Source organism: Gossypium arboreum, chromosome 1 (assembly GCF_025698485.1).
Source record: "Gossypium arboreum isolate Shixiya-1 chromosome 1, ASM2569848v2, whole genome shotgun sequence".
Lineage (NCBI taxonomy): Eukaryota > Viridiplantae > Streptophyta > Magnoliopsida > Malvales > Malvaceae > Gossypium > Gossypium arboreum.
In genome coordinates, this window is record NC_069070.1 from 12,558,117 (window position 1) to 12,630,205 (window position 72,089).

The 72,089-nt window shown below is 33.7% G+C and overlaps 4 protein-coding genes, 1 long non-coding RNA gene and 1 pseudogene across 8 annotated transcripts in view; 2 read left to right on the plus strand and 4 right to left on the minus strand.

Moving 5' to 3' along the window:
• Nucleotides 1–20,256: 20,256 nt before the first annotated feature.
• Nucleotides 20,257–25,090, minus strand: LOC108458053 (probable serine/threonine-protein kinase At1g54610; annotated as a pseudogene).
• A 1,146-nt stretch (nt 25,091–26,236) lies between these two features.
• Nucleotides 26,237–27,586, plus strand: LOC108460152 (uncharacterized). Its single transcript, XR_001867492.2, has 2 exons — nt 26,237–27,119; nt 27,201–27,586. It is a non-coding gene; the product is annotated as an uncharacterized LOC108460152 (long non-coding RNA).
• Nucleotides 27,587–41,476: 13,890 nt separating this feature from the next.
• On the plus strand, nt 41,477–45,946 carry LOC108460719 (uncharacterized). Of its 3 annotated transcripts, none has more exons than XM_053027406.1 (7): nt 41,477–42,125; nt 42,569–42,616; nt 42,716–44,376; nt 44,483–44,734; nt 44,914–44,994; nt 45,111–45,596; nt 45,723–45,946. In XM_053027406.1, the coding sequence occupies exons 3-7, from the start codon at nt 43,117–43,119 to the stop codon at nt 45,777–45,779; spliced, it is 2,136 nt and encodes a 711-aa protein (XP_052883366.1). In that variant the 5' UTR covers nt 41,477–42,125; nt 42,569–42,616; nt 42,716–43,116; the 3' UTR covers nt 45,780–45,946. The 3 variants fall into 3 exon arrangements, with proteins under 3 accessions (XP_052883366.1, XP_017615816.1, XP_052883367.1); XM_017760327.2 differs by lacking the exon at nt 42,569–42,616 and having other exon boundaries at nt 42,716–42,864; nt 42,988–44,376; XM_053027407.1 differs by lacking the exon at nt 42,569–42,616 and having other exon boundaries at nt 42,716–42,864; nt 43,016–44,376.
• Nucleotides 45,947–47,455: 1,509 nt separating this feature from the next.
• Nucleotides 47,456–49,703, minus strand: LOC108459475 (uncharacterized). 2 transcript variants are annotated; one of them, XM_017758848.2, is made up of 2 exons: nt 48,638–49,703; nt 47,456–47,695 (listed from the first exon to the last, which is right to left on the minus strand). In XM_017758848.2, exon 1 carries the CDS (start codon nt 49,516–49,518, stop codon nt 48,658–48,660), a length of 861 nt encoding a protein of 286 aa, XP_017614337.1. In that variant the 5' UTR covers nt 49,519–49,703; the 3' UTR covers nt 47,456–47,695; nt 48,638–48,657. The 2 variants fall into 2 exon arrangements, with proteins under 2 accessions (XP_017614337.1, XP_017614336.1); XM_017758847.2 differs by lacking the exon at nt 47,456–47,695 and adding an exon at nt 48,250–48,502 and having other exon boundaries at nt 48,638–49,702.
• A 20,878-nt stretch (nt 49,704–70,581) lies between these two features.
• On the minus strand, nt 70,582–71,634 carry LOC108460886 (uncharacterized). The gene is made up of 2 exons (XM_017760579.2): nt 70,910–71,634; nt 70,582–70,811 (listed from the first exon to the last, which is right to left on the minus strand). The coding sequence occupies exons 1-2, from the start codon at nt 71,510–71,512 to the stop codon at nt 70,719–70,721; spliced, it is 696 nt and encodes a 231-aa protein (XP_017616068.1). The 5' UTR covers nt 71,513–71,634; the 3' UTR covers nt 70,582–70,718.
• Nucleotides 71,635–71,762: 128 nt separating this feature from the next.
• The window catches only part of LOC108460885 (protein FRIGIDA-like), a 3,303-nt gene continuing 2,976 nt past the window's right edge, over nt 71,763–72,089 (minus strand). The window contains exon 3 of the mRNA XM_017760578.2: nt 71,763–72,089. This exon is cut by the window's right edge and continues 658 nt beyond it. Within this exon, the coding sequence (XP_017616067.1) occupies nt 71,926–72,089 (164 nt within the window). The 3' untranslated portion in view covers nt 71,763–71,925.

Genomic DNA, 72,089 nt, shown 5'->3' on the forward strand with positions numbered 1-72,089 from the left:
TAAGGGAATAAATGCGATAATCGAAAGTTCGAGGAAAGAAATTAAGATGAGTATTGCAGAAGTGAATACCCCGTTGGAGGAAGTTTGGAAGAAAATGGTGGAAAATGGGTTGATAGCACAGAATTCAAGGGTCAGACCTCGAGAAGCGAAGAATTATTGTGAGTTCCACGATCAAGAAGATCACGAGATTCAGAAATGCATCCAATTCAGGGATTTAGTACAAGGATTGATGGATAATAAGGAGCTGGAATTCTTCGAATATGTCGGGAGCCCGGAAGAAGCAGATGTGTGTGCCTCTAAAGAGGGGTCGATGAAAGATGTTTACAAAGTCAACCACCTAGTGGTTATCATATCACGTCCAAGAATGAATGAAGCCGGGGCACAAGTTGCGCCAAAGGTCGTAATCCGGAAACCTGTTGCTTTCTCTTACAAGGATAGCAAAAGAGTACCATGGAACTATAGCTGCAATGTGACATTCCCGGGAGAGGAGACCCCGATTAATACATCAGAGGAAGTTCAAGACAAAGGTTTTTATACGCGCAGCGGAAGGCGTTATACCCCAAATACAAAAGTCGAGCAGGTTAAAGAAAAATGATTAGCAATTGATCAAAAGAAAGGGAAGCCGGCGGGGTCTGAACCAACTGTTAATGAATCAGTGACTAAAAAAGAATCCAAGTGTAATGGCGTAAATTCAATGTTATCGGAACAGTGGTTTCATAACCACAAATCCGATTTAAAGAGAAATTTATTTCAATATTTTTGCTTGAAAATTTATATGATAAGAAAATCGTATGAAAATATTGATAGGAAAATTTTATCAATTTAGTGATTAGTTAGAAAAAGAAATTATTGAAGAAATTGGGTAAAATAAGGTATCGGGACCTCTATCTCGTAAAACTGAGTCAAAAATAATTTTATAAATATTTATGAAATGTTATTAATGTGGTATTAAAATTTCGTTAGGAAATTTTAATGTTTGGGTAGTCAATTAAATGAAAAGGACTGAATTGTAATAGGTGTAAAGTTGCTAGAGTGATTAAATAGCTTATTAGTCTAATGAGAAAGGATATAAAAGGCAATTAGACCCAAAAGTTATTTGGGCTGGACGGCAAGGGTATGAAATCAGCAGAAAAATTGATAAATTAAGGGTAAAATTAGAATATTGCAAAATTAACTAAATAAAACTAGGACTAAATAGGAAATATCTAGATTTCTCTTCATTTCTCTTCAATTCCAGCAGCTAAAAATGCCATAGGAGGGTTCTCTAAGCTGGTATTTCATAATTTTTGCACCAAGTGAGTTAATCCTTGCCTTTTTCTTGTAATTTTTGTGTTTCTAAGACTTTTACAACTAGATCCTACTATTAAATTCATTAGTTTTTGATTTCATTGATGAAATTTAAAGTCACCATGGTTGAGTGCTGTAAGTTTATGATGAAATAGAATGAAATTAAAGCTTTAATTTGTTTATGAGATGATTTTATTAGGCAATTTCAATGGAAATTGATTTTTGGGACCTAATTGTGAAAATGTTTGGAATTAAAGTCTATTGCTGAAATTCTGATTCCTAAAGGTTGTAAACTAGTTTAAGGTGATAGAATAAAATGTTAATTGAGAAAAATCAGCTCAATTGAGAGGCTAATTGAGTAGGGACGAAATTATCATTTATTAAAAGCTTAGGGGAAAAAAGGTAATAAACAGCTTGCACTAAAACAGTTTGGACAGCAGCAGTAGTCTAACTTTGAAAACTCACCAAAAATTGTAGGAATCGAATTAGAAGCTGAAAAAAATATGGAATTAAAGCTTATTGAGTCTAGTTTCTCATAGAAGGAATATTGTAAGCAATGGATTTGTAAATTTTGAGATATAATGAATTTTGTGAGACAAGGTCAGAATGAATTCGGGTTCCCCTGTTCTGACTTTTAAAAATTATAAAAAATTGAATAAAAATAATTAGGGACTTAAATTTATATGTCTAGAATTCTGAATGAGTCTATTTTTAATAGAAACAAACAAGAACATCATTTGAATTCTGTATAAAGAGATAATTTATTTTTAGTGAAGAAGGGTCAGAACTGTTAGACAACAGAACAGGGGTGACTTTGAAGAATAAACTGTACTGATTGGATAATCTAAAAATTCTGAAAATTTTATGGTAAAAATATATATGAGTCTAGTTTCAGGGAAAATTAACGGATCTTAATTTGGAGTTCCGTAGCTCAAGTTATAAATAATTTAGTGACTATGACTCAAGTAGACAGCTTTGAATGAACTATAAATAATAGTTGAATTATAGAGAATGTTGCATATGAACATGAAATGTATTAAATTGATAATTAAATTTATTTATTTAGATCCAGAAGATTCAAATACGAAGCTAGATCGAGGAAAGGAAAAGGTTTGGGATTAATAGATTTTTACTGTTTACAAACAAGTATCAAGGTAAGTTCGTGTAACTTGAATTATATTCTGAAATGCTTGAGATTGTATGTTATTGATGAGAATATGATTTGAGTGTTCATTGTATGAAAATTTATGAAACATTGATATATTTGATAAAATGGGAAGAAATCCGGTTGAATGAAAGGAAAATTCGATGGATCTCTCGAAAAGGAATTGACGGTAAAAGGATCTAGCCTGACGGGTGATCCTATCCTGATATAGCCCTCCCAAGAATATGTGTAAAATGGATTTAGCCCGACGGTAATCCAATTAGGTCTGAATTTAGCTTGGATGGTAATTGGATCCAAGCTCATTAGAGTAATTGTCGTTGCAGGATTTAGCCCGACCGGTAATCCCGACAATACTCTATGAGTTTATATTGCGTGAATTTAACTCGACCGTAATCCCGCCGCAAGGTTGAGGTTCGCAGGAGTGTGCTCTCTGAAATGGAAATGTGCGCATGAATATGAATTGACGGACCGAATTGTACACTAAAAGTGTACCTCTGAAAATCCATCGAAATTCGATAAATTCAACGGGATAAATATGAAAATAATAAGGAATAAAATCATGGTATTGATGAGTACATCAATCATGGTATATATATATATATATTATTGATACATGGAAATTATTGTACTAACTTGAATGTTGAGTTTGTGCATGTTAGGGTAATAATGCATTGAATGGATATATGAATGTTTATTATATTGTATTGAAAATATTAGGTAAGTATAATTCTTGTTACATGAGCTTACTAAGCACAAAGTGCTTACCCCATTTCCTTTTTCCTGCTTTGTAGTGTTAAGAGCTCGGAGGTCGGATTTGGTCGAGACACATCACATCGTCAACCTCGGATTTCGGTATATAAAGAAACTTTATTTTGGAAATCAATGGCATGTATAAGCTAACAAAGTAAATGTTAACGTGAAATGAATGTAAAGTTAGCCATTAGTATGGGTAACAAACCAGTTATAGATATGTGATGACGTTATCTTATATAAATGCATGAATCTATCATGAAAATATGTTGAATTGAAAAAAAATTAATTCAGAACTCCTAGAATGCCTCAGACCCTATTCCCGCAATGAATACGGGTAGGGGTATTACATTTATTGGTATTAGAGCTACAGTTTAGCCGGTTCTAGGACCGATGTAGCAAATACGGGATTAGCTATACATGCCATTTAAATTATTATTGATAGTGTGATATCTCTTGACCATATAAAATGTGTTTTTCTTATAGTAATGTCATCCGACCGAGCTCAATCTGAGGAAGCTGGGAGTCATGCTCCGGCTTCAGTACAAAGAGAAGAAACTAGCAGTAGAAGGCCCGAGACAGAGGGTCGAGGGGAGGAGGCAAAAACAGCCTTCTTTCAAATGATGAATGAATGGTTTAATCAATACTTAAGAACTAACCTCAGAGTGCAGCAAGTTCAAGCTCCCCTCCTGCTCCTTCACGGTTCCGAGATCCCACAAGGTACAGTCTTGAATCATCGAAAAGGGAAAGCTCCAGTAGATAAAATTCGAAAATATGGGGCAGAAGAATTTCTAGCAGCAGTTGATGATGATTCCGAATGGGCTGAATTTTGGTTAGAAAATACTACTCGGGTTCTGGAAGAATTATCTTGTACACCAGAAGAATGTCTGAAATGTGCCGTCTCACTGCTAAAAGATACAGCTTACCATTGGTGGAATACTAAAGCTTCAGTTGTTCAAAGAAGAAATTACATGGGAATTATTTGCATCGAGTTCGAAAAAAATATATCAGCCAGAGGTTCCTTGACCAGAAAAGAAAAGAATTTCTTGAGCTAAAACAGGGCAATAGATCAGTATCTGAATATGAAAGAGAATTTGTTCGATTGAGTAAATATGCTCGAGAATGGGTACAGTCAGAAGTTGAAATGTGTAAACGATTCGAAGAAGGGTTGAATGAAGACATTAAGTTACTGATCGGAATTCTTGAAATTCGAGAGTTTACTACATTGGCAGAGAGAGCTTATAAAGCGTAAGAATTGAGCAAAGAAAAGAAACAGTGAGAGGGAAGCTCGAATTTTTAGTAAAAGACCGATGGGAAAATCCCAGTTTTCTGCTTCAAAGAAATTGAAGAAATATCAGGATCGTTCTACTTCAGCCATTGGGTATTCGGGCAAAGAACGAGGTTCTCAACGCACTAATCCAAGGCCTTCTACTCCATCAGTGATCAGTGTTGGCAGTGTTGGCACTCCTAAACCGAGATGCCGATCTTAATAAAGCTCATTTTGGTGAATGCCGATTTAAGAGTGGGGCTTGTTACCAATGTGGTTCTTTTGACCATTTCCTCGAGATTGTCCGTAAAGGGTTGAAAAGAAGTTGAACATATATCTAAGCCGAGTAATCTAGTTTCGAGGCGCACCACCTCGACCATCCGGAATGTCGGTGGTAGTCGAGGAGCTACAAAAGATACTATAGGTAGGCCCGAGGTACGAGCACCGCTAGGACATATGCCATTCGTGCGGAGAAGATGCTTCACACCGATGTTATTATCGGTACATTTTCTTTACTTGATAATCGATATTATCGCATTGATTGATCCCGGTTCTACGATTCATATATATGTGTTAAACTTGCAATTGTTAAAATTTATCTGTTGAGCCTCATCAATTTGTGGTTAAAGTCTCGAACCCCTCGGCGATCTGTGTTAGTGGATAAAATTTGTAAAATTGTCCACTAATGGTAAGAGGTTATTGTTTCCTACCGATTTGATGTTACCGCCATTTGATGAATTTGACGGATATTGGGTATGGATTGGTTAACCCAAAGATGATGCGGTAGTAAATTGTAAACAAAAATATATTGTGTTAAAATGTCGAATGGTGAGTTGCTCGGGTTAAATCTGATCGATGAGGGTTATTTGATATGATTTCAGTAATGGCAGCACAGAGGTATGTCAAAAAGGGGTATGATGCTTACTTGGCTTATGTACTCGACACCAAGGTATCTGAGTCAAAGATACAGGCGCCCAATGGTATGTGAATTTTCCGATGTGTTTCGAGAAGAATTACCAGGATTGCCACCAGAAAGAGAAGTGGAATTTTCTATAGATTTGATTTCGGGAACTACTCCGATCTCCATAGCTCCGTACTAGATGGCTCCTATAGAATTAAAAGAGTTAAAGACACAATTGCAAGAGCTTGTTGATGGGGGTTTTGTTCGACCGAGTCATTCACCTTGGGGTGCTCCAGTTGCTTTGTGAAAAAGAAGATGGGTCTTTGAGATTGTGTATCGACTACCGCAACTTAATAAAGTAACCATAAAGAATAAGTACCCGTTACCCCGGATTGATGATTTATTTGATCAACTGAAAGGTGCTACTATGTTTTTAAAGATTGATCTTCGATCAGGTTATTATCAGTTACGGGTAAAGGAGTCAGATGTGCCAAAAACAGCCTTTAGAACCGTGTACGGGCATTATGAGTTTCTAGTTATGCCGTTTGGGCTAACTAATGCACCTGCAGATTCATGGATTTGATGAACCGGATATTTAGACCGTACTTAGACAGATTTGTAGTAGTATTCATTGATGATATTTTGGTTTATTCTCGGATGAAGAAGAACATGCGAACATTTGAGAATTGTGTTGCAAATTCTACAAGAGAAGCGGTTGTATGCTAAATTCAAGAATGTGAATTTTGGCTTCGAGAAGTGAGTTTTCTTGGACACATTGTATTCGCCAAGGCATCGTGGTAGATCCAAGTAAAATCTCACTATTGTCAATTGGAGTCCATCAAGAATGTATCCGAAGTTAGAAGTTTCTTGGTTTAGCTGGTTATTATCTCGAGATTTGTACAGGATTCTCTATGATAGCTTCTCCAATGACTCGATTATTGCGTAAAGATGTAAAGTTCGAGTGGATGATGAATGTCAATAAAGTTTCAACCGATTGAAAGACCTATTAACGAAAGCACCTATATTAGTGCAAATGAACCGGTAAGGAATTTGTTATTTACAGTGATGCCTCATTAAATGGTTTAGGTTGTGTTTTGATGCAAGAAGGTAAAGTAATAGCCTATGCTTCAAGACAACTTAAACCACATGAAAGAAATTACCCAAGACATGATCTTGAATTAGTCGCTATTGTATTTATACCAAGATATGGCGGCATTACTTGTACGGTGAGAAATGTCATATTTATACTGATCATAAAAGCTTGAAATATTTGATGACACGAAAGATTTGAATTTGAGACAATAGCAGTGGCTTGAACGATAAAGGACTATGATTTGATTATTGATTACCATCCGGTAAGGCTAATGTTGTAGCTGATGCTTTGAGTCGAAATCTCTTGCTTGCTTTACGAGCTATGAATACCCGGTTATCATTGACTGATGATGGTTCAATCCTAGCTGAATTGAGAGCTAAACCGACATTTTTACAGCAAATATGTGAAGCTCAGAAGAATGATGAGAAGTAACAGGTTAAACGGGCACAGTGTGAGTCAGGTAATGATTCTGAATTTTAGATTGGTTCTAATGATTGTTTATTATTCAGAGGTAGGGTATGTGTACCTCAGAATTCAAAGCTCATACAGAAGATTCTACGCGAGGCCCACAGTAGTACTATGTCTGTACATCCGGGGAGTAATAAAATGTATAATGATCTGAAAAAGATGTACTGGTGGTCGGGAATAAAACGTGATATCTCTGAGTTTGTATCAAGGTGTTTAATATGTCAACAAGTTAAAGCTGAACATCAGGTACCTTCGGGGTTACTTCAGCCAATTACTATACCGGAATGGAAATGGGAAAGAATCACTATGGATTTTGTATCGGGGCTACCTTTGTCTCCGAGGTATTTCTGAAAGTGTCTCTTTGGAAGAAAGTTCTTCGATTCGGTCGAAATGGTAAATTGAGTCCAAGATTTATCGGGCCCTATGAAATCATAGAAAGAATTGGACCGGTCGCTTATCGATTGGCATTACCAATTTAACTTGATAGAATCTATAATGTTTTTCATGTATCTATGTTACGATGATATCGATCGATCCTTCACATGTTATTTCTCCGTGTAAGTAGAGATTCAACCGGATATGACCTACAATGAAGAACCGGTCAAGATAATGGCACGGAGACAAAAGAGCTTAGAAATAAAAAGATAAATTTGGTGAAAGTATTGTGGCAAAAGCACGGATTGAGGAAGCAACATGGGAACCGGAGGAGGCAATGAGGAAACAATACCCAAACCTCTTTATCGTAAGATTTTCGAGGACGAAAATCCTTAAAAGGGGGAGAGTTGTAATGGCGTAAATTAATGTTATCTGAATAGTGGTTTCGTAACCACAAATCCGATTTAAAGAGAAATTTATTTCAATATTTTTGCTTGAAAATTTATATGATAAGAAAATCGTATGAAAATATTGATAGGAAAATTTTATCAATTTAGTGATTAGTTAGAAAAAGAAATTATTGAAGAAATTGGGTAAAATAAGGTATCGGGACCTCTATCTTTAAAACCGAGTCAAAAATAATTTTATAAATATTTATGAAATGTTATTAATGTAGTACTAAAATTTCGTCAGGAAATTTTAATGTTTGGGTAGTCAATTAAATGAAAAGGACTGAATTGTAATAGGTGTAAAAGTTGCTAGAGTGATTAAATAGCTTATTAGTCTAATGAGAAAGGATATAAAAGGCAATTAGACCCAAAAGTTATTTGGGCTGGACGGCAAGGGTATGAAATCAGCAGAAAAATTGATAAATTAAGGGTAAAATTGGAATATTGCAAAATTAACTAAATAAAACTAGGACTAAATAGGAAATATCTAGATTTCTCTTCATTTCTCTTCAATTCCAGCAGCTAAAAATGCCATAGGAGGGTTCTCTAAGCTGGTATTTCATAATTTTTGCACCAAGTGAGTTAATCCTTGCCTTTTTCTTGTAATTTTTGTGTTTCTAAGACTTTTACAACTAGATCCTACTATTAAATTCATTAGTTTTTGATTTCATGGATGAAATTTAAAGTCACCATGGTTGAGTGCTGTAAGTTTATGATGAAATAGAATGAAATTAAAGCTTTAATTTGTTTATGAGATGATTTTATTAGGCAATTTCAATGGAAATTGATTTTTGGGACCTAATTGTGAAAATGTTTGGAATTAAAGTCTATTGCTGAGATTCTGATTCCTAAAGGTTGTAAACTAGTTTAAGGTGATAGAATAAAATGTTAATTGAGAAAAATCAGCTCAATTGAGAGGCTAATTGAGTAGGGATGAAATTATCATTTATTAAAAGCTTAGGGGAAAAATGGTAATAAACAGCTTGCACTAAAACAGTTTGGACAGCAGCAGTAGACTAACTTTGAAAAATCACCAAAAATTTTAGGAATCGAATTAGAAGATGAAAAAAATATGGAATTAAATCTTATTGAGTCTAGTTTCTCATAGAAGGAATATTGTAAGCAATGGATTTGTAAATTTTGAGATATAATGAATTTTGTGAGACAAGGTCAGAATGAATTCGGGTTCCCCTGTTCTGACTTTTAAAAATTATAAAAAATTGAATAAAAATAATTAGGGACTTAAATTTATATGTCTAGAATTCTGAATGAGTCTATTTTTAATAGAAAAAACAAGAACATTATTTGAATTCTGTATAAAGAGATAATTTATTTTTAGTGAAGAAGGGTCAGAACTGTTAGACAACAGAACAGGGGTGACTTTGAAGAATAAACTGTACTGATTGGATAATCTAAAAATTCTGAAAATTTTATGGTAAAAATATATATGAGTCTAGTTTCAGGGAAAATTAACAGATCTTAATTTGGAGTTTCGTAGCTCAAGTTATAAATAATTTAGTGACTATGACTCAAGTAGACAGCTTTGAATGAACTATAAATAATAGTTGAATTATAGAGAATGTTGCATATGAACATGAAATGTATTAAATTGATAATTAAATTTATTTATTTAGATCCAGAAGATTCAAATACGAAGCTAGATCGAGGAAAGGAAAAAGTTCGGGATTAATAGATTTTACTGTTTACAAACAAGTATCAAGGTAAGTTCGTAACTTGAATTATATTCTAAATGCTTGAGATTGTATGTTATTGATGAGAATATGATTTGAGTGTTCATTGTATGAAAATTTATGAAACATTGATATATTTGATAAAATGGGAAGAAATCCCGGTTGAATGAAAGGAAAATTCGATGGATCTCTGAAAAGGAATTGACGGTAAAAAGGATCTAGCCCGGACGGGTGATCCTATCCTGATATAGCCCTCCCGAAGAATATGTGTAAAATGGATTTAGCCCGGACGAGTAATCCGAATTAGGGTCTGAATTTAGCCTCGGATCGGTAATTCAGATCTAAGCTCATTAGAGTAATTGTCGCTGAGGATTTAGCCTGACCGGTAATCCCGACAATACTCTATGAGTTTATATTGCGTGGATTTAGCTCGACCGTAATCCCATTGCAAGGTTGAGGTTCATGAGTGTGCTCTCGAAATGGAAATGTGCGCTAATGAATATGAATTGACGGATCCAAATTGTACACTAAAAGTGTACCTCTGAAAATCCATCGAAATTCGATAAATTCAACGGGATAAATATGAAAAATAATAAGGGAATGAAAATCATGGTATTGATGAGTACATCAATCATGGTATATATATTATTGATACATGGGAATTATTGTACTAACTTGAATGTTGAGTTTGTGCATGTTAGGGTAATAATGCATTGAATGGATATATGAATGTTTATTATATTGTATTGAAAATATTAGGTAAGTATAATTCTTGTTACATGAGCTTACTAAGCACAAAGTGCTTACCTCGTTTCCTTTTTCCCTGTTTTGTAGTGTTAAGAGCTAGGAGGTCGGATTTGGTGGGAGACACATCACATCGTCAACCTCGGATTTCGGTATATAAAGAAACTTTATTTTGGAAATCAATGGCATGTATAAGCTAACAAAGTAAATGTTAACGTGAAATGAATGTAAAGTTAGCCATTAGTATGGTTAACAAACCTGGTTATAGATATGTGATGACGTTATCTTATATAAATGCATGAATCTATCATGAAAATATGTTGAATTGAAAAAAAAAATTAATTCGTAAACTCCGGTAATGCCTCGTACCCTATTCCGGCAATGAATACGGGTAGGGGTATTACACCAAGGAATTCTTAAAATTTCTAAAGCACAGCGAATAAAGTGTCGTAGAACAGTTGCACAAATAGCCAGTACGTATATCGGTACTAGCGTTACTTTTAAGCTCCGAAACCCATCGCAGCGCATTGATGAAGGTGCTGAATGAAACTTATGTTGCTAACGATATCTCTGTAAACAAACTAGACCGCTTAGTCAATAATATAAGTGCCGACAACTTTATATTCTTCAATGACGATGAGGTTCCGCCAGGGGGCCGAGGATCGACTAATGCTTTGCACATCACGACTCGCTGTAAAGGATACACATTACCGGGGGTATTGATTGATAATGGGTCTGCACTGAATGTCCTACCCCTATCTACGCTGAGTAGGTTGCCAGTGGATAGTTCCCATATGAAGACATGCCAAAGTGTAGTGAGAGCATTTGATGGCACGGAAAGGAAGGTAATGGGGAGAATTGAAGTACCCCTCTTAATCGGGCCGAGCACGTATGAAGTAGATTTCTTGGTCATGGACATTAAGCCTTCTTATAATTGCCTATTGGGGAGGCCATGGATACACTCAGCAGGGGCAGTCCCTTCATCGCTACATCAGAAGTTGAAATTAGTGACCGAAGGTCGGTTAGTAACGATCAATGCTTAAGAGGACATCATCGCGACAATAACCAGTGACGCCCCATATCTGGAGGCAAATGATGAAGCAATTGAGTGCTCTTTTCGATCTTTGGAGTTTGTGAACCTGACGTTCATCACCGAAGGAAATAAGATTCCAATGCCCAGGTTATCTGAGACTACAAGAATGGGACTACGGCTAACTGTTGGAAAAGGGGCTCTACCAGGAAAAGGACTCGGGAGATACCTCCAGGGAAGGATTAATGCACCAATGGTGAAGGACAAACAAGACCATTTTGGGTTAGGATTTAAGCCAGACACGAAACAAAGAAAGAAAGAGCTAGAAAAGAAGCAAGAAAGAAGGATAGCGCGATTGAGCAGGGGAGAAATCGAATGGGAACCAATGATCTTCCCCCATATATCAAAGACTTTTGTATCTAGAGGGGTCATTCACTCCGAATAGAAGATGTCCAGAAAAGAAATCGTGGAAGGATTGATGGAGAGTTTGGACATCAATGCCACATACGAAGAAGGAACTAGGGTAGAGAATTTGTCGGGCATTTGCCCCTATGAGCCGGGAAGCGTTCTGAATAATTGGACTGTGGAAGAGATTCCTGTAGTCTTTAGAACTAACTCAGAGTCTCCAGATATCAATGATGTGAGTGACGTTGCTACTAATTCAGAGTCTCCTTTTGAGCAGGATATGTGTCTAGAGGGATCTCAGGACTTTGAGGATAACGAAGACTGTAACTTATCCCCTGATTTGTTAAGGATGGTAGAACACGATGAGAAACAGATTCTACCTCACAAAGAGACCGTAGAAGTCGTGAACTTGAGAGATGAACTAGAAAGGAAAGAAGTAAAGATCGGAGCTTGCATTACCACAGAGACAAAGCGGGACCTTATTGAGTTACTCCAAGAGTTCAAGGATGTCTTTGCATGGTCATATCAAGATATGCCTGGGCTAAGTACTGACATTGTAGTACACAGGCTCCCCATCAAAGAAGAATGCAAGCCAGTTCAGCAAAAGCTTCGAAGGATGCGGCTCGATGTTTTGTTGAAAATAAAAGAGGAGGTCAAGAAGCAATTTGATGCTGGCTTCTTACAAGTAGTTAAGTACTTAGAATGGGTAGCCAACATCGTCTCCATCCCTAAAAAAGATGGAAAGGTACGGATGTGTGTGGACTATAGAGACTTAAACAAAGCTAGCCCAAAGGATAATTTATCGTTGCCTCATATTGACACCTTAGTGGATAACACGGCAGGCTACTCACTCTTCTCCTTCATGGATGGTTTCTCGGGGTACAATCAGATCAAGATGCATCCTGAAGACATGAAGAAAACCATATTCGTGACCATGTGGGGAACCTTTTGCTATAAGGTGATGCCGTTCGGATTGAAAAATGCGGGAGCAACATATCAGAGAGCCATGGTAACCCTATTCCATGATATGATGCATAAAGAAATTGAAGTCTACGTCGATGACATGATCGCCAAACCTCGGACCGAAGAAGAGCATGTGCAAGTCTTGAGGAAATTATTTTTGAGATTGAGGAAATTCCAGCTGAAACTTAATCTAGCAAAATGTACCTTCGGGGCCAGGTTAGGAAAACTGCTAGGATTCATGGTCAGTGAAAAAGGGGTTGAGATTGACCCAGATAAAGTCAAAACCATACAAGAGTTACCTCCACCACGTACTCAGAAGGAAGTTTGAGGATTCCTAAGAAGACTAAATTATATCGCTCGGTTTATTTCACAACTAACCGAGAAATGTGACCCCATATTCCGTCTCCTTAAGAAACACAACCCTGGTGTTTGGGACGAGGAATGCCAGAAAACTTTCGACAAAGTTAAACAATATTTGTCTAATGCCCCAGTGTTAACACTACCTAGTCCAGATAAGCCACTGATATTGTATTTGACGGTATTTGAAAATTCTATGGGATGCGTGCTTGGCCAACACGATGAATCGGGAAGGAAAGAAAGAGTGATATATTACCTCAGTAAAAAGCTCACTGAGTGCAAGATGAAATACTCGTTCATTGAAAAGTTGTGTTGTGCCTTAATCTGGACAACCCGAAGACTGAGACAATAAATGTTGTATCACACAACTTGGCTAATCTCTAAAATAGACCCTCTGAAGTATTTGATGGAGTCGACTGCCTTGAACGGGAGAATGGCCCGATGGTAAATTCTACTTTCTGAATTCGATATAGTCTATGTGAACCAGAAGGCCGTAAAAGGGAGTGCGATAGTAGATTTTCTAGCCAGCAGAGCCCTAGAGGACTACGAGCCTCTAAACTTTAACTTTCCAAATGAAGATCTAATGTACATAGCAATCACTGAAGAAGACCCTCAAGAAGGTCATCCTTGGAAGCTAAACTTTGACGGAGCATCAAATGCTGTGGGCAATGGAATCGAGGCAGCCTGGTATCCCCGAACGGAGATCATTATCCCTTCACTAGTAAATTGGATTTTGACTGCACGAACAATATGGCAGAATACGAAGCATGCATCATGGGAATACGTGCGGCCATAGAACGTAAAATCAAGGTGTTAAAGGTATATGGAGATTCTGCCCTAGTGATTTATCAACTCAAAGGTGAATGGGAGACGAGAGACCCCAAGTTGATCAATTATCGAAGGCTGATCCTTAAATTAATTAAAGAGTTTGATGATATTGTCTTCTGCTACCTCCCGGGAGAGAAAAATCAGATGGCTGACGCCCTAGCAACTTTAGCTTTTATGATCAAGGTGAACTAACCAGAGGATGTGAAACCAATCCAAATGAGCATTTACGAGTCCCCAGCTCATTGTTACAACCTCGAAGAAGAAGAAGAAAATGATGATCACCCTTGGTACCACGATATCCTGCGATATGTGAAGAATTGTGAGTACCCCGACCAAGCTACTGAGAACGACAAAAGAACGTTGAGAAGACTGGCCCATGACTATGTCTTAGATAGGGAGATCCTATACAAAAGAAGGAAGGATCAAGTACTGTTGAGATGTGTAGATGCTATAGAGGCTAAGAAAATCTTAGAAGAAGTCCATGAGGGCATCTGCGGGACACATGCTAATGGTTTTACAATGGCCAGGCAAATTATGAGGTTCGGTTATTATTGGTCTACCATGGAAGGAGACTGTATTAACTACGCCAAAAGATGTCATAAGTTCCAAATTTATGGAGACAAGATTAATGTACCTCCCTCACCTCTGCATGTCATGACTTCGCCATGGCCTTTCTCGATGTGGGGCATGAATGTGATTGGGCCAATTTCGCCAAAAGCTTCAAATGGGCATTGTTTCATCTTTGTGGTCATCGATTATTTCACCAAATGGGTGGAGGCCGCTTTATATGCCAATGTCACTAAATCAGTAGTTAGCAAGTTCCTGAAAAAGGAAATCATCTGTCGATATGGAATGCCGGAAAGGATCATATCTGACAACGCATTGAATTTAAACAACAGCACGATAGCGGATATCTGCAGTCAGTTCAAGATCAGACACCACAACTCATCACCGTATCGCCCGAAGATGAACGGTGCAGTCGAAGCAGCCAATAAGAACATCAAGAAGATTGTAGGAAAGATGACAGAAACTTATAAAGATTGGCATGAGAAGCTACCATTCGCCCTCTATGCTTATCGAACGTCTATCAGAACTTCTACTAGGGTAACGCCTTTCTCATTAGTCTATAGAATGGAGGCAGTTTTACCTATCGAGGTCGAGATTCCTTCCCTCAGAATTTTGTCAGAAGTAAAGTTGGATGAAGCAGAATGGATCCAGTCCCGATACAATCAATTGAATTTGATTAAAGAAAAGAGGCTACGGGCTATTCGCCATGGTCAGATGTACCAAAAGCGAATGATGCAAGCTTACAACAAAAAGGTCCGTCCCAGAGAGTTCCACGAGGGAGACCTAGAACTGAAAAAGATCCTGCCCATACAAAAGGACTTCAGAGGAAAATGGATGCCGAATTGGGAAGGGCCTTATGTGGTGAAGAAAGCCTTTTCTAGCGGAGCATTGATATTGGCTGAAATGGATGGCAAGATTTTACTCAATCCTGTGAATTCAGATTTGGTTAAGAAATACTTCGCCTAAAAAAAAAAAAGAGAGAAGCCAGGGTGAAAACTCGCAAAGAGCACCTTGAAACCAAAGGGATTTTGAATTGAAAACCCGTAAAGGACGATTCAAATTTTGATCGAAGATGATGGGCCTTAAACCAGGCTGAATTTACAGATCTTAACCCCCTAAGCAGTAGGGAAACAGATCAAAGACGATAAGCCTTAAACCCCTAAGCAGTAGGGTAACAGGTTAAATTTACAGACCCTAAATAGTAGGGAAACAGATCAAATGTGACAAGCCTTAAACCCCTAAGCAGTAGGGTAACAGGCTGAAGATTTACAGATCTTAAACCCCCTAAGCAGTAGGGAAACAGATCGAAGGTGACAAGCCTTAACCCCTAAACAGTAGGGTAACAGGCTAAATTTACAGATCTTAACACCCTAAGCAGTAGGGAAACAGATCGAAGACGATGGGCCTTAAACCCCTATGCAGTAGGGTACCAAGCTGAAAATTACAACTTTTTTCTCCCTGAAATGGCACTGGAGAGGCTCGAAGCCACTATTCGTACCTCCTTGAAGTTTTAGTGGATCTCTTCTCCTTGAAATGGCTTGGAGCGGTTAAAAGCCACAGCAGATCTCCTTGAAGTTTCGGCGGAGAAGATTGAAGTCACAAGTCTTATTTTTCTGAAGTTACAGTGGAATGGATCGGAGCATCAAGATGTAATAGACTGAAGTGAGGCTATATGAAGAAGTGGAGCACAGAAGAAGTTGAGACCGGGTGAGACCAGACAAATTTGGCCCTTTTTAAGTCTTTGCTCCATTCTCGTTACGCGACAATGAGCAAACAGCGGCAGCTGTAGAGGCCCAAATTTGCCCGGCCCAACAAATTAAAATCAAACCTAAATCCTACCCAATTCACAAACCCAATTATAAAATCAGACCCAAAACTAAGCCCAAATAATAAAAACCCTAGCCCAATACAACCTAAACTTATTTAAAAAAAAAAAAGACAAAACCCTAGCCACCTTGCTTCCCACTTGCACCTACTCCACTACTTTGCCTCCCACTTGCACCTACTCCACCACCTTGTCTCCCACTTGCACCTACACCATCAAATGGAGAAGAGACATAGAATGATAAGAAATATATGTAAGATGGCTATAAAAGCAAAACCAAAAATCCATTATAAAAAAAAAAGAAAAAGAAAGAGGAGGAAAGAATTATATTTTTGAAAGGTTTTTTTGATAAAAAAAAAAGAGAAGAATGTAAAAGCAAAAGGTTTGCAAGCAAATCTGAAATAAAAAAAATGAGTATTGAAGAATAAAAGATTCAAACGCGTTAAGGTTTTTATTTCTTTTTCCTTTTATTTTCACTTTTTTTGTACATATAAACATTTTTCTTTTTTCTTTTCTTTCAAAAATAGTATACATATATTTAGATATAAAATAAAAAGAAAACAAAAATAATACATTTTTAAATTTCGCCACCAAGCACACGGTGGTAACGTGCGACTTACATTTCAAAGACGGCATGGACTGGCCACGGCCGGCTCTGGCTATTAGTCTTACAGGACCATGGCGGAATGGGGAAAAAGGAGAGAGTTGAGAGCTTTGTTTTATTTTTTTTATTTTATTATTTTACTATTATTTATATTATTACTATTATTTCTCATGTATATATTATTATTTATATTATTATTATATTATATATACCCTCTCCATATTTATTTATATTATTACTATCATTATTGTTACTTCTATTATTTTTTATTTCGACTACTATTATTATATATATATATATGTATGTATTATTGTTTGTATTATTATTATTATTATCACCCTATTGTTATTAATTTACTTTTATATTCTAATATATTATTAATATTACTCATATTTTCATTATTTTTGCTATTACTATTATTATTATATATTAGTGTATATTTTATGTATATATATATATATTTATATATAGTATTATTTTTATTACTTTAATTTAATATTTTTATTATATTTGCTTTTTGTATTTCTATATTTATTATTATTATTATTATTATTATTATTATTATTATATAGTAGTGTGTATTTCTATTATATACATATATATATTTTTATATATAGTATTATTATTTACTTTACTTTAATATTATTATTATTATCATTATATCCAACCCAATAATAATTCTTTCATAAAAGTAATATTCCGTATTTGGTAATTCGAGACAATCGTGCCCTAACTTACTGGGTTTTGATTTTTCTCCTTTAACCTAAATAACGGAATACTCTTTTAAATCGCGACATGAGTTTTGAAAAATGCTTATTCTCGGAGATACGAGGTGTTGTGCCCTAACTTACCGGGTATGGCATTTTGTTACCTCGAAATAAGATTTTTGCAAGTAAAGGCAATATTCGGTGTTCGGAAATTCAAAGAAACGTGCCCTAACTTACTGGGTTTCGGTTTTCCTCGTTCACCTTAACTAACTGAATAACCTTTTGAAATACACGAATTTTTATATAAAAGGCAAGCTCGCTCTCGAAAATTCAAGATGTCGTGTCCTAACTTACTGGATGTGACATTTTATATTGTGAGACGAGAATGTCTTTAACATTTGAGCATTTTCTTTACAAAGAGGGATCGTATTTTAAATTCTTTCAAGTTTTCAAATTTTCGACACTAAGACACTAATTAATCAACTAGGTACCAATTTTGGGCGATCGAGGGTGCTAATCCTTCCTCGTATGTAATCGACTCGAACTCATTTTCGATTTTCAGAGACCAAAATTATCGCTTTAGTAAATCTTAACTTTTATTAAAATGATTAATTTAAGGTGATCCGATTACACCTCATCAAAAAAGATTGGTGGCGGCTCCTCTATTCGTTTTCATTTCCAAAAATCTAAGTCGATTCCCGTTTTTTCAAAAAAAATGGTTACGACACACGCCACTGCCATAGGCAGCACCACCCTGAGATGTACCATTTTGGTACATACTTTTTTTGTTATATTATTTAAATATTATTTTATTTTTTTATCTTATTTTTATAAAAAACCCTTCCAAAAAAAAGGAATAAGGACTCGACTGCTCATTTAATACAATATAATGATTACATGTACATATTGGGACCTTTTAATACTTGCAAGTGTAACACTTTTCAGGGTATTGGCTTTGTACCCTAAAATAAATGTTTTATTTAGATTTTTTTATAATTTATAAAATTTTAAATTAATAATGATAAAATTATACTTCAACCTTTCAAAAATAATTAAATTAAAATATTTATTATTTAAATAATAAAATTATATTTTTATTATAATAAAATATACAATTTAATTCTAGAAAAAATAATTCTAGCTTCACCCTATTTATAACTACTGCGATCGACACTGACGAAGAATAAGAATTGGTATTGTCTCGTACTGAAGGCCGTAATCGTAAATTCGATCAGTTACATCGCCAGTTCTTAAGAGAAATCCAAGCATACAAAACCATTATGAGTACACATATAAGTCTTTTGTCCATCAAATAGAGTTCTGGTGATCATTTATGAGATTATCCCAGGCGTTTTCACACGGCGACCCTTAACGCTAGAGACTTGACAGATCAGTGGGTTGCAGACTTGTCTGTCAAATAGCTATTACTAATGGTAATCCCAGTGGACCCCGTGACAGCATCAACAAACCCATCAATGCAATAACTCAACAAGCAATGATCAACTCCAATCTTCTTCTGAGACCCAAAAATGGAGATTCTATCACCATCGAATCTCCCTCTCCTTCCCGCACGTGTTGGAGATGAAGCAAAGTCAGTGTTCCCCCGAAGGTCTATAATGGCGGACATGGATGTTAAGGATTATAATATGCGACACAGACTACAACGATAAACACCCATTTTCCGGTTATATGAACGTTGTCCCCTCGACCGTTGATGGTTTTGTAGAAGTCGAAAATGAGTTCTTGTTTGAGGTTGATGATGATGTTGGTTGGGAAGACGATCCGAAGGGGTTCATTTTGGATGACGTCATGCCAGAGCGTGCTCAATTTTCAGTTAAGAGTGTCATGGTCGGAGGAACCGGTGACGGTGTAGTATATCCAACAGCCTTTCTCATCGAGGGTGCCTTGAAACAGATGGAGCTGTAAACTAAGGGTTGGCGGTTGTTCAAGTACTTGGGGTCGCATCTTTAGCAATCATCAATGGGCTTTATTGTTGGACATTGATCTTTGTCATTCACAAACAATGCTTCCATTCTTGATAAGGATGCATTTTATAGCATTTTAAAGAATAATTCTTAAATATTAAATTGCCTAATTTTATAGGAAAAAGAAAAGACTGTCAAGGTAGAAAAAGAAACAAAATTCCAAAACCAGACAAAGACATTATCTTATTATTAAATTCATAAAATTGAAGTGTTAGAAGAGGAAAATGGATGACCGCCATAAGGCTACTTTCTCTAAAATCTATAAGGCTTCGGCTACAACCATAGTCAGGGTAATGACATCCCATGGTGAAGAACAGCACAGAAGTTGAACTAAATCTTCTTCTTTACAATAGGCAGATATCAAGATATTAAAGATAACAATGTATCAAGCTTCTGCTTCTCCAAACTTTGGCAGTCAGAGAGCATGGATCAAAGTGTTAGAAAGCACAGCATTTGGCTTTACACTGCTAGACTTGGTAAGTTGCAGAAGCTTAAAGACATCAGCAATTCTATCTTACAGCAAACAACTTACAGCACCTGGCATCATCTTCTTGCCTTTCTTAACAAGAATGTCCAGTATTGAATAAAAAATCTTCCAGGAAGGGGGTTTAACATTAAATCCATTTATGTCTCTGTTCTCAAAGTTGCCAACTTCACCAGTAAAATTTGATATATTTCGCTAAATAAGTTAGTATATCACCTATTCTTATAAATTTCTTTTGTATTTGGTATATATGAAAAATAAAAACAAATCAACTAAGTACTAAATCCACAATTGAAGTTTGAGAAGGCAACTTCAATCAGAAGAGCTTAGGACCAGCACTTTCATTTAATAAAACTGTACAACAAAAAGTGGAGTTGCATTGGCAGATTTATACACAAAATCATTGGATTGTGGGGTGGATTATACACAGACCTATTGATCAGATACAGACAAATGTGGGAAAATATATAGGAAAATTGCATATTAAGTTTCAGGGAGAGAATGAATGCCTCATGGAAAAGGAAAAAAATAATATAAACTTGTAATACGAAAATCAAGTTTGGCTCCAGAAAACCTCAGATTTACCTCTAAATAGCATATCCATGGATATACCTATTGAGGATGGTTTGAAACCGCGGATGAACTTTTGTGACAGCACTTCGGGGGTCTCTATTTGTTTTCCTTCTTGAAGGACCACCTGCCTGTCTGGAACATTTGGCGAATCCGGATGATTTAGAGTTGAAAATCGATGAGTTGAAAGAAGAGTCACTTGCACCAAAAGATACAGGCCCTTTGTTTGATGCATCAACTGGATGCCCAACAGCTCCATCTTGATGAGGAGGCGGGAATTTCTCACTCTTGCACTTAGCATTTCTTTGCGTCAACACTCTCCATTTCTAGAAAACAGTAAAAACACAAGTATCCGTATCATATTTGAAAAAGACATCATACAAAAACCACGAGAAAAAATAAATAATGACAGATGCAATCAGACATAATATTTGAGAAAGGTACTTCAAAGTTCAGAGTTCAGCCTTATATACCAATTACGTTACTCAAACTTAGGTGCAAATTTCAGATACGAGTAGGTCCGGCATGGGTTTGTTTAAGTTTTTTTTCAATTTTTTCAATGTATTTTGAGGATCGTATCCAATATCTTTGTCCAAATATGCATCAGACACGAGTACCATCAAGAAACAAAGAGCCACAGCAACATAGGCTACCAAAGCCTTTAACTGATGACAGTAGGTTTAATGCTAAGCAACAGTGCTTACAAAGTTACTAGTGACTAGCAATACATCTAAAGCTCGACACCTGAGAACTAAGTATAATGCTAATATTCATGACTGAACTAACTTACATCACAAGAAATATGCAGCTTGGAAACTTTATCAACTTGAACCTAATAAGGTGCAATTGACAATTGGAAGTAGAGCAAAGTCTCACACTCACATCTAAGTTTGCTTGAATCTCTGCATTTGCTTCAGGGGCTGGAACTGCTCGAGTAGGGCGTTCATGACCCTTACTTCTCCTGGTACCATCAACTGCATTAACTTTGCCGGCTATATTTCTTTGTCTGTACAGGAAAAATGTTTATCAGCAATCAACATGTAGCCAAATGAGGCAAAGAAAACAAAAGGTGAAAAGGGAAAGCTGGCCAACCGTCTTGCTTCTTCGTCTCTCAATTTTACATCAATTTCTTTACTGGGAGGATATTTTGGTAAACTTGATGGATTACAAGCATATGGTTCAGTCATAAAGAACTGCAAACACAGAAACCAAATATTTCACAAACTGGTTTAAAGATAAGGCAGCAAGCCAATGGTGAGAACAGAATATCAAGTATTCCATAGTGGATATATGATAACGCAAACGATAAACATCATGGAAGTCCCTGGCATGCACAACATGTTCTTGGTCTGGCTATCTAGCAAAGTAAAACCACAAAAGCTATTTTCAAATACTATAAATAGAGATTACAGGTACAGTAAAATACTGATTTTCTTGAGAGTTGCATTAACTAAGGTGATACAACTCACTTCATTATTAAGAGCTGCAGTAGCAGTATTCCGCTCTTCAGGGTCTATCGAAAGCAGAGTTTCAATTAAAGGTAATGAAGAAGATGGAACATCCTTGAAGGTTTCAGCTATACAGCGTTTGTATGGCTGCTGTGGCTTAAAGAGCGTTTCATTTGGCAATTTGGATTTCTTCCAATATTCCTCAGAAGGGGATCCACATAACTTGAATATCTTATGCAGTTGTTCAACCTATAAATAGGACGTTAGCCCAATAAAAGGAAAGAAAATTTTTATCAACAAATTGAAAATATTACATTACATAACTAAACCAATTAGAAGAAGCTCTAGTTATGGAACAAACACCTGATAGTTAGATTTTAGACATCATAACCACGTAATATATTCATCTGACTTGACACTGGCGGCTCCACAACAAATACAATAAGCAACAAACAGGAAGACCAAATATTTCTACTCGTAATTACATGGCCGATACCACTTGCATTCCATCAGATTCACAGAAAAGAAAAGATAGGAAGAATTCAAAAACTCAGAAAAGAAGAAAAGAAAAAGAGAAAAATTAATACCTCTGTCCTTCCTGGCATTATAGGCTTCCCTGAAAGCAGTTCTGCCAGAATGCAGCCAGCACTCCAGAGGTCAACCCCAACACCATAATGAGTTGCCCCAAGAAGTAGTTCAGGTGGACGGTACCAGAGAGTGACTACTCGACTAGTCAGGGGTTTCTTCTGCTCAGGGTCATAAGAAGTAGCCAACCCAAAATCTGCAATTTTTAAAATGCCTTCACTGTCAATAAGCAGATTAGAACCCTTGATATCACGATGCAAAACACCTTGTTTGTGGCAATGCTCTAACCCTGATAGTAACTGCTTCATATAGCATTTCACCTGCCAGAGGGAAGATACATCCAATAAATGGATCATCCAAATTTAAAATCTTCAGCCACGTAAACCTCATCATGAAACACAGACAATGACAGGTGCATCATGCCACAATCCATAGCCGGCCCTGCATTTGAATTCCTATCTTCCTTTCTAAACTCAATTCTGTCTTTAAGTTAAGCTTTTAATTTGAGATGATCATTCCAAGGCTCAACTATTTCTAATTCACTCCTATAATACCTTCATATATATCACCATAAATATAACCTAATGTCATTTCTCTGGACTTTTCTACATCATGCAACAAAAATCTGACTTCATGATTAACCAACCTTCTAAAAAAAAAAAAAAACCAATCTTTTATATGCTTCTAAATTTCTCTGATTGGAAATATTTATTTCAAAGGAATTTGGTTTCAAAATGGTGGCAAATTATCACAAAGGAACAACAGACATGATTATAGCCTTGCATGAAGTGATCACTGATCTTTACCATAATTATCAGAAAAGCCTAGATATTCTCCCATAGAATCAATTATGGCAAATAATTATCATTTCCCATTTGCCGCCAATGGAGAATGATATGAGCAAACGGTGGTTAATCATCTGTTTACAAGTCTACCACCTTGTTCAGTTTCAAAGAATTAACCAGAAGATAGCTAAGTAGCTATACTGTCAGCCAACTTTAAAAAAGAAAAATGCGTAGAGGTTTTAGTTTCCTTAGGCATCTAAAATGTAGCTTCTTTTTTTCCTTTTCTTTTCATTTCTCGTTCATTCCATCTAGAAACTGTTCAAATAAAGATATGACAGAATTTCAACTTCCAACGCCAGAAATTTACATTAAGCAAGAAATTTCCATGAATTTGCATACCAAAAAAATAGTACAAAAACAAAGATATGAAAAAACTCAAAAAGAGAAATTTGGATTAGAAACCACTAGGTATGGGACCCAAGTAGCTAAAGAAATACATAAGAGTAACATCAAAAGCCCACAACAACTAGAGCAAAAGTAGTGCAAGAATCATATAATCCCAAATTCTCAGTTAGGTAAGCAAGAACAAAATAAGGAATTAACCCAAGCGCCAAAAAACCCAACCAAAAGCAATAGTAGCAGTAAAAATATATATATATATATATATATATATTTATACAGAACAAGTAAGAATCCATTTGAAGAAAGAATGTTACCTGAGGCTCAGTGAACTTGATTCCTTGGCAGGCAGCTAAGCCAGCAAGATCATGCTCCATGTATTCAAAAACCAAGTAAAGACTAGAAGACATTCTTGAAGTAACTAAACCTTCAAGCTTGATTACATTGGGATGGTCAAGCTTTCTTAAAACAAGAATCTCTCTAGCCATAAACTTTAGACTTTCTGGCTCCAAATTGTCAAACCTAACCTTCTTTAATGCCACTATTTTCCCTGTTAGTAGATCCCTGGCTTTGTACACATTGCTATAAGTCCCTTGCCCAATCTTTAAAACCCAAGGAAGAAAAAAGCTCAAAATTGTTAAATTGAACATGATTATAAAAACGGAAGCATGAAAGAAAAAGTTGATACCTTGTCAAGCTTTTGAAAAGTGTTGGCACGTCTCGGGGTCCAGTCACGGATGGCTTCACCAGCGACGGCCAACAACCACGAAGGCCACCCTTTCTGGTTCAAGTCCAGTGTCATCCGCCATGTCTCCGGCGCCGGAACGCTCACCGGGAAATCACTGGTATGTCTAGCTTTTCGCTGCTGTTGTCTTCTCCCCTCCAGTCCTTTGACATCCATGGCTCCGTCAACAGCATCGATGACTGAAACAACTGATGATGACTCGTCAGAGCTCCGGCGACGACGAGCACGTGAAGGATTTGGTGGAGCTTCGCTGTTTCTCCGCCGCCGGCGATCCGATGAAGACGATTGTGATTGCTTTCCTAAGACGCAACCCATTCTCTCAAAACAAATGCATGGGGACAATGTATTCAGAAAAACGGAAACCCACTAGAGAGGTTTTTAGCTAAACGACAGGCCCTGACGGTTAGACGACACCGTTTGGCTGAGTGGGAAGAGAAAAAAGAATGGCGTTTTTGCGGGTTGAAGTTTCAGGGAAGTTTGAGAGAGAGAGAGAGGGAAGAGCGGCTGAAGTAGGTAAAGGTAAGCTTAAGCTTAGATGAGAGGCGAGTGAGGCGACTGTGAAAGTGATTTGATTTTTAGCTGTTTTTTTGGTTTAATTTTGAATGATTTATTATGGGTTTTGAAACAGGGCGCTGACTTTAACAACAACTACGGAATTACAATGGACAGGTAAGAAAGGGTGACGTCATGGGATTCAAAAGTCAAAGTAAACTCCACAAAAGATGAAAGCTTTTGAGTTCAAATTATTAATTATTACACTATATCATTCTAAGGAAAAAAAAACACACTTTTGTAAGTTGGAAAGTTGAATTTTATTTTTCAACACTTAATTTTAAAAAAAATATTTTTCCAATAACATTACGTAAATATAAATTTACTTACTACATCATTCTTAAGATGAAAAGTGTGAAAGTTTTTTTTTTTTACTTTTATACTATAAAATTTATTATTTATCATGCGTAGGGAAAATTATTTTTAGAATATGTTTTTTAAAAAATACATTGACATCCACATGTGTTAATTTTGATGTGTATGTAAAACCACCACAGTAATTTGTGTCATGGATATAAGAAGTCAAGATTTAAAGTAGATACACACTACCTTCGTACACGTCAAACTTGAGTTTTGAATTGAAAGGTTTGGTTAAAGAATTTATTTAATTATTAATTTAACCAGTCAAATTAAAAACACTAGAAGTTTTTACATTTATTTGTGGATTTGCGTGAATGCATAATATAAAAACATAAAAGTTTAGATAAAATATAAGAATCAAAATAAATTTAAATAAATTTAAATAAAATTTAAAGTTTATTTTCTATATTGATTTTGTCTTGGATAAATTTGTTTTTTTTGCTTAAGCTTGACCCGCCCGACCGAATATATTATATCATAAAAATATTATATATGTTAAATAATAATTATGTATATATTTATATTAAATCACTAACATAATAACAATTAAACTTATTACCCAAAATTCAAAAAAATAAAATTATCCAACTCAATAACCCAACCAAAAATATAAAATTTTAAAATTTATATTTTATACAATAAATTATTTATTATATTTTTTTTGAAAAATTTGACTGGATTAAATACTTAAAATCTGAAACAAATGACAGTCCATTAGGTTAAACCCAGCTAATTGGTCCTAAGAGAACAAATAATGAAATTGGGCTACCATCAGCTTGGCCCATAAACTCAAAAGCAAAAGCAAACAGAAATTAAATCTCTATCTTCACTCCAGTCAAACAGGTACAGCTGACCTTCATTAATGATTCTGTCATTTCATCTGCCCAAGACATTTGGAAAGTTATAGCAGATCTTCTGAAAAAATCTTTTGCTTTTCTGCATTCTTTTCAAATGGCACCATTCTTTCATTTCAAAAGTCACAAACTCATTTTCCCTCTTTCATGCCAATAATCTTAGTCGTTTTATCTTTTCTTTTACTCTGAAAATCCCGGGTGATTTTACTCCAGTTCTTCTCTAAACGATCTTGAAATCCCTCACTCTAGGAATTGTTCCTCACCATTCTTGAGTGCTTCTTTTGCTAATTGATGGGCTTCTGTATTTTCTGACCTTGGGATGAAGTAGAATCTGATTTATTGGAAGTGTATCTTTAAGCTTTGAATGTCACTGATAATTGCTCCTATTTTTGATCTTTCGCGGTTTGCATTTTGACATTTTGTTATTACCGTTTTCGAGTCACCTATTATGTCCAGAATATGAAAACCCATATGAATCCCTAATTTTGATGTTTGAAATCTTGCATATGCTTCCGCCGCGAACGGAGATGCAACGTTAACATGCAGAATCGATTTTGCTGCTACGGTTCTACCCCCTCATCTTTAGCCACTAGCCCTGATGCAGATCTGAAGTTTTGTGGGTCAAATACAGCATCGAAATAGATAACCACATTCGCCCTTTGTATGTTTTGTTTAAGTCTCGCATTTGCTTCTAAGATAAGTACCTTGTCCTTTATACCGTCCAATTCTGAAATGTAACTATTAATTTGTTTGGAGATATCCCAACTGGTGCTTGATTTGCCTTCATATATTAACTTGTTCCTGTTTGTCCAGATTAGCCAAAGTCTGCAACAAAAGATTCTACATTGTTCATTCGACCCTTGATTGAAAACCCAAGTAAACCAATTCCAAAGATCTGGATTGCTATTGTTGAGAATCCAAGAAAAATTTAACAACTCCATATTTCCTTTGTTGTAGGGCACAATCGGAAGATGTGGTTGCTATCTTCTTCTCCTTGACGGCATTCTTATACATCGATCCTCAACTATCACTCTTCTCAGCTTCATATTAGAGAAAGTGGGAATGTAATTCCATGAAATTTTCCACATTGTAATTTTGATTTCCGAAGGCATGTATAAGTTCCACAGTTTCCTGTAAAAAAATTTAGTACAGCCTGTATATAATTACTAGGATTCATTGTAGTATCCTGTAATAGTTTATAGGCACTTCTTACTGAGAAATTTCCAGATGACTCCCTTATCCACACCTGAAAGTCTTCATGGGCTGACTTTGTTAACGGGATTTGCAATATTTTTCTAGCAATATCTGTATAAAAGGTACGGACAATCAAGTCGCTCTTCCAAGTTCTGTTTTCTTCTTCAATTAAGTCCGACACTAATTTGATATTTTCATTACTGCTGTTGTTCTATATTCTATCTTCAGTCTTTCCCGACACCCAGAGATCATTCCATACTGAGATATGGTCTCCCTTACTAACCCTCCAGCATAATTTATCCTCCAGAAGTCTTTTTGCTGACCAAATACTCCTCCAGGTAAGTGAAGGTAAGTTACTTAAAATGAACATTTAAGAAATTCGTATTTGGATAATATTTAGCTTTTAAAACATGGGCTAACAAAGAATTCGGATAATTAAAAAGACGTCATCCCTGTTTAGCTAATAATGCTATATTAAATTTATCTAGACTTCGAAAACCCAGACCACCCCATACTTTCAGCGAGCAAATATCCTTCCAAGCACACCAATGAATCTCCTTTTTCCCTCTATTCTTTTGCCTCCAAAATTTTACTATTATACCCTCCAATTCCATGCATAAAGATATAGGAAGCAAAAAACACATCATTGAATTGGTATAGACTGTAAAACGGTTTTAATAAAAACCTCCTTACTATAAATATTTGATACTCCAATTATCAGTTCGTTGCTTTAGTCTATCCTTTAAAATCTGAAACGCTTACTTCTTTCTTCTACCCACTAGATTAGGTAACTCTAGGTATCTTTCCAGATCATTTGAGCTTCTTACCCCGAGAACTTAAGTAATTGTTCTTCTTTCTCCCTCATGCGTATTATTACTGACAAAATTTGTAGATTTTGAATAATTAACTTTCTGGCTCGAGCAGACTTCATATTCATGCAGAATTCGTTTCAAAGAACTTGCACTTCTCTTAGTAGCTTACCCAAACAACATGCAGTTATCTACAAAAAGTAAATGTGAAACTTGAGACCCATTTCTACTTGCCTCGACACCTCTCACTTTTTTCTCCTGTATTCCTAACTTCATAAGACTAGAAAGACCTCCACAGAATAAAAATAAGAACGGGCTCAACGGGTACCCCTATCTTAATCCTCTAGAAGGGAAAAAGGTTTCTCCACTGTACCCATTTAGAACCACCGAATAAGAAATTGTAGTTACACAATTCATTAGTAAGGCCACCCATTCAGAATCAAATCCTATTTTCTTCATTATTGCCTCCACAAAATTCCATTCAACCCTATCATATGCCTTGCTCATATCCAGCTTTTTTTTCCCTGCTCTCTTATGTCTCAATGTGTGAAGTAATTCATAAGCAAGCAAAATGTTGTCTGAAATCAATCTCCCAGGGGCAAAAGCACTTTGTGCAAGATCAATGCATTTGTCTAACACATTTTGAATGCGATTTGCCATAACTTTAGCCATTAATTTGAAAATGACATTACACAAACTGATAAGCCTAAAGTGCGTTATATTAACTGGATTTGAAATTTTTGGAATTAACACAATATGAGCTTTTTTGACTGAGCTTATTTCCATACCTCCATTCAGATGACCGAGGCAAAAAGTAGTGACATCTTTCCTAATAATTGCCCCACACTTCTTATAAAATAGCGCCGGAAATCCATCTTTTTCCTGGAACTTTTGTGGGACTCAATTTTGCCAAAACCTTCTAAATTTCCTCCTTTGTATATCTTATCTTTAGCTTTAAATTATCCTCGTCCAAAATACGCCGATTAACTCCTGATAAAATATGCTCATAATTTTCTTTTCTTCCAGCTGAAAATAGTTGCTGAATGTATGATCTGGCTATCATTTCCTTTTCTTTTATTTCATTCGTCTCTTCCCATCATCATGTTGCATCTTACGAATTAGATTTCTTTGTCGTTTCTGTGTTGCTTGTTTGTGGAAAAATGCGGTATTTTTATCCTTAAATTTTAACCAGTTAACTCGTACTCTGTTCTCAATAACGCTCGTCTTTATCAATCTCAAATTTGAGTTAGATTTTTGTATCAATAAGATCTGTTAAATTTTCATCATTGCTCTCAGCTTCTAATAATGTTACCAATTTAGAAGTTAACATCTTTTTTCTTTCTTCTCTATTATATCGGATTTGACCGGCCCATCGTTTCAACCTTGTTTTTATACTTTCAAGCTTACTTAATAAATCTCCCTCAGAATGTTACCAAATATTTTTGACCTCAATAAAGAACAAGTCCTCCTGTACCCACCATGTTTCAAATTTGAAACTTTTATAAATTCTCTCTCTGTCCTTATTCTTTGTGTTTACTAGTAATGGGCAATGATCTGAAAACGTATGTGAAAGATGTTGAAGCTGAAATTCAGGAAATAAATGAAACCATTCTTCAGTCGCCACACCCTTGTCTAATCATTCTTGAATATTAGTTTCGGGTAATTTCCCCTTTTCCCAAGTAAATCAGTTTCTAGTAAACCCCATATTTAACAAATTACACTTCTCCAAAACCTTGCGAAAAACATCCATTCATATTTCCTCATGAGGTAAACCATCTTCTTTCTTAAAACTATATAAAATTTCATTAAAGTTTCTAGAAACCATCCATGGGAGCTCTCTAACAATACTTAGGTGACGTAAGAGATTCCTGCATCAATTTTATCTTGTGAGTAAGGGGACCCATAAAAACCAGTAAACTTTCATTTGTATCCTTCTTCGGCTTCTTCAATGATCACGTCGTTTTGAAAAACTTTGAAGTTGAATATTTTTATCTCCACGCTAGCCCACCTCTAGATCCATTTGAGTTAACATCAATGCCATTTAACAACCTGCAACTTCTTTGAACTCGTCCTATCTGACTGTTACAATTTGTCTCCATAAAGAAGACCACTTGGGGATTATATAACTTCAACACATGTCGAAGTCTTCGAATTGTCCGTGGACTCCTCAATCTACAGACATTCCAGCTTAGGGTTTTCATTGCACCCGGTCAGTTTGCCTTTTGGTAGCCGTCGATGATTGATGACTAACCTCCACTTCCCTTCTATTCTTTACAACCAAAGTGTTAGTCTTTTCTTAGGCTAGGACATCTTCAATCTCTCTTCTATTTCTCTTTTTACCCTCCTCACCAATAAGCACCCCATCTTCAAGATCATGTTCCATTAAGGTATGCACCTGATTCCTACTTAAATTTCTACTTTCTTTCCATGGATTAGATACCCTCCCTTCCAAATTGATTCACAATACAGGATCCAGATTATTCCTGTTACCCAAATTTTTCGCTAGACCCCACAGATTATTCCCCAAAATTTTCCTTCCCTGGCTGTTTCCTCCCCACTCCCCCTCTCTTTCTTCCCATAACCGTACGCTAGTCATCGTTAGAGCTCGTTGAGATTGTGCTCTAAGTGATAAGTCCCATTCCATCTCGGCCATTTCCATTCCTAATTCCATCTTTGCTTCACAAAAAGAATCACTATCGCCCAAACGACCATAATAAAAGCAAAAAAGTGATAATCTTTCATATTTAAATCGAATGTATGATCACTTTCCATAACAAATTATCTATTTTTTCCTTTTCAAAGGTCGTACTACGTCAATTTGAACTCTTATTCTCATAAAATTCCTATTTTCTTTTCCCAGATTTGAACCATCATACTTTATGAAATTTCTTATAAAATTACCCATTTGGATTGTCAGATTTTCTGAGACAAAACTAACAGGAACATCATGTAGTTGAACCCAAAAAGGGGAATAAATTAATGGGATTTTCAAAGGGTCCTCCCCCATTGCAACTTATGTATAACCAATAAGTGATTATTAAAAGCCCATGGTGAACCCTTTATAACCCTTTCTAGATACATAATATGAAAAAATTGAATTAAGTACCTTTTCTTCCCAAGATCTCTAATTTGAACCCGGATGCCACAAATTTGCCATTGTACTCCTCGTTGATGGGAAGTGAATAATACTTGCTATTAAGAAACGCCCTACCAATTGAAAACCTCCATCTTCTCTATTTGTATTCACTCCAACTTGTACTTGAAGAACTGCGTCTTCCTCTTCATCAAGTGTTAACCCTGTGAAATCTGCCTCCATAATATTGCGTAACGTGATTATTTGAATCAATTTGCTAAAACAAGAAAGAAAGCTGAAGAAAAACACTATCATCACACCAATACCAATAGAAACAAGAAAACCCTAAAAATTGCCAGAGAAAGCTAACAGAGACGTGCTAAATTAGCAAACTTTTTTGTAATGTTATTGATTAGCCTAAATATTCTATTTTAATTAAAATATTGACGTGAACTTCTAAGAATAATTATTTATTATGTTTATTTGTGGTTTTTAATCTAATAAAATATTTATTATATTCATGGTAGTGTTTTTAAAATAAATACTTTTTAATGTATTTTAATATGTTAGAGAATTTTTATTTTAGTTTTTAATGCAATTAGTATATTATATTTTTAAAAAATTAATTTTAAATAAAGACTCATTTAAAAAAAAGTCAAATATTGGCGACCAGGTCGGACCTAAATTTACTTTTCTTAGAATTGAACCAGGCTTGAGCAAAAAATAAATCATTTTCAAACCGAAGAACCTGAATTTAAAAATTAATTTAGATACATTGTATGAACTTGAACCAACCCTACTCTCCTAATTGTTTACTTCTGCACTATAAAACCCTAATCGCTTCCCATTTCTTCCTACGTAAACATCTTTGGCGTTTGAGTGTTCCTATTTGAAGTGAAGTAAACTATTCCACATTTTGTTGCAATATTGTAATACAACAATCAGAAAGTTCAAAACAAAAAACAAATGTAAACTTACCAATTTGATGAACTAAGGAGAAAGAGACAATTTGGTTTTAACTGAATTAATTTGGTTAATCGATTCACCCAATCTAATTTAATTTTAAGTCAGTTAAAATTTTTGAAAAATTAATTATTGATTAATTCGGTTCAAAACAGATAATTAATCAAATTAACTAAAATTATTAATAATATATTATAGATAGGTAGAATACATTATATAAGCTCAATAAATAAAATTAATAAATTTATAAATATTCTTGTAATGGGTTTACGCTTGATTTCATATATTTATATGTTTGAATATAATTTGAGTATTAGTGGCATGTAGGACTAAAATGTACTGAATCAAAGTGTTATGTGATAATTGATTATTATGTAATAGTACAAGGTATAAATGCGAAAGTTTAATTGAATACAAACATGTAAGTAAATTATATAATCATGTACAGTGTACGATATGAAATATGGATAATTATAGAGATATGTAATACTTATATGTAAAAAAAATTGTGAGAACTTAATAAAATGTTAGAATACAATTAGCATGCTAATATGGTATTGTGCGTATTGTAAAAATTAAAATATATTACATAACTAAAATTGAACTAAAAAATTAAACTAAAAATTAAAAATTATGTTTTTAATGTAATGTTTGTTAGTATGTTTTTATTTAGCATTGTTTTGTTATTTATTGTTGTTGTTTTTTTATTTCTTTTAAATTTCTCTAAATTGAAAACAAAGAAAAAAAATTGTCATGGATTCTTTTTTATGTTTTAAACTTGTTTGAACATAAAAGAAAAATATGTGAAAATTTCGTTTAATTCAATTAACCATAATTAATTCAATTGGTTAATAGGTTTAAATAAAAATTAATTTGGTTAATAATTAAAATTTTAAAATTTCAATTAATGGTAGTTCAGGTTTAAATATTAATCAATCTAATCAAGCCTTTTTTTAAATTACAAAGATATTTTATTTACTTTCGAAAATGTGTTATATCCTACACTTCGCATTATTGATTATAGATGTTAGAAAATGCATGGTAAGAAAATAAAAATAAAAAAAAGAGAGAGAGGGGTAAAAGTATTGTAGAGACTCCAATATTTGGAGTTAGATTGCATTTTGCTCCCTCTATTAAAAAAATGAATAAATTAGTCTTTATATATTAGATCAAAGAACATATTGTTCCTTCTTGTTAAAAGTTCCATTTATTTGTGCTATTAAAAAAATTGACGTGACTAACAAAATAGTCAGACAATAACATTTGATGTGTCACATGCACTTTATGTTAACGTACAGGGACTAGTTTTTAATAGTGGGAATGAATGAATTTTTTAATCGAAGAATCAATTTACTTCTTTATCTAATGTAGGCGAACTAATTTAACAATTTTTTTAGTAGAAGGAGCGAAATACAAACCAACCCTTAGTACAAGGGCCTACATAGGAATTTTACCAAAAGAATGAGAAATTCTCAAATCTTTGGGACGTTGGCAAAAGTGATTAGTATGAACTGAAAAGTACTTACCGGTGCCATTGAAGATATTGATGATTCATTGTTCAATTATGAAGGAATAAAAAATTTGTGGAAAATAAATTGATTATTTTGACGGAAAATTTTATTAAAAAAATCGTAAACATATTTAGGTTAATAATAATTCCACAAAAAAAATAATAAGTCTTCTCTTGGTGAAGGGTTTGGCTACTCTTCAAGACTTTTGTGTCCATTAGTATTGTTATGATGTTTCTCTTTATTGACCCAAAATCCGATTATAACTCGAATTATCTACCTGCGACTTGTACATTAAGGGTTCGCGGGGAGGGTTTACGAGCTTAGTTCACATGTCCCTAAGTGTTTGCAGGTAGAGGGTGCGAAGTTAAACAAGTGGACCAGTTAATACGTGTTAAGTCTAGAACAATATACATATTGACATGTATGAAATTTACTTAGGACATCACCTCAATAAACAATAACCATGTCTTATAAATACTCAATTCTCCTCACCTTGAAGACACACAACAAAATACTCTATATTTACAAGCCTAAATAAGACTTAAAAATTAATTGATAATTACCTCGATCTGTAGTGAAAACCTTGGTCTTTGCTGTATCCTTAATTTCAATTAACATTAATCATTTTCTCGTTCAAGCGGTCCATTTCAAAGAGCAAGAGTCCAACATGTTGATCTATTATCTTTTGACTAATTTTTGCTTTGGTTGGTGAAAGAGAAAGACTTCAAACTGTAATCAACTATGTTTTATCTCGATTGAAATCAATGGGTTAGATTAATTGAACTCAAAATTTATTAATATATTAATTTAAAAAATATCATTAGATGAATTAAACTGTGAATATGTAATTAAATCGAATTTGTTTATTTTTTAATAATTTATTTAATTGAACTAGATGATTTGATCAAACCAATTGAATTGGTTGGACCGACAAATAGATGACTTGATTGATACAACCATTGGTCCGTTTCTTAAAAATTTGTTGCTAACTAATTTCATTACCCCCTTAATTATGTATTAGATTATATCAAAGAGGTCTATCAATTGCACATTCAATGACAATTGACTTTAATCACTAGAAAAGTAAAATTAGAGATGAACATAGAAGTTGGATACGCAGTTCAAAAGAACATTTTCTTGTGCAAGGCCTTACTCAAAGAGTTATCCACTATCAATCTGTAGTATAAAATATGATTTAAGTTCAACTCACTTATCAAGTTATAATCTCATTTCAGTACATTAATTAAACCACTCTTTTCACTAAGACTTGCCCTCGGAAACTTAGTTGTGAATTGAAAAAAAAAAATTTGTTTACAATAAATATGCACTAATACAAATTCCTTAGGAACAAATAAATGCTCTCAATCTCACACACATAATGAAATAAATAAGTCTTCTTTAAAGCGTTCATTAGCTTAAAGAACTTCAATCCTCTTGAATTGTGCTCCAGTAAGTCTTCAATAAAAAATCTAATATTCTGAGATTATTTTGGGAACAAACCTCTTTAAAAAATAAAATATATTTATTTAAGGAAATTTAATTACACCAAAAGTCTTCAAATAAATCTTTTCTTGGCTAATTTTCTTCACGATCCAATCTTTTAAATTGTTGCTTAAAATCCTCAAGGTGATATAAGAAAAATCTAAAATCATTTGGGTAAAATAAAATAAAATAAAAAAAATAAAAAAGACACAACTTGCTTGCAAGAGAAGTTGTAATTGGCATTGCATTGGATGTGCAAATGGCACTAACAATCTCCCCACCCATTTTTATTTTTTTACCAAAAGCATTGCGACAATCTCTTAAAAATAATCTTCATAACAAAGTTCCCCTTAATTAATCCTCCAAAACAATAAACTATCAAATCAATCAATAATGTAGTAAGAAACTTAACATTAATAAAAGAAAATTCATAGAAATCATCTATACTCAAGCAAGTATAGTATGAATTATCCATAGCAATAAACCGAGATTTTTAGCAAAAACTATCCCCAAAAGTTTCATTAGCAAGAAAATATATCAAATCCACGTACCTCTTCCCTTAAATCCATACTCCACCTCCCCCTTTTTTGTTGTTCAAAATTGCAAAACCTGTGTTGTAACTTTAATTGATTGTTTCATAATCGATAGACTAAGTTGTAATGTCAAATCTTCAAATATAATTGTACACTCACTACATGAAAGACGGAATGTGAGTTTTAAGTCTCCATCTCTCCAACAAAGCATTGATAAGAGTAGGCCTAGAATTTAATCCCACCAAATATGCAGGAAGAGTGCATGAATCTTGCCTCATTCAAGTACCACTCTATATAATGTGTTGCTCTTGTACTTAAATTGTATATGTATATCTGAATAATTTGATCTTCATCCTAACTATGTAAATAAAAGACACAAATAAAATACTAAATAAATATTTCAACAAATTTATAATGATATTAACAAAATAAAAATATATAACAATATTTCTTACCATCTATAATTAGATGCAAGAAATGTGTTTATGATCCAGATGAATTAGTGACATTGACATTTTTAAAACTTGCAACATGTATTAGATTACATTATGCAATATTTTGAAATTTATTTAGAGATTGAGATTGAAAATTGAGAGAAAATGAATTTGAGAATGAAATTGAGAGATTTGAATTGATAAAATTGAGTGAGAATGAAATGAAATTGGAAGAGTCTATAGGAGAGTTCCAAATGATAATATTTTTATTTTTTAAAAATTGATTTTGCTATTGATGTAACACTCAAACTCGGTTTGAAAACTTGATTGGATCTAAAGCATTATGATGGTCGCCAAAGTGCCTAGCTTAGCCAATCATTCAATCACATTCAGTTCAACAATTTATGACACATAATAAGTCATTTAACAAAAATCAAGCTTATGAGAAATATTAAAATCAATTCACAATTAATTGATATAAAAAATGATTAACTAATTTGGTGAACTTAAGTACAAACCAATGCTAAAATAAGTAAAAACCGTCTTTATAAAATATAGATTGCGGAGACTCTTTGGCAATATTACACGATCATGAGCTTATGAACTACCTATTACCTACGCACAAAATTAAAAACTCAAGTGTTGAGTTTTTTACAACTCAATAGAGATCCAATACATTTTAAACTACAAATGTTATAGTTAAAATAAAATCATTGCAATCATATACAACATATTTATTCATGTAATATTTCTAATGAAAATCACATTCAAGAGAAGTTTCCAAACACGCAATATAATCATAAATAACAATGAAATAATATCAAGACATTCAATAAATAACAATAAGGTTTTGATTCAATGTTCAAGTTCATTAAACCATTTTGCTCAAGTAACACAAGAAGGAAAGACATTTGGACACATCAGTGTCCAACTGAATACCAAACAATCGATGAAATACTCCGTTGCATGATTAACGCGATTTAATAAATGACTAACCATCACACTAAATGAGCAAAATGTAACAATAACAACACTCACGTATGCTTAAAGTAATTCGCAAAATAAACAATAAGAGATAATGGGACCCTACACGCTACATCATGCGGATTATAAAAAAAATAGATATCTTATTAAAACTAAACTAAGTGATGAATCCCATGCAAATTAATTAATCTGATTTTAATCTAGCCAACTTCATTTATTCTAAACTGAATCAATTTCTAATTTAATCTAATACTAACAGGTTAAGGAAGAGCAAGGCAGCGGCGAGAAGGGAACGACCAATTGGTGTGGATGATATTTGGCAGTGGCATGGTGCTATGGTTAGGTTGTTGGGAGCAAAGCAAGAGGCGGTGATAACATGGTACAAAACAAGGACGTGATAAGAGGGTGGGAAGAGCTCTCTTTTTTTTGGTAAAAGGAATCGGTGGGTTTTGGGTTAAAAAGTTGAGTCAACTTTCAAAATTCTAATTCCCTTATCCCATTAAAATTTTAACTTCACTCAAATTTCTTTCTTTATGTAAAAGTTTTAAGGTGGGATTGGCAGTACGATTTATCCACAACTAATATAAAAATAGTTATAATAATGAGATTAAATATAAAAATAATATTATAGTTTAAGACAAAAATAAATTAATTATACCGCACCATTTATCTAAACCTACACTTAAATTAATAATGTCTAAAATTCTTGGATAATAATAACGCAAAACTCTTCATAGAGGTCTAATAAAAATTCTAATATCCCATACATATATATAGTATTGAATAATACTAATAACAACACACACGCGCAAACCAATAATCGTAAAAAAAAAAAAAATTTTTTTATTTTAGTCCTTCAAACAAAACTTAAATTCAAGTTAGACCTTATAGCAAAATAAAAATTAAGTTGAAAATTCAACTAAACCCATATTCCAAAAATTTACTAAAAGAATAAATTTTAATCTTTTCATCCAAAATTTTAAAGATAATTTATTCGAAAATTTTAACTCAACTTATCTTGATTAGGATTAAAATTCAAAATCAAAATTTTCGGGGCGTTAGAGCTGGTCCCAACTATTAAAACACCAACAGTCTTGATTTTGTAACTGTTGGGATCCAACAATTTTGCGGATGGTCGATGATTTTGCAGGGATGCTGCCACGCAAGCAAAAAGTATTATCTATTCATCACTCCAACAAATGTTTCTTTATCTCTATAGTAGATGGCAGTTGACTGTAAGGGTGTAATTAAGCTCAGCTTAGCTCAACTTGAAATTCAGAGTTTAATATTTAGTTTGATCTCGATCAAATATTTATTTTTAAATTTAAGTTCGATCTGAGATATAATTAAGTTATTCGAGTTTGATTAAGCTTGTTTATTAATTTTTGTACTTAAACTTGAACTCGAGCTCAAGCTTAGTTCAATAATTAAGTTTAAGGTTAATAATATAAAAATATGAAAAGCTCGATAAGGCTTGCAAGATGTTCGAGTCAAGTATTTTTGAACTCGAATTTGGCTCAATTGATAGTTCGAGCTACTCGAGCTCGGGCTTGGCTCAATAATTATTGGACCTAGTTTGAATTTTTTTTAATCGAGCTCAAATAGCTTATAAGTACCAGTGTTTTATTTACACCCTAATTAACTGTACAAAATCAACCTATTTTCCTCAATAAAAAAAATAGCCTAAATTTAGAAAACCAACTTTTTAACTGTTTTTTCCTTAAAAGTATTTTATGATGTCATATAATATGTGTAGTTTCTTTCCTTCAATATAGTATTATGTTATTTTTTATACGGTTAGAATTTGGTACATTGATTGTAACAGCCTAATTTTCAGTGGTGTCGGAACAGTTATTCGAGATCACTAAATCCGACAAATGAGTAGGAAATATTATTAATTTAGTGAGTATAAGTTAAATGTGAAGTTAGGAAAATTTTGAAATAGTGAAATGTACAAAAATATATATATTAAAATAATTAGAATTGAAAACGAGGTATGAGTCCTCGGGAATTTTAAATGGAGCCATAAATATTTTTATAAATATTTATAGAGTGTTAATAAGTTAGTATTAAAGTTTCGTCAAGAAATTTTAAAGTACTGATAGCTAATTGAACAAAAAGGACTAAATTGTATCAAATGCAAAATTGTGGGAAATGATTAAATAGCTTAAATGATAAAAGAAAGAGGGTTTAAAGGGAAAATAGACCCAAGGTCTATTTGGGCTGGACGGCAAGAGCATGAAATCACTAAGAAAATAAGGGAAAAATTGGAAAATTGCAAAATTTACTTAATAAAGCTAGGACTAAAGTGGAATTATCTAGATTTCTCTTTATTTTTCTGCATTCTCATCAGCAAAAACACCATGGAAGAGTTTCCTTAAGCTGGTTTTTCATATTTTTACTGCAAGTAAGTTCAATTCTTGATTATTTCTTGAAATTTTTGTGTTTTTGTGACTTTTACAACTAGGTCCATTTGTTGAATTCATTAGTTCTTGATTCTATGAAAGAAATTGAAAGTTTCTATGAATATGTGCTGGAAGTATATGATGATTTGATATAGAATTAGAGCTTTAAATTGTTTATATGCTGATTTTATTGAAAGAATTGAATAGAAAGTGAATGTTTGGGACCTAAATTGTAAAAGAGTTTGAAGTTAGAGTTTTATGTGGAAATTCTGAATTTCAATAGTTATGAAATAACTTATAATGTCTAGGAAAAGTATTAATTGAGAAAATTAGTTTAATTAAGGGTTAATTAAGTAAGGATTGAATTGTATGAACTGTGAAATTTGGGGCAAAATGAAAATCAACATTTTGCACTAAAACAGTTTTAGACAGCAGCAATAGTCTAACTTTGAAAAATCTCAAAAAATTGTATAAATTTAATTAGAGGATGAATAAAATATTAAATTAAAGCTTATTGAGTCTAGTTTCTTATAGAAGAAACGGTGTAAGCAATGAAATTGTAAATCATGAGATATAATAAGTTTTGTGAGACAATATCAGAATGATTTCGGGTTCCCCTGTTCTAACTTTGGAAAATCATCAAAAATTGGAGAAAAATAATTAGGGATTAAATTTATATGTTTAAAATCCTTAAAGAGTCTATTTTCAATAGAAATAGGCGGGAACATCATCCGAATCTCGTACGATGAGATAATTAATTCTTAGTGAAGAAGGGTCGGAACTGTCAGACAGCAGAACAGGGGCAACTTTAAATAATAAACTGTACTTATTGGCTAAACCAAAAATTCTGAAAATTTTATGTTCATAAGATAAGTAAGTCTAGTTTCAGGAAAAATTAGCGGATCTTAATTTCGAGTTCTGTATCTTAAGATATAAATAATTTAGTGACTATGACGCAAATGGACAGTTTTGAATATACATAAGTAAATAGTGAAATTATTGATAATGTTACTTGTTGCATGTTATATAAATTAAGGATGTGGAATGGAGAGGAGGAGGAGGAAAATATGTATGAATATTCAACTAGCATGGCTAATTTGTATGTTTTAGGCTCATGGACTAAATTGAATAAAAGTAAAATTTTATGGGCAATTTTGTAAAAAAAATGTTAGAAATGACCAATTTGCATGAAATGAATTATTTTATTATTTAAATTACATAATTGAATGAAATTATTAATTTAGCTCAATATCAGGGAAAAACATGTTTTAAGGATTAAATTAAAAAGTGTTGAAATTATGGAAAATTCTGACATTTTATAGAATTCATAGGCTGTTATCAATTTGTGTGAGAATAACTGCTAGAAATAAGGATTAAATTGAAATAATTTTATTTTATTTTAACCTAAGGATGAAATCGTCATTAATTAAAAGTTTAGGGGTAAAATGATAATTTTATTTAGAGCATTAGTTAATGTATTATAACATGAAATAAATGAAAACGACGATCAAATTTCTTTATAAAGATTCGGATGACTTGAATACGAGACTTGAACGTAGAAAAGAAAAGATATCGGATTAATAAAATATCTGATAAATGAATCGGTAACTCTGGTAATGCTCCATAACTCTATTCCGGTGACGGATTCGGGTTAGGGGCGTTACATTGATAATATATATTTTTATATTACACAAGCACAAATAACTTAAAAAAATATCATATATTTTTTAATATTTTACTATGTTTTTATACAACATTTATCAATCCTAAATGAAGCCTAAAAACTAATAAGATACAAAGGAATGAAATATACATATATATTCCTAAGAGAGGTGGAAAGGTGATAGACACAAGTAGGCGAATAAACCAACACGTAGCGGTTAGGGAGATGAAAGTAGATAGGCCTAGAAAGGGTGGCAATGGCTAACTGGGGCCATTCAATACATTAAACTAACACCAAGAAAACAACGTACACAACGACATGTAATGTAAGGGCAAGACAAAGGACAGCCGCTACCTTGCAACTTGAACTAAAGACGGCTCTTAAAATTAAAACTTAAAAAAGGAGAGGAGCATGTGAGTTTGGTTTTTGATGAAATAAAAAAGAAAATTTACAGCCAACCAAGAATTTTTCAGCTAACTCTTGACACACATTTCTTTTCTTTTTCTTTCATTTGATTTTGGGAGGCTGACAATAATTCAGCAACACTGTACATAGGGAAAAGAGAAAAGGTTAAAATATATAGATAGATAATATATTAGAAACATATCGGTAACATAGGTAAAAAGATAGAGATAGAGATAGAGAGAGTTTGTATGGAAATGCAAAGAACCGCAAAGAGAGCTGAAGACAGTAGAAAAAGAAGAAGGAAGAAGAAAAGTTTCATGGAATAAGATATGGGTTTTTTTATTCTTTTGCTCTTTCTTTGTGTTTTAGATTGTTGGGTTTGGGTTTGAGTTTTTGAGCTGTGTTTGATCATCAGGAATTTTACTGGTATGTTATTTCTGCTTTGTGTTTTTCATTTTTTTTATATAGGAATGGTCAAATTTATTGGCTTTTATTATTTTTTGAATCCTGTATCCTTCAAAGCTGGATTTTTTCTCGAAGTTGTGTAGTTTTCTTAATATATTTTATTTGATTGGTTTAGAAGATGAAGAGAAAAGAGTTGAAAGTTTTCTCAAAATCTCTTCATCTGAATGTAGAAATCAACAAAAACCCAAACCAATATTATGATTGGGGTTTTGTTGTGGTTTAAAATAAAGATTTATGATTGTTTGTATTTGGGGTTTAGTTCTTTTTTCCAATTACCATTGCTTTGATGTGATTGATTGTTGTTGGATTGTTTGTTCTGTTGGTAGATTGGTAATAGTATATATTATTTGGAAATATTCCTATATGCAAAGAATTTATTCTGAGAATTTCCTTTTTGTTCTTAGCTTCTTGTCTGTGGAAATGCTTGGGAACAGGATTGGTGGCCATAATAAGTAGAAATTCTGGTGTTTTCCAATTATATATATATACATAATGTCTCTATTCTTTCACTTTTTCTTCCATCATTGGCTGATTCTTGGCACTGTGCGCAGGATGATATATTAGAGTCTGGCAAAGCATGGGCTACCTATTTATCTTTCCTTGCCAGGCTGCTAGGATGGAGTTAGATATTGTGTTCAACCTTTCTGCTACGATTCTGAATTCAGGTGCACAATTTGGTGAACTAGCTGCTGGAATAGGGGTGGGTTTAGTTGATAGTTAATGATACTTGTGCCATATACACAAAAATGCAGTAGTTGACCTTGTTTTTTTATCCTTTTTTTAATTTTCATCTATGAATTTTATTAGTTTTATGATAACATAGGGCAACTTGAATTCCATTGTTGGTTTAGTAAGTCAAGCATTCATGTATGTCCATAAAGAATAAAGTGCTCAAGGGTCGATAACAAAGTAGCTGCGAAGGTCTTTGAATTTTGGATACGGATAGTTAAAAATGGGGTTGCCTCAAGTCTCCTCTAGTGGTGTTGCCGAGGAAGTGGCTGCATCACTGTGCACATTTGTGCAGACCCCACACAGGATTGTTGGTGCGAGCAACTGTGATTTAATAAGGATGCCTGGAGGAAATCAAATTCAGGTGGATTTGCCTCGTTCAGCTTTTGGAGATCTGCAAATAAAAACCACTGGGGAGCTTCAAAAGGAACGCGAAACATTGAATGTGAATAAAGATGGTAGATCCAACATTTATAAGCTGAAAATCGGTACTGTGGAACAAAATGGCAGGCTCACTCATAAAAATGGGAAGAATATTCAGGCACCTATTCCTAGAATTCTCGGTTTTGAAGCAAGGGCATTGCATTCTCCAGTCGATGTGTTCAATGGAGTCCAAACTTCCACTGTTGTTAGCATAAACAGTAATGTAGCTGAGTCTAATGGCTCAGTTGCAAGGAAGCGCTTATTGTCTCCTTTGAGTGGAATGCTCGGCCCTGATCAATTTAACCATGATGCTCTGGATATAGGTGGTGGTATCAGCCAAAGTGGTTTCGACAGCAGAACTAAAAGCTGCAGTATTTATGTGTCACAAGAGCATAAAAAGGCTCATGTTAACAACTCTAGTTCTTTAGACCTTGCAATCTGTTCTACATCTTGTTTTCAGAAATGGAAGAATTCACTTGTTGAAAATTCTCAAGCAAACTCAGTGGTCCTCTCTGATGTTCCTTTAATTAAGAGTAAGGAGCTGCAATATGGCAGTCATCTTGTACCTTCTTCCGGAGGGCTAAGTTATTTTGGAGAAACAAATAAAAGAAGGAACCAGACACCGGCTATCACAATTCCTATTAAGAAGGCTGGCTCACCTCCCTTATCTTTGTCTCCTCTTGGTCCGAAATCTATTGAAAGAACAAAATATGCTGAAGGATGCAAGGATATGGCGGAACAGTTAGATGATGATTATATGACATTCAAGGAGCTGGAGCAATCTCTTAATGGGACAGTATCTGTTCAGACAGATGAAGATTTCAGGTTGTATGGTAAATCATTTCATCATTTTGATGATTTGCAGAATAAGTCTGATCCATGTTCTCCTGATCTTACCTCGGAAACTGCTTTGAAATGGGGCCAGAACTTGAATCATGCTCCTAAAAGCGGAAAATTGGTTAGAAGTCTTAGTAGTGGACCATCTGCTAGAAGGTCCTTAGTTGGTTCATTTGAGGAGTCACTGCTGTCTGGTCGGCTGTTATCCGGAAAAGTTAGTCAGGTTAGCAAAATTGTTGTAGTGCAAGGTGCTGTGCGTGTTTCATCCAAAGACTCTGCCTAAACTCACGATGTATTTTTACTTCATTTTTTCGGTTACTTGTATGCAGAGAATTGATGGTTTCCTTGCTATTCTCAGTATCGCGGGTGGGAATTTCTCTCCGCAATCACAGAAACTTCCATTTGCAGTAACTAGTGTTGAAGGAGATAACTACTTGCTCTATTATTCATCAATTGATCTTGCTAGGCATACCTCCACAAACAAGTCTAGAGGCCCAAAAATGAAACGGAGCCTGAGCATTGACAATTCACAAGCTGAAAAGAGTCGCCTTCGTGTACCTATGAAGGGGCGGATACAATTGGTAATGTTACTTAGCATTGAGAACCTTTCCAATCAATCTATCATCTTATTTTCAAATAGTGTCAGTTAATGGCCGTTTGATTAAAGGTTTAGGGTTTTTCCTAGGTGTTGATTAAAGGTTATTATATAGGCTTATTATACCAGCTGGTAGTATAGCTTGACAGTATTTGGTGTTCACAGGTGTTGAGCAATCCAGAAAAGACACCTATTCACACTTTCCTTTGTAACTACGATCTGACCAACATGCCTGCTGGTACGAAGGTACATTGTAGAGATAAATAACCTTTGAATTACTTAAAAACTTTACTATTATGAACTGATACTGTATAATCATCCTTCTCTGTTTCTGGCACTTTATATCCGTGTTTCAATAACAGACATTTATGCGCCAAAGGATTACTTTGGCACCTGCTGCTGCAACTAACATGCCAGGAAAAGAAAACCGCAAATGCTCCGAGACAAAAGTGGATCCTAATACTGGAATATTACATACTCCTAGATATCCTGAACGGGATATGAAAGATATAGAAAGTGACTTAGACAGTGGTTCCGGAGTTCTTAACATCCGTAACAAAGAAAGCAGTTCATCAGACAATAGCAATGTAAATTTAAGCAAACTTGTACATAGCTCATCAAGGGTCAATGAGAGTAGTGTTGGTTCTGGTGTTCTTCGCTATGCACTTCACCTCCGTTTTTTATGCTCTTCCACCAAGAAATGTTCAAAGGCTGTCCGAAGGTGCAAATCCGATCCTCTGTCTGCACCTGCAGGAAACATGAACATGGAAGGGGAGCGACGCTTCTACTTGTACAATGATATGAGAGTGGTTTTCCCGCAGCGCCAGTCAGATGCTGATGAGGGTCAGGTAATTGTGTCTTCTTTTTTGTATTTGCGAAAACATCCATATCTTGTGCATGCAGTGAAGAGAGTTAAGGAACCCTAACGGTTTTTTATATTTCTTTGTCTCTAATCCCATACATTGACATTGCAGCTACATGTGGAGTACGATTTTCCGTCAAATCCAAAGTACTTTGACATCAGCAGCTAAAACATGGCCAAGCTTCACAAGTATTGGCTGTGTTAAGATTTCTGTACATATCTGTGAATATAGTCTGTTTCGTTTAGCCCTTAAAAAGTGGCCATTGATTTGTACATAATGAATCAATAATCAAACTATTCCATTTATTCATCATCATCATTTTACTCTTCTCAGAACATGCATCCAAATTAAAGCTTTGACTTTCAGCCATGAATAGTGCAATTGAGATGATGGAATCAAATTCTATACAAACTATGGCCTACTATTTGCAACTTTATATAATAATAATAATAATAATAAATTTTCAAATAATAATTAAACCAATAAAACTATTTTACTTCATACAAAGTAATATTACTCAAAATAATACATATATATAATATAAAAAAATTATTTTGATAATTCAAATATAGTATTAATAAAAATTTCCCGTTCATTATTAAAGAATTTGTACAAATTGGTATATTGTAATTAAACTCTTTACTATTTAATTTTATTTTTATTTCTTAATAGTCAATAATTGACCATAAAAGTTTGTAGGTAATATATAATTAATATAATTATAATATATTAGGTTAAATTATATAAATTTATTTTTATAAAATTTTATTTAGGAAATATGAATTTATTTATTGTATAAAGAATTGAATTTTGTTATTTAAAACTAAAGTAACATTTTTTTCTTTTTCTTCTTTTTTTAATGGGAACATAATATTTAAATATAAATTAATTCAATATAAAATTTAATTAATTTATTATTATATAAATTCATTTAATAAAATTATTTTAATTGAATCAGATTATTATTTATTTATGATAAAATTTTTATTTAACCAAATATTTTAGTAAAATCAATTTTTTTTGGTTTATAAAATGTGATAAAACTTATAAACAATAAAAAATTAAATAGAAAAATCAGTAATATAATGAACAACAAAATATATATAAGCCAGTTCAAAAGCTTCTTCAAATTCATTATTAACTCTTAGAATTCACGTGTCATAACATCATTTCATTAAGGGTAAAGAAAATTAATGAATGAGTGACCAAAATATAATATCAGTAACTATTATGTAACTTTTAAAAATTAAGTGATTAAAACATAATTTTAAACAAAGTAAATTTCCCAATTTATGAAAACATCATTGTTCCAACGTTCGTAAGTTGAATTACCCTTTCAGCTCATTTCATTCACCGGATTTGGATGGGGATTTTTCACAATTGATCTCATATTCGATCCAATTTGATTAAAAGATTTTGTAAGTAATTCATGTTCATCTTACTTAGCCTAAATAAAATTAATTTTTATTTAAATTTGATTATAATGTATATATAATCATATTAATTGTTGGGCTGGGATAAAAGACATGAAAAAAATTTGTACCAATGTTGGCTCATTAACAGGTTAGAGATTTATGAACAATTGGATATTAATGTTTTAAACATATTCCATCTTATTCATATCTATATCTCATTCCCAGTTCTAGATGAGCAATTGGATATTCAGAAGATATGAAATACTATGTTACTCCCATTTTTCATTTTTTGTTGAAGCACTCATGTCATGTCCAGTGCGTGTATGACTAAAGATCCTTCGTATACATGAAAAAATAGTATATATTTGTATCAGACACACATGCAGGCCCAAATATGAGTAACATAGATGAAACATCATAAAAGCAATATAATTGAAAAACCATTCATGCATCATGCGTAAGCTCCTAAAACAGAGGCACCAAAACTGGCTTTGCCTTTGAATGAAGGTCAAATAAACCTGACTGGTTTACACTTGACAGGAAATGGATAAGTCCATTCACACAAATCAAACAAGAATCTAACGGGAAAGAAGTTTCAGAAAACAAATTTGGGTTTTCCTTAAAGAGTTTCTACGTTTCTTCTCACCCAAGGATTCTTTTCAGTAATACCTATCCACAATTCAAGAATAAACAAAACAGTTAGAAATCTAATCCTTCTAGCACCAACTCGTATTTCGTTTGTTTCTTTCTTTGTGGTTCACAAAATCATATCCTACCTTAAGTAATGTATCGGACTCTAAGAACTGCAAACAATATGTCAAGTAGTATATGAAAATGCTGAAGCCTGAAATGACTCCAGTCTTGTTCATACTATCACTGTTTCAGAAGTATGCTAATTACCAAGTTGTGCCAGGCAGAGAGAAGAAAAAGGAAATTATGAAGGTTAAATTAGATTCAGATATCCATGTAGAATTTAGGCCGTCTAAAGTTGTGTATGTATGCCAACTAAAGATATACATAATACCATGATAAAACAAGGCAACTCAAAACATCATTGTTGATCCTAAGAACATGGTGAGAGGTAAGTTGAGATGATATGGAAATACATATGTTAAAAGAAAAGATGCTCAAGTAGCAAAAATTTCTACCAAGGGAGCTCAAATATCAATAGCCAGTCTATTTTTGATTCAAAAAAACAGTTTCACAGGAAAAGACAGCCAGAGTAAATAAACACCTTGGACATAATGCTTTATTCCTTGATATCAACTTTCCATACAAACACGCCATAATCAAGTACTTCACTATACAACAAGAAAAGAAATGAGAAAACCATAAGAATATGATTGAAATTACTTAATTTTGCCAAGCACTTTCATGTAACCAAAAGAAAAGTTGATATTGTATCATGTCTTCCATTAAAGTTCTCAACAAATAGTTAGTATTACCTTAACAAAAGCACCATATAAGAACAATGCACTGCAAAAATTGCACCAGATATAAGATTCATATAGTACAACAACAACAAAAACGCCCTATATATTTTCCTACTTCCACTACATTAAAAAAAAAAAAATTAAACATGAAAAGGTTAATGAGGCTCAAAACTCTTACATTGCAATGGGTGATAAATGTCATGAAAAGCCTTTACTGAGTTTCTGGATTGCGCAGAACAGTTTCCTTCTTGAACCAACTGCATTTATTCCCATATCCTTCAAATCTTCCAATGTCAACAATGGCAAAACTTCATCATCCACTTCATGGATCTCAAAAACCGGGGCATACCTTCCTAAACCCAAACTATTCAACCATATACTAACCCCATCTTCCTCACAAGACGGAGCAGATAAATCGACCCCATCGAAAACCCGGGTCCGAATCGTACGTCTTTGGTTATTTCCAGGGTAAAGAACTTCCCTTTCGTTGCCGTCGATACCCAAATTATCCGATGAATGAATTGGACTCTGCTCTTTCATGGGACTTTCCGAGTTCTCCATGTCGAAATTTTCGTTATCTTTGCTGCCACTGTATTTGTCCTCTGTTTCCACATGACTGTTGTTATTGTTGCCATTGGAATCATCGATTTTGGGAACCCAATTGGACCGAGGCCGTTTCGTGGCCGGGCCTCGTTTCGTGGAATCTTTGACTCCCCAGCTACCAATTGAAACGCCATCTAAATTGTTTTGAGCTTCAGTATGGTCATCGAGGGTGTCGTTGGTGGCGTTGAAATCAGTAGTGAGATTGGTAAGGGCGCGAGTTTTGGAAGATTTAAAATTGGGAGAGGCGAGTGAGGGATTTAAGGAAAGGTTGTTGGAGTGGTGTTTCCATTGCTTGGAAGAAGAGAAGGGTCTTCTTACATGAGAATCGTAAGGTTGCTCACCGCCGATGTCGCCTAACCGAACGCTTGGACGTCTCTGGCGTTTCGATCCAACCGTCTCAGATGAAGCTACCGGCAATGGCCCTTCCACTCCGTCTGCTTGCTGTATGTCCGCCATGTTTATTTTACTTCACCTCTCAATTTTGTTTTATTTGTGAAGATTGTGTGGAAGGAAAAGTAGAAGGAGAAGAAAGAGAGGTTTAGTGTTTGGATTGAGAGAGAGTGAAATAAATGAAGTGAAGAAAGAACAGAGTTGAGCTGAAGACACTGTGAGTTGAGATGTTGCCTCAAAATTATATATTCCTACATTTTGTCCCTTACCAATTCTTTTATGGGTAAACTAACTGATTGCTCACTCAACTCTTACAGCACTTTCATTTTAGTCACTGAAAAGAAAGTTCTTGGTGCTTAGTCACCCACCTATTTTAGTCCTTATGTTAATATATTTATACAAAACACACGTGACACTTTTTTCATTAAATTGGTAAAATTTTAATTTTGGTCACAATGCTATACTCAATTTTAAGAATATATAAATTTTGGTCTTTGTGCTACACCTTAATTTAAAATTTAATTTTAATGCTTCAAATTTTTCAAAAATTTGATACCTCAACTTCTACAATGTCATTGATTAGTCCAAATACTTAATTTGATTAAAATGATTATATAACTTTTAAGAGTTGTAAAGACAAAGTTAAAATTATTTTCTAAATTCAAGTTTATTGTAATACCATTTTTGTTACATGACCACTAATGAATTTAACAAAAGAATTTAGTGGTGTTAATAATTAATCTGAATTTTAAATTTAAAATAGAAAAACTAAATTCTTAAAAGTAAAAATATGAAAACTAAATTTTAAACTTACAAAGAATCTACAAAGAGTCTAGAGACTTGGAATATATTTTAATCTTAAAATATTTACTCTCTAATTAACTCAAAGCATGGTACAAACCATACTAGTTGATATAAAATTTGGGTTTTAAACTTTGTTTGAGCTAGGAAAACTATTATTATTGTTGTTGTTGTTTATATATACTTTATGCCTAGGCTCAAGCATGTATTTTTGTGATATTTTTTTAAATAAAGAATTTATCAACACATATAAAAGCTCATTTTATTTATTTTACTTTATTCTCTTAAGGAAATGTAATAGTTCAATGAATGCAATAGTTAAGAATAAGTTTAAAAGATGGAGGCTATTATTGCAAAATATTGGTGACAAAAAGGACATGATAAAAGGGGCATTCATTGGTGTTCTTTGAATACCCTTTGTGATCTTAAGGAAAATGGGAGCTTAGAATTTAGAAGCTTGGCTCGACTTAATATTGTTTTATTAGTTTGATAGGGATGGCAATTATTTGCTAATATGGATTTATTACTTTCGCGTGTTTTAAAGGCCAAGTATTATTCTAACACCACTTTTATGGAAGCTAGATTGGGTTATTAGCCTTTATTACCTTGGCATAGTATCTGGAGCGTGAGAGGGTTGTTGGAAAGGGGGACAAAATGACATATTTGTAATGACAGCCGAATTCGAATTTGGAAAGATAATTGGCTACCTAGAGAAGGTCATAATATGGTTAGTACTCCTCGTCTTAACCAAGACATTATGTTGGTAAAAGATCTCTTTGTGCAAGATAGAAAGCAATGAAATGTACATCTAATTTGGGAGTTTTTTTGTGATGTTGGTGCCTTGTGTATCGTCAACGTCCCAAATCCTCGAATTGAGATTGAAGACATGATGACATGGTCAGGTAAGCCAACAGTGGAATACTCAGTTCGAAGTGGTTACAAAGAATTACAGAGACTTCGATTCGAAAGTAACAATCCTAATAAACCTATCCATAAGCATTTCTACAAAGCTTTGTGGGGGCACTGAAGTTCCCCCAAAAGTAAAGACTATAAATTGGAGATTTTTTAAAAACTATGTTCTTAGCTATCATAATTTGCAGATTAAAAGGCTCAAGAATACAACTATTTGCCCGAGATGCAAGGCCGATGTTGAAACAAATGGGCATATTATCCATGACTGTCCCAAGAGAAATCAAAATTGGGATGCTTTGAGGTTGAACAGACCTGCGGGGAGAGATAATGAAGACTTTAGGTTTTAGTTTATGAGTTGGTTCAAAATCATGAACAATTCAAATCGTTAGCTAACACTTATTACTATGGGCTATTTGGTTTTCCAAAAACAAATTACATAATTCATCTCACAACTAGAAATGGATATAATAGCGCATACTATTCTTAGAGATAAAAACATTTTTTTCAAACTAATTTTTTGTAGTACAAATTTAATTTAAGACTCTAGAAGAGCTAATATATCGTTGTTCTATACTCAATATGGTAATGAAACATATTAATCTTTAGTATTACAAAATTAATTCAAGGATCCATATGAGCTAATACATTGTCAACCGAAGAAATAAAATGATAATTAATGTATTATGTTCTAATCAATCTTATAGAAATTACTTTGCTTTAAAAAGATGTACTATAATGGATATCGTATTGAGACTATGAATGAGGGAAAGTTTCATTTCTATTTATTACACTGTTATATTGGCTAAAAGTTTGTATTAGAAAACTATCGCTTTTCCTCTAGTTCGTATTATGGATACGATAAGATGGTTGAATATCATGCGATGATAAACTAGAAGTTTACTAGTCAAATAAGTTACTTGACATTACCAATCAGACCATATCAGTCAATAATGACACAACAAATTAAAGTTTACATGAATATTTATTAAAGAACCTAAAAATTATCCATTCTAAAGATTTTTAAAGTGCTGCTTGTTCTCAAAGAATAAGATTTATCAACAACCTCATGATTGAGATTGGATCTTTTAAATTTTTGAAACAAATATGAACTCATTTAACCAACAAGTGGATGTTTTGATTTAATTTTAATAGATACTTCATCTGCAAAATAATCATATGCAAGTTATCAACTCACAACCTATTATTGGGAGATTAATTGTTTAATAATTAGTTTAAAATTTGAAAGTTTCAAATTATGCAATTGAAACAATTCTTACTGATGGTGAGTTTATTATTGAAATATGTAAGCCCATATATTTTAAATTTATTTAGTTAGATAAATCTTATTTAGGTAGATAAATCTTAGAGATATTCTAAGAATATTTTATTTTATCTTTTAGTAGTTTATTAGAATAAGGGAATTATTTTCCCAATTAGCTTAGACTTTTTCTCTATTTAAGTTTAGTTCTTTAGTTAATAAATACATAATAGTTTTATTAAATACTCTCTTAAAAACTTTCATGGCATCTGAGCTAGGTTAAATCTCTAATAACATCATGGTTAAAACAACCTTCACTAGAGATAAGAGATCCAATAATCAAACAGAGGAAGAAAGTTCTACCTTTGAAACAACTACCGAGAGTACAATGACTCAAGGGACAAAGGTGTTTCATCTTTCTTTTCAGCTAACATCTTACAAGGTTAAAACTCTAATAACATCATGGTTAAAACAACCTTCACTGGAGATAAGAGATCCAATAATCAAATAGAGGAATAAAGTTCTACCTTTGAAACAACTACCGAGAGTACAATGACTCAAGGGACAAAGGTCTTTCATCTTTCTTTTCAGCTAACATCTCACAAGCTGAATGACAAGAATTATCTAGAATGCTCCCAGTCCGTAAAATTAGCAATTGATGGGTGCAGTAAGGTAGGTCATTTAACTGGAGAAGTCAAGCAACCATAGGTGGGCGATCCAAAGATGAGCAAGTGGAGGTTAGAAAATTCTATGATAATTAACTAATTTATTAATTCCATGGAAGCATCCATAGGTAAAACTTACTGTTAAAGATGTTTGGTACACTGTGAAAGACGTCTACTCAGATTTAGAAAACACTTCACAGATCTTTGAGCTAAAAATAAAACTTTTGAAAGATAGATAAGGGGAAAAGGAAGTTACTTTTTATTATAATGAGATGATGTCTCTTTGGCAAGAACTGGATCGGTGTTATAATGATGAATGGGAGTGTCCCGGAAATGGTGTAAAAGCTATGAAAAAAAAGAGAATGAATGAGCTTATTTGTTTCTGGCTGGTTTAAATAAAGAATTTGATGAAGTGAGATCTCGGATCTTAGGAAAAAAATCGCTTCCAAAACTCCGTGAGATTTTTTCTGAGGTTAGAAGAGAGGAGACAAAGAGAAAAATAATGTTAAGGCCAGCGTTTGAAGCTAATGATGATAATTATACTCTTGTAACTATTAAAAATAATGATGATAGTGAAAAAAAGGAAAAAAAAAACTTGGTGCAATCACTGCAAAAAATAGTGGCACACTCGAGAAACATGTTAAAAGCTCAATGGAAAACTGACGAATGGAAGAAAAAAGAGTGGCAATGGTCGTGGTTCACAATCAGGGGATAGCAAAGCTTTCCAAACAACTAATGAAAATTATGAAGGCCAAATTTCTCTAGAAGGTCTTCATTCTCTAAAGAACAATTAGAGCATCTACATAAGCGTTTTTAATCACCACAGTTTCAGATGAAATCTTCTGTTCCTAACTCATCCAATAATCCTTCTTCCTCATTTGCCCAACCAGGTACTGATTTTTCTATTTTTTTCAGTGTCAAGCCTTGTAAAACAAACACATGGATCGCTAATTCTGGAGCTAGTGATCATATGACTAGTAGTCATTTTCTTTTTTCAACTTACACACCTTGTACAGGAAACAAAAATATCAAAGTAGCAGATGGGTCGTTCTTGGCAATAGCCGAGAAAAGGCACTGTTAAAATTTCGTCTTCCTTGGTTTTACATGATGTTTTACATGTGCAAAATCTAGCTTGTAATCTCATATCGGCTAAGAAATTATCCCAGTCCTCGAATTGTCATGTTATATTTGACTTCTTTATATGTAAATTTCAGGACATGGTCTCGGGAAGGATGATTGGAAATGATAAAGAATCTAGTGGAATTTACTTTGTTGACAATGACCATCTAAGTCAACCAACAACTACTTTATGTTTAAATTCTGTTTCTGGTTTTGATAAGGTTATGATTTGGCATTATAGGCTTGGACATCCTAATTTTTACTATTTAAAATATTTGTTACCTGATCTATTTAAAAATAAAAGTCTTTCTTCATATTACTATGAATTTTGTGAATTGGCTAAACATCATTGGTCATTCTTTTCACTTGAAAAATATAAAGTTTCTAAACTTTTTTCGTTAATTCATAGTGATGTTTGGGGACCTTCAAGAGTCTCAACTTTTTCAGGAAAATGTTGGTTTGCCACATTTATTGATGATTATACTCATATTTGTTGGGTGTTTTTATTAAAAGATAAGTCTGAAGTTAAAAATATGTTTTAGTCTTTTATACTATGCTGAAAACACAACTTGGTGTGAAAATAGAAGTATTTCAAAGTGACAATGGTGTGGAATTTTAGTGACCAATTGGGTGTTTTCTTAACCAAACATGGAATAATCCACCAAAGCTCTTGTACAAATACACCATAACAAAATGGGATTGCAGAAAGAAAAAACCGACATCTTTTGGAAGTAACTAGAGCCTTGATGTTTACTAGTCAAGTACCACTTGTAACACCCCGTTTTTAGTCAAATCAGAACAGTGGTTCGGAACCACAAATTCAAAGTAAAAATATTTATTTTATTATTATTTTAATTTTAACAGCATGATAATATGATGGTGTGAAAATTTCATTAAGAAATTTTATTGTTTGAATGCTCAATTCAGTAAAAAAGACTAAATCGCATAAAGTGCAAAAATGTTGTTCTATTAGCTAAAGGTGTTAAATAGTTATATAACCTTAAAGTAAGGTTCCTTAAGTAGTAATTAGACCATTATAATGTTAATTGGACAATATTGGTCATTAAATGGATGATTTAAATGGTTTTATTAAAAGGTTAATTTAGTAATTTAGTTATTAAAGGTTAATTAATTAAAACAAAAACCATTTTATTCATTATCTTCTTCATCTAGCCGATTATACAAGAGGAATAAAGTCATTTTATTATTTCAATATTTTTCCATGCTATTCTTGCTCAATTAGGTACGATTTTTGTCCAATTTTTAATGATTTCTATGTTTTTGAGATCGTTGCAACTAGGGCTAGCTAGCCCAGGGACTAATTTGAAAAAATGTTAAAGATTTAGAAATTTTCAATTGATGAATAAGCATGTATTTTGATGCTTGATGATAGATTTTGAAGGTTTGATAATAGTTATACAAGTTTTATTAAGTGATTTTTAGTGAAAATGCAAAATAGGGATTAAATTAAGAAATGTTGAAACTTTATGGTTAAATGGTGAAATAAATGAAAAATATGGACTTCTAGGGGTATAATAGTAATTCAGCTAGCATGAGTTTATTTTGAATTTCATGAATTTGTGATTTTGTGTAACAAGGACTAAATTGTAAAAGTGGTGGCATTCTAGGGGTAAAAGTGTAAATGTACTTAAATGTGTGTTTTGGATTAAATTGTATAGAGATATTATTAAATAATTTAATTTTTAATATATTTATATCAAGAAAAGCGAAATTTGGATCTAGATCGGGGGAAAACTAAAGTTATCAACTAATCGACTTATTTCGTCGTTTTTACGTCCAAGGTAAGTTTGTATGTGATAAATTTCATTATTAATTTATTTTAAATGCTTTTTCATTGAATAAGTTGTAAATACGAGACTTCAGATAAGTTCGAAAATAACTTGATGGTAATTTGGCATTCGAAATCCCAGTTGAACCTTAGGAATAGTTTAGGATACTAGTGACATGCCATTAGGGGATACATTGAGTTGGCTTCGGGCCATGATATTAGCACTTCGGGTACGAGTTATATTGATTTGGCTTCAGGCCATGATAATCGGCTGATTTGGCTTCGGGCCATGATATCAGTACTTTGGATATAAGTTGCCCTGTTTGGCTTCGGGCCATGGTATAGGTACTTAGTGTACAAGACTCCTAATTATCCAATTTCTATTCCAAATGGTTCAACGAGTAAATGAATGATGAGTTTGGGAATAAAATTAGTATGAGATGGTACAGGTATGTGTATAAATCATATTAGCTTTGAATCGAGAAAATAGTGCAGAAAATACGTTGTTTTGTGAATTAGTAATTGAAAGGTTTAGAAATTGATATGAATACATGGATTTATAATTAATTTTTGAGTTATATGTTTATGGTTATATTAAGTTTATTTCATATGAGCTTACTAAGCTATAAAGCTTACTTTGTTTATTTTTTTATGTTTTATAGTGATTACAAAACTAGCTCAGATTCAGGGATTGTCGGAGTTTGGTTCACGCTATCCACTTATCTCTTGGTACCTATGAACTTTGGTATTTTTAGTATATGGCATGTATAGGGTCTTTATGTCATGTTGGTTATGTTTTGGTAATGATTTTGGCCAATTGAATTGGTTTGTATATACAGCCTTGAGTAATGGCTTATTTTGGGGTTATTTTGGTATAGTTGAAACATGTATATATATGTTTATGTCTTATGTAATGAGTTCGTTGATGGTTGTTGATAAATTTTTAGACATTTTTTTGTTTGTGAAACTAGGCTAAAAGATGTATATTTGGGAATGTATAGTTAATTGAATTGTATATGTGAATTAGGTATAAAATTAGATGGCATATTATGGTAGATTGTGATTTGTATTGATGGGTGATAGGATGGTATGGAATATGCTTGATATGAGATTGATTTAATGCCTATTATGCCTTGTGTTGGTGCCTTTGAATTGTGGTGTAGGTACATGTTTTCAGGGTGGAAAAATAACTTGGTAAATAGCCTATTTTTGTCTACACGGGCAAAGACATGGGCCTTTGTCTCAGCCGTGTGCTATACACGGTCATGTTACACGGCCGTGTGTCCCTTGGTGTTGAATTAAAAAGTAAGTCAGTATACCTTACACGGCCTCACACACGGACGTGTGACTTGGCTGTGTGGCATAAGTCAGTATACACTGCAAGTTTGGATGACCTAGCACATAGTCTAGCACACGGGCGTGTACGGCCATTTTTAGGGCATACAGGCGTGTGTGTTGGCCATGTGACCCAAGTCAGAGAGTTACACGGGGTCAGACACGGGCTGGGACACAGCCATGTGCTCCCATTTTAAATGTCCACACGGCTTGTGACATGGGCGTGTCTGTTGGCCGTGTGAGACACATGGCCTGGCCACACGAGCGTGTGTCCCCTATTTTTGAGAAAATTATTAAGTGTTCAAAAAGTTTCAAAGTTATCGGTTTAGTTTCAAACCTCTCCCAATGTTTGTTTAGGGCCTCGTAGGCTCGTATTAGGGGCAAAATGATTGAGATTGAGGCTCCGTTTGTTTGCAGGAAAACATTTTCCTGAAAATGTTTTCTTGCTTTTCCAGTGTTTGTTTGACTGAAAACATTTTCCATTTGGAAAATGTTTTCCAAGGCATGGGTAAAATGCTTTACTTTTTTTGGAAAATGTCTTACCGATTTCATTTTTATAAGATATTTTTCGATTCCTCCTCCATCCAGGTAAAAGTCTTATTCTTCCCTTCTTCATTCATTTTCCTTCATTCATTCTTCATTTTCTACTCCATCGCTATCTTCTCTTCTCAGGCTGCTGTTTCATTTCTTCTCTTTCTCCCTTTCTTAGGAAAATCTCGTTCTTCTTCGCTGGTCTTGCCTAAGGTATGTCATAAAGCTCTTCTTTTCTTTGTTTCTTTATGCTTGAAATTTTTACCGATTTTATGCTTGAAATTTTATACTAAAACAAAATCATTGCCATAAGAAGCGGCAAGTAATTCTTTTCGATTCTAATTAAACAGCAAGACCGCCTTAGATTAGGATTTGTAATTGTTTGTGTAGATGTGGCATTTTATATTGATATTTCTCTGACTTGTTATTTCCCTGAGTACCCCTGTCCATCATTTGCATCCTAAATATTCGAAAAGGGTATTGGTTATGAACTTATGGTTCTCTAAATATATGTTAAAACTTGTTTTTTATATTGGGAATGGGATGGTGGAGGATTCAAATCCATTTCTTTGAGCCAAATGCTTTACTTAGGTGTAATTAGTTGCCAAATCCATTTCTAGGGTGGTTGTTATCTCAGTGGGTTTTCCTCTTTAATACTAATTCTAGGGAGGGAAATAAATTTTGGGGATTTATGTGTTATTTTTTATTGATTTACTGGTTGATGATTGTATGGTTCCATGTTTTCTTCCCCCCTCTGATTATGTTCTATTTATTGTTAATTTTGTATGTTTTATCTTATTGTCTTTTGCCTACGCATGAGAAGATACTTGGAGTTCCTTAGTGTCTGCTATATTATTTTGGTGCCAATTTTACAATTTAAGGTGGTTTTGGGCTTATATGTGTGTGTGCGCGCTTAATTTCATCCAAGTTTGTGTATCTTATCTACATTGTTATTGGAGTTGCCTGGTGCAAAGTTAGTTCCAAATTATAAGATAGCTATTTCCCAGGTTGAGGCAAAGAAGGCGTTATCTAGAGAGGAGCAGCAAACGTCTGCTAGATCTAGTAATTTTAATCAGGGTAGAAATTTCGGAGGTGGTGGAAATATCAGGACCAAGAAGATTTTTGTTGGAGGATTGCCTCCGAATTTAACTGAAGACGGGTTGATCTCAAACTCTTCTGCGCATGACTTTCTCTTTGCTCTTGTAATTGTGATGGTTTCTTACTCAAGCAGCAATAGGAGAGGTTCAAGTTGGATGATAAATCACCTTGGGACCGGTTGGATTGCTTGAAACCTTGTAGTTTGTAGTATCTATTTTGCTAGTCATAATAAGTAGTTTTGAGGTGTAATAGGTGCATTTCTTCAGTTGTGTTACTGAGTGTAGTTTTAATTTGGCTTGCTTTATATTTTTTTCTTACTACTTAAATACCTTTATATCTATGGTAGTGTTTAAGCTATATTGGTTTATATAACTTAAATTTGTATTATCTTGCTGTTTTGAGCATTTTATTGTTATATATATCATCTAGAAAAATTTGATGATAGATAATTATGCTTGATTTGATATGATCAGTAGGGTACAGAGATTTACCAAGGATTTTTTTTATAGCAGTGGATATATGGGCCACTTGGGTTGATAGTGATAGCGATAAACGTAGTGGTAGTTGACACTTGAGGATGGCATAATGATTTTCCCCCTTTATTTGCCCTTGTGTTGTACAGGCGGAGAGATGCTCGAGAGTTCAAAGGTGGAGTCAAGTGCCCATTCATGGCTGAACCTGAGCTTTTTGGTGGGGTTTGTTCAATGTGGGGTTTGTTTGGCAAAGGACTTGCTCAGTTGAAAATTTGAATTAACATGAGATGAGAGGGGCCCTTCCCCACCCAGGTGTTGTCCCAACACTGCAAATTCTTGGCTTTTGAAGTCAAAAGGTTTCCTGATCTTCATCTTGGTTTCTGTAGGGTTTTTACTCAAGATGGAGTTGGATTAGTGATGCAAACTAGTTGGGATATGTTGATTCAAAAGCTGTTAGCTTTCTGGCAGATCAAGATTACATAATTATTGATTGTGCCTTTTGATTCTTTGGAGTAAATTTTATAGTATGATAATTGATTATTAGAGCTCTAGAAAAGCATGTCTTTAAAGTTCCTATTAGTTTTGGAATGAATTAATTGAGTTTTGCCAAATGTTTAATGCAGGGGCCTTTCTTTCCTTTTACAAATAGTAGGTTAAATTCTTCTAAATTCAGTTGGTAACCTTGTATTATTCATAATTGTTCCTTGGTCTCCACTAATGCACATTTTAGGTAATAAACTAATAATACAATGGAAAGGGGAGATGAGGCTTTTAGTATTTTTGACTTTTGAGCGTCAGCCTAGGCAATTGAATTGTGTTTTGATCGGTGGAAGGATTTGGATACATACGATTGGTGATGAAACGCATTCATTTTTCAGGATTGTAGTGCTGAAAGCATTTAATATTAATTGTGGTTTGGAAGCTAATTTATAATTATTCAATCATTGTTTAATTTTTTTATAACATAATTAGAAATAATTTATTTGACTTTGGTTGTTTTAATTTATTATATATTTAATTTGATTTATTTATTTATAAATAAATCATTACAATATATGTAAAATAATTTAAAATATAAATTTATTAATTTATATAAATTTATTAATGTGTAAAAATAGCTTTTTCGGAAAATATTTTCAGGAAATCTGCCAAACAACAGAAAATATTTTACACAGATTCATCCAAACACCAGAAACGTAAATCATTTTTGAGAAATCATTTTCCAGAAAACATTTTACTGCCAAACAAACGGAGCCTAATGATGAATGCTTGAATTGTGAAAATGTATACTAAGTGGATGTTTAATTGTTTTATAAGTCCGTTAATGCTCTGTAACCCTATTCCAGCGTTGAATACGAGTGAGGGTGTTACACCACGTTATCTTTGGGGTGAAGCCTTGTTAATAGCTACATATCTTATTAATAGAATGCCCAGTAAAACTCTAAACTATAGAACTCATTTTTGTCTCTTTAAAGATAACTTTCCTAACTCTAAATCGATCACAGATTTATTCCTCTGAGTTTTTAGGTGTAGTGTTTTTGTTCATCTTCACAACCAAGGTACAATAGATCCTAGAGCAAAAAAATGCGTCTTTGTTGGATATGCTTCTAAGAAAAAAGGTTACAAATGTTATGATCCAATTGATAGTAAGATTATTGTTACCATGGATGTCACATTTTTTGAAACGCAATCTTATTTTGATTCTAATCTTCAAGGAGGGAATTATAGTAAGGAAGCTTCTATAATTGATCAAGAAAAGATTATGAATATACAACATAAGGATTCTAATAATAGGGAAGGCGAATTTATGATTAACACAGAAATTAATGAAGTTAATGTTGTTAATAAAAAGGAGTATGAAGGTGTAGAGTCTGATCATGAGAATAAAGAACAAACAAAGGAGTTAATTGTTTACTCAAGAAGAAACCAAAATCAAGAAAGTGGAATCCACCAGATTCATCACCAAGAATCCGACCCGCAATATCTTGTTAAAAGTCCAGGTAAAGCTCATAATCTAGCTAGTGAATTGTAACAGCCTGGTTTAGACCCTAGTTGAAACAGTGGTTTCGGGACCATAAATTCGAGTCAGAAAAAATATTTTAATATTATTTTCTGTGCTTAAAGTATGTGAACTGATATGTGTGAAATTTTCGTATGAAAATTTTATCGTTTGAGTGTCGATTTGTGAAAAAGGGCTTAATCGCATAAAATGTAAAAGTGGCCTTCTATTTGTTAAAGTGCTATATTGCTATGGCTTTTATTATGTGGGGCCTTATTTTTAATTTGACCATTGAAAATATGCATGGACGGTAATGGGCTTATATTATAAGTTTTATCATTAAAATCATTAAGGTTAGTTTTGTAATTAGTTAAAAATGTTATTATAATAAATCATAACATAAAAAGAAAATAAAAATACATGCAAATGCTCATATTTTGACCGAAACTTGAGAAAGAAAAAAAGTTTTAAAGCTTTCAAACATTCGACCATGGTCCAAGCTTGATTCAAGGTTCATTTTTGCTCGGTTTTTGATAATTTTTACGTTTTTGAGATCGTTGTTTTGAGTACTAGTAAACCCATGCTTGAATTTTTGAATTTGATGATGATTTTGTGTTTTGACATTGTTGAAAGCTTGATGATTTTTGTGTTTGATGATGAAAAATAAATATGCGTTAATAGATTTTCATGTTTAATTAAATGATTTTTTATAAAAATGAGTATTAAGGACTAAGTTGAGAAATTTGTAAATTGAGGGGTCAAATATGAAATAAATGAAAGAAATGGACTGTTAGGGACCTTAGTGAAATTCGGCCAAGCATGGGTGTGGTCAAATTTTGAATATTTTTGTGTTTTGTGAAATAGGGACTAAATTGCGAAAAATGTGAAATGTCAAGGGTAAAAGTATAATTAGCCCATTTATGTGTTTTTTGATAAATTTGATTGAATATGAGATTAAATAAGTTAAATTTTTATTGAATTAGATCAAGAAATGAGGAAATCGAATTTGGATCGGGGAAAGTCGAAAATTGTCAAATAGTCGTTTCGGTCTGTTCGTGTTAGTATGAGGTAAGTTCATAAGTAAATAAATGTTGTTAAATTCAATTTTATATGTATTATATGTGCCGAATTGAATTATAATAAATATATGTGTATATGCCAAAATGAATTAAGCATTAGAGAATTAGTTACGAGCTTGAACCGATCGAATTACGACGTCCGAAAGCCTCGTACGAATCATAGGAATAGTTAGGATACATATGTCATGACATAGGGTTCTGATATGTGTTATCGTGTAAGACCACGTCTAGGACGTTGGCATCGATTTGAGATTTACGTGTAAGACCATGTCTGGGAAATTGGAATCGTATATGATTTCGTGTAAGACCTTGTCTGGAACAGTGGCATCGATATTTGATTACATATAAGACCACGTCTGGGATGTTGGAATTTTACGAGCCTTGAGCAATCCGAGTATCCTTATTGATTCCGAACCGTTCAACTGGCATTCTGAGAAATGAATAACTATGTGAAAGTATATCCGATTCAGGTACGTATGTTTTGTTTATGAAATTTAGAAATGAAAGGTAAGTATGTATCTAATGATTATATGTGAAATTCATGACAATGAATGATGAATGTATGTAAATAAATTATGAGTAAGTGAAATAGATGTAATGTATGAGAATGAGATGTGCTTTTGTGCAAGTGAATATTGTAACATCCCGAAATAGGGCCTAGTCAGAATAGTAGTTTCGGGACCACAAATCTGACATTAAAATATTTATTTCATGATTATTATGAGGCCTAGAATATGAGTATATGCATGTGTTAAAGTTTCATGAAGAAATTCTTTGAGTAAGGTGTTCAATTGGAAACTAGGTACTAAATTGAATAAATTTCAAAACTTGATTTCTAGAAGCAATTTGCATGGAATTGCTTTAGATTATAAAATAAAAGGTCTTGGGGGAACAATTTTCCCAATTTCTAAATTTTTGGACAAAAATGGGCTTGCATGGATGAAATTTCAAATAAAGGACTTAAGGGCATTTTAGTCATTTGGCATTTAAGTGAAATAAAATGGGAAAAATGAACTAAAAATCAGCCATTCTTCTTCTCCATGCTGCCAAAATTTCTAGGGTTTCCATAGCTAGGGTTTTTAAGCTTTCCAAGCTCAACAGTAAGTGTTCCCAAGCCCCGTTTTTAATGTTCTTTGTATTTTTGAAATCCCGGTAGCTTGCTCTCTCCATTTCTACCCATATTTCATGCTAGGGTTCATGTTTAAAAATTTACCCGTGCATGAGTTGCTTGTATTTTGATGGATTATGGAGGAATATGAAAGATGAATGTGTATTAAACATCTTTTCCTAGTTGATTTTCATGAAAAACCCTTATAGGGACTATTTTGAAAAAGATGTAAATGTGTGGTAGAAATGAGAAGATAATGGAAAATGTAGGCTACCATAAGAACAAAAAGTGTTCGGCTAGGCTTGGGTAAGATAGAAAGTGCATGTGTTTCATTATACGAGCCTAGGGACTAAATCGTAAAAATATGAAAGGTTAGGGGCAAAACAGTCATTTAGACTGGGGATAAATATTGAACTTGAAATGTATAATTTAGTGTATTAATGAGTTAATTTTATTATTATAGACCCCGAGGAACAAATTTCGGAGGTCGATCAAAGTAAACGCAAGGTTTCGGAATAACCGAAACACAGCTCTGAAAAGAATACCAAGTAAGTTTGGATAACTTAAAGTAAACCCCTAATATGCATAATTGAATGATTTATGAATGCATGATGATTGCATTTGGTATTAGCTTGAAATATCATAGAAATGCATATTTGATGGTAACATGTGAAAAATATCTCGGATGAGGTTGACAAAGGGAATTCGATGGATAAACCCTCATTGATATGTGTAAAAAGATCCTGCATGTGTTGCAGTAAGGATTTAGCCTGGACGGGTAATCCGTGGTCTCAAGTATGAAAAGGATCTAGCCCGGACGGGTGTTCCTTGAATGACCAAGCCTCTCGAAGAATATGTGTGTGCATTATGGATTTAGCCCGGACAGGTAATCCGATTGGGGTCTAAATTTAGTCTAGACTAGTAATTCAGATCCGAACTCAGTAAGGGTGTTTGTCGCAATAAGGGATTTAGCCTGGACTGGTAATCCCGACATCACCCTATGAGTTCATAATATGGGGGATTTAGCCTGGACTGGTAATCCTGCCATAAGATGTGAGGTTCACGGGAGTACATATATGTGAAATGATCATTCGTGAGAATTGACGGATAATGGGTATTCCATCGAGATTTCCTAGAAACTCAACGGGATTAATATGATGTATGTCTATAAGATGATGAATGATGAGCTCATCTACATAAATTACATGATGTTTTGTTATGTCACTAACTCATTGATTGAGTGCATGTGATAGGGAATCGTTTCATAATTGATGATTTCATGATTTAAATATGGATGTATGCTAATTACTCGGTAAGTTTACTTTCCAGTTATTTGAGCTTACTAAGCATGTAAATGCTTACCCCTCTCTTTTTCCCTGTCTCACAGAGCTCGAGGACTCGAAAGGATTGGAAGACGATTGGAGAGTCAACACACTATCCACTAGACAAGTTTTTGTATAAAGACTTTGTTTGTTTTGTTCAATGGCATGTATAGTATTTTAAAGTATTTTGTTATATGTGTCATTTGATTTTCCAAATGAAGGCATGTAAAAATATGTTTATCTCTTTGTATATGGCCACGAAAATTGGCTTAATTGAAGTAGGCTATGACCTACGAATTTATGCATGGTTTTATTTACAAGTGATGGGTCGTTACCAATTGGCAATGAGTCACATGAACGAGCCAATTTCGGATGAATTAAAGTGACATGGGAACCCATAAACACTCAATGGGAAATAACCTATCATGTATGAAACCAAAGATATGAGGTTTCCATACATCTAGTTTAATCAAGATTATTTACAAGTGTATAATTGTGTTTTACTTTAAATTTGATAACCACTAAGCACAAGTAGTAGAAAGGGGTGACTAAAGGCTTGGAAAATAGCCTATTAGAGTCCACATGGTTAGACACACGGGCGTGTATCTAGGCCGTGTGTGACACACGGTTCCCTTCCATGGGCGTGTGCTGTGGTCGTATGTCTCCTGCACTTAAAATTTTAGCTCAAAGTTGTACATGGGTAGGCCACATGGGCGTGCACCATGGCTATGTTAAAAAGATAGTGTCGTCCACTGGCAGGCAACACAGGTGTGTGCCATGGCCGTGTTGATAAGTCAGTGTCACCCATGGCTGAAGGGCATGGGAGTCACACGGGCGTGTGACACTTTATGATAAGGAAAAATTTCCTAAGAAGCCCAAGGTTTTTCAAACGTACTCGAATTTGTCCCGCACTACCTCTAGGTATGTTATAGGCCTCAAAGGCCTATACAAAGGACGAGTTATTCATAGATGAAAAGCTTAAAATTTGAGTAAAATTTGGTGACCCAATTTGGTACGTTTCAAATGTAAAGTCCTGGTAATGCCTCAAACCCTACCCCGGCGTCAGGTACGGGTGAGAGGTGTTACAAATATGAACAAATGAGCTAGATGAATCAAGTATGTATGAGATTGATATGTTCATTGAGAAATGAGGTAAATGTGGTTACTTAATGTAATCATATGAATTTATGAGTATGATGAATGTATATGTGGTTAAGATTTGTTAAATTCGGCCTAGTTAAATTGAATTATACATATCATTGAGTTGATTTTATTTGCTTATGGCTTACTAAGCTTTTAAAGCTTACTTTGTGTGTTTTCCTATGTTTATAGAGTTCCGAAGACTTGCTCCGGTTGGAAGTTGTAGGAGACCTCATCACACTATCCAGTTTTCGCTTCGGTAAATAAATGCCTTGAGATTTGGTTATGTGGCATGTATAGGCTAGTTTTGATATATTTGGTTTTGAAATTTGTGTATATATTTAGCCATGCGAAAATGGCTTGATCATGAGGCTAATGTTGGTATATATATATTCGGTCATGTTATAAACTTAAATTGAGAGGTATATTTCATGGTAAATATGTTGTGATGATAATTATATGATTCGGCATTGAGAAATGGTAAGTAGGATGTTTATTCGGCTTATTAGTTAGCTCATTTTAGAAGCATGAGAAGTGGTATAATTTGGATTGGTAATATGGTAAAATGATGATTATATTTTGGGTATGTTTGATGGTCATTTGAGTAACTATAAGTGACATATTGTTTTAATGTTAAGATATGAGATAGTATGTTTAGTTTAAAATTTGAGTGATGAAAATGTTATTACTTATTGAGGTTAAATTTGATAACTGAATGGTTATCTATTTGATTTGTTGAACATATGAAATATGAATACATATGCCTATGACATGTTTGCTTGTAGTTCGGTTTTAAATAAAAATCAAATTGTTCGTTCAATAAGTGATTATAAAATGTGATATATATGTTATAGTAAATTCGGCTTTGGTATGTGGTTCATGTGTGTGGTTGAATATAACATGGTTAAATATGTTATTTAGCTTGCGAATCAGGTATGGTATGACTTAACATTTGTGTTAAAAAATGGTTAAATTTGGTTAGGTATAATGCACATAGGGTAATGATGTTTAAAATGCTATGATTAGTAATTGTAATTAGAAATGGCTTTTGGCTTTTGGGTGTTATGCGCCCGATATGATAAATTTAAAAGTACAGTTGGTTATGTTATAAAGTTTTCTAATGTTTTATGTGAAAATGAATATTTAAGCCGTGAGATATGGCCAAATTGATTTAACAAGCGCATGTATAATGTTTATTAGATGTTATGTTTGCTATTTAGCTAATGATATGGGTTGAAACAACTTAGTATACATTTGTACTTAGGTTTATAAAATGGCATGATCATTAATTTGTTATGAAATAGATGTATACAAATGGATGTTTTGATATATGCTTGGTATATGAAATGAAATATGTTTGATTATGACTTGAGTAATCAAATGTTCTGGAAATGATGGCCATATGGTTCGAATTTTGTAATTATGAAATATGTTCAATTTGGTTTTGATATTTGATAGCTTGGTTCGAAATTTTTATATAGGCAAACGGAATTGAAATTGTTAAATGTTGAAACATAGTTTATATAAGAGAATGTTCGATAAAGCATGACTTGTGTGGTTGGCTATGTGTTTTAAATATATGAATTTGATTTTATGAATAAGAGGTTGGTTTATTAATTTAATTTAGAAAAATTTTTATAAAGGAGAATACATTACTGGGTGCATGAAGTGTAAAGAATGTCAGTTCTGAACTATGTTTCAATATGTCCGATAATGCCTTTTAACCCTAGTCCGACGATGGATACAGGTTAGGGGTGTTACATGAATTTTTTGATTTAGATCTTCCAATTGCTAAAAGAAAAGGTGTTAGAAATGTTGTCAAATATTCCATGTCTAACTTTTTATCCTATAAAGCCTTGCCTTCAACATACCCAGCATTTGTTTCATGTTTTAATACTGTGAAAATACCTAAAAATGTGAAAGATGCTTTATAGGTTCCTGAGTGGAAGGAGGCTATTATAGAGGAGATGCACGCTATTGAAAAAACAGGTACATGGGAAATAGTGAAATTACCTGTAGGGAAAAAATAATGGGTTGTAAATGGGTGTTCACAACCAAATTTAAACCGGATGGATCTTTAGATAGATACAAAGCCCGGTTAGTGGTTAAAGGGTACACTCAAACATACATGATAGATTTTCTTGAAACATTTGCTCCAGTAGCCAAACTAAATTCTGTTAGAGTTCTTTTATCAATTGCTGTTAATCTTGATTGATCTTTACAACAGATAGATGTGAAGAATTCTTTCCAAAATAGGAAACTTGAAGAAGAAGTTTACATGGATCTTCCTTTAGGTTTTGAAGAAAAAATTGGAACTAGAGTATGTAAGCTCAAGAAATCTTTGTATGGTCTAAAGCAGTCTCCTCGAGCTTGGTTTGAATAGTTTACTCAAGTTGTTAAAAAAAAAGGTTACTTACAAGAGCAAGCTGATCACACAATGTTCTATCGACACTCACAAAGAGGTAGAATAGCAGTTGCTATAGTTTATGTCGATGATATCATTCTTACAGGAGATGATGTGGATGAAATAAGGCGTCTCAAGGAGCATTTAGTATTGGAGTTTGAGATCAAAGACTTGGGTACTTTGAAATACTTTCTTGCAATGGAAGTTGCTCGATCAAAGAAATGTCTTGTGGTCTCTTAGAAAAAATATATGATTGATCTTTTAAAAGAGGCTAGGATGAGTGGTTGTCTCCCAGTTGACACACCAATTGATCCAAATGTAAAATTCGAAAATAAAGAAGGTCAACTAGTTGATAAAGGGCAGTACCAAAGATTAGTTGGTAAGTTAACTTACTTATCACATACAAGGCCAGATATAACTTTTGCAGTGAGCTCAGTGAGTCAATTTATGCACTCCTTAATGGAGGAACATGAAGAAGCAATGTTTCAAATTTTGAGATGCTTGAAGAGTATTTTGAGATGCTTGAAGAGTTCTCTTGGAAATGGCTTATTCTTTAAGAAATCCGAACAAAAGAGGAATTGAAGCTTATACAGATGCAGATTGGGCGTGCTTTGGTGAGTCTCCGAGATTCTTTCGATGACCTATATTGTGTTGAAGGGATATCATACTCAATAACAGATAGAAGATCTACATCAGGATACTGTACATTTATTTGGGGAAACCTTGTGACTTGGCGAAGCAAAAAACAAAGTGTTGTAGCAAGAAGTAGTGCAGAGGCTGAATTTAGATCAATGGCTCAAAGAATTTGTGAAATGATGTGGTTAAAGAGAATAATGGAAGAGCTGAGGAAACCAATAACTTCACCAATGAAGTTGTACTGTGATAGCAAAGCTGCCATTAATATTGCTCACAACCCAGTCCAGCATGATTGAAAAAGGAGAAGATTGAAAAAGGCCAAGTGTGCATGACTTTTGTTCCTTCAAAACAACATATTGCTTACATACTCACCAAAGGGATCACTAAGACAAGTTTTGATTTTCTTGTAAGCAAGTTGGGCATAATTGATATATATACACCAACTTGAGGGAGGGTGTTGAAATATGTAAACCCATATATTCGGGGATATATTTTAAATTTATTTAGATAGATAAATCTTAGAGATATTCTAGGAATATTTTATTTTATCTTTTAGTAGTTTATTAGAATAAGGAATTATTTTCCCAATTAGGTTAGGACTATTTTCTTTATTTAAGTTCGGTTCTTTAGTTAATAAATATAGATCGGTTTTATTAAATGCTCTCTTAAAAATTTCATTTATTACTAAGGTTTTCAATGATTAATATATGTTAGATTGTTGATACGAATAACTATCACAAAGCTTGTTGTTTATACATATAAAATAGGTTAATAGAATTAATGATTAAATGGCTATAGTTAGTAGCTAAATCATTACTATTGAGAACAAAACTTTTTTTTTTCAAGGATATGAGATTTTACATGTAACAGCACTTGTACACATTATGTCATTTAAGTTATATGGTAAATACTCCCCATTACAATTGGTTTTTTGTCAAAGCCAAACAATTCCCATTTTGAATTTTTTAAATGTGTGATATATGTTCATGTTACTCCACCATAATGCGCAAAATGGGTATTCAAAGAAAGTTGTGAATATACATTAGTCATGAATCTCCTTTTATTATTAGATATTTTGAACAAATTGAGAATCTAATTATGATATGAGTTGGCGATTACTATTTTGTTTTGACAACTTTTCCAACATTAGCGGGAGAAACATAATAATTAGATGAATTGCTTGGAATAAATTATTATTTTCTAGATCATCGTAGAAAGTAATTAAAACTAGAAGTTCAAAAAATAATTTACTTTATTGCAAGTTAACTGTTAGATGCATTTACTGAATAACCAAATGTTATTTACCAATTAATATTTTGATTTGAATTAAACTCTCAGTAGATAATCTATTAGAATAAATGAAAGTAATCCTGCTTAAAGCATGGTAGATCGATTTATTCCTATAGTGGAAGCAATAATAAGTTAAAAAAAGAAAAACATGTTAACCTAAATTTTGGGAATAAATTTAAATATCTAAAATATTTATATTAAAATCAAAGTGAATTTAAATGTCTTCCCATACATAAAAATGTCAGAAATCAATACAACTACTCATCTCAAATAGCATGTTTGGTACTGTGTCCTTGTCTTGTGGGATTTATGCCTTGAGCACGTCCTGGTCATTGCAATTCAAAAGCATGCACTGCCTCTTATACCTGGCGCTATCTTTTAGAGCTATGTCCTCGTATATCTGCAAACATACGATTGAGAGCGGAGAGTTAAATGATAGTTGCAAAACAACATTATGATTGTTAGCATACGTGTTGAGAGAGATTTCAAAAGCAGAACCTTCTTCTGCTTAGGGGGAAGTTTGCACCATATCTGGCTTAGTCTTTTGCTTGCGTCACCAAAAGAAGAAGATTGAACCGAATCCCAACTGGCCATTACAAAGAATACATAGGAATTGCATGGCTTAACAGGACAAGTACGCCTTTGAAGCAATTTGTCGAGCACAATGTCTGCCCTTTCCTTCTTTTTCCTCTTCTCTTTCATTGTCCTACTAGGTTTCTCCCCAGAAATCCGAGGGAAATTGTACTTCACCTGAGGTATCGCCCCACTCCTTAGCCTTGTCATTATACTCCCTCTCTTACTTGTCTCTGACTCTACGTTATTTTCAATTTCAACCCCATGGTTCTCATTCTCTAGAGTCTGATTTTCTATTTGTTGTCCTCTTTTGGGAGTTTGATAGGAAGAGGAACTTGAATTCCGGCAAGACATGTCATTCTCCATGGAATTCAAACTCAGAAAGTGGGAGTGAGTTTGATTATGGGGCGAGTATTTGTTATGCAGGATATTGAATTTGAAAGAGAACAGCAAATTCCCAGTGTCACCCTCAACTTCAATGGTGTTTCCATTGAGAAATCCGGACAACTGCAAAGGCACGGAAGACATTGGAAGTGATGTTTCTGGGTTTTCCTCCGAGAGTATTGCTTGAAACTGGAATCAAAACAACGCAAAGTCGTTTTGATTATTAAAAAGTACCAAATGGTGTTTCAAGAAAAGAAATGGCAGCCGTTGGCCTTTACATGCCTTTTCGCAGAAGATTGTGATCCATTACCCCAACCAGTACGACAGTTCGACCTCTCCAAACAACAAACTCCTCTGACAATCCAAGTTGAACACAAAACAATAACACATTGGCTTATCCGATTCAACAAATTGCCTTCATTGCGATAAATATAAACAAGTAATCAGATTAAGTATCCTCCTGGCTCGAAAGGAACAAAAAGAACATAGAGGATTTTAATCTTTCTCTCTATAATCTATTGAGTAAAATGAAAAACACAACTAGGTACCATTATTTACTAATACATATAGGATGACTGACGGACAGGCGCAACATTTGGCAATGTGCTAGTCCGGTGAGAGTTACTGGTGTAAGAGTCATTTTCCCCTATAGAATCAGCAAACCGATATAGATCTGCTGATGTCCTGTCAGTAGTATCGGGCAAACCAACAAAGCCTTCTA

Bases quoted from the DNA above. Each gene is read 5' to 3' on its own strand.
- LOC108459475 (XM_017758848.2), bottom strand. From the start codon at position 49,518: ATGGCGGACATACAGCAAGCAGACGGAGTGGAAGGGCCATTGCCGGTA.
- LOC108460886 (XM_017760579.2), bottom strand. From the start codon at position 71,512: ATGTCTTCCGTGCCTTTGCAGTTGTCCGGATTTCTCAATGGAAACACC. The intron at 70,812-70,909 runs GTTCTGCTTTTG...GTATGTTTGCAG, and splicing joins TTCCCCCTAAGCAGAAGAAG to ATATACGAGGACATAGCTCT.
- LOC108460719 (XM_053027406.1), top strand. From the start codon at position 43,117: ATGGGGTTGCCTCAAGTCTCCTCTAGTGGTGTTGCCGAGGAAGTGGCT. The intron at 44,377-44,482 runs GTTAGCAAAATT...ACTTGTATGCAG, and splicing joins TATCCGGAAAAGTTAGTCAG to AGAATTGATGGTTTCCTTGC. The intron at 44,735-44,913 runs GTAATGTTACTT...TGGTGTTCACAG, and splicing joins TGAAGGGGCGGATACAATTG to GTGTTGAGCAATCCAGAAAA.